Source organism: Notamacropus eugenii, chromosome 5 (assembly GCF_028372415.1).
Source record: "Notamacropus eugenii isolate mMacEug1 chromosome 5, mMacEug1.pri_v2, whole genome shotgun sequence".
Classification (NCBI taxonomy): Eukaryota; Metazoa; Chordata; class Mammalia; order Diprotodontia; family Macropodidae; genus Notamacropus; species Notamacropus eugenii.
Genome location: NC_092876.1, coordinates 186,991,207 through 187,063,295, shown reverse-complemented (window position 1 = coordinate 187,063,295; position 72,089 = coordinate 186,991,207). Strand labels below are relative to the sequence as shown.

General features: G+C 38.6%; 1 protein-coding gene across 2 annotated transcripts; it reads left to right on the top strand.

Moving 5' to 3' along the window:
- Nucleotides 1–21,460: 21,460 nt before the first annotated feature.
- GJA3 (gap junction protein alpha 3) lies at nt 21,461–62,311 on the top strand. 2 transcript variants are annotated; one of them, XM_072611671.1, is made up of 3 exons: nt 21,461–21,775; nt 29,229–29,325; nt 60,316–62,311. In XM_072611671.1, the coding sequence occupies exon 3, from the start codon at nt 60,333–60,335 to the stop codon at nt 61,716–61,718; it is 1,386 nt and encodes a 461-aa protein (XP_072467772.1). In that variant the 5' UTR covers nt 21,461–21,775; nt 29,229–29,325; nt 60,316–60,332; the 3' UTR covers nt 61,719–62,311. The 2 variants fall into 2 exon arrangements, with proteins under 2 accessions (XP_072467772.1, XP_072467770.1); XM_072611669.1 differs by lacking the exon at nt 29,229–29,325 and having other exon boundaries at nt 21,543–21,775.
- Nucleotides 62,312–72,089: the final 9,778 nt, after the last annotated feature.

Here is a 72,089-nt window from a genome sequence, read left to right as displayed (position 1 = left end):
CCATCCCTCTATTAATTTCATTTAATTTTACTTACAAGGACATATTTTATAAAAGTTTTAATTAGAATGATCAAAATAAAATAAAGCAAATTAATATTGATATGCCCAGAATGCATGTTCCCAGGTCATGATGCTTCTAGGTCTGCTTTAAGCCTTCAGCCGGCAAAAAGGGCAAAAGCCCCAAAGTTTGGTTCCCTTTGGCTCCCAGACAAAAAAAGAGGAAAGGAATTTTATTCAAGGCTTTGCTCCAACAACATTACCAGTTTGTGCCGGCTTTAGATTGATGTCATGTAAGAGCTTTAAACATCCCGGAGATCTCTCCCTATGATGACAGGGGTTAAGCAAATAGAGATACTAGGGATTGGTTTCATTTTTGTTTTTGTATTTCCAAAACTTAGCACAGTTTCAAGCATGAAGTAAGCAATTAGCAGATGCTAGTTGATTGACTGAAGCCTAGAGGGATTTTGAGATGCGGAGAAGTCACAACAGATGGTCTCAGTTTACTCATCAAAGTCAGAGGCCAATCCTCTAGAGAGGCTCTAGATCCCCACTTCTCTCTCTCTTTCAATCTCTCTTTCTTTTAATCTCTCTCTCTCTCCCCCTCTCTCTCTCACTCTCTCTCTCTCACTCTCTCTGTCAGTTTTATTTATGAGTTTAAGAAGAAAGGTTTGGAACAGCTGCTGCAGGGAACATACTAAGAAGTCAATTAGGGAGGAATAAAGGGATTGGAAATTATTACGTGACTTGGTAGAAAGATTGTTGCTGACAGATTGGTTATAGAATGGACAAGTTCATATTTGGGTTGGGCTTGAGGCATTAGCAGTATTTAAGTAGGAGTCCAAAAAATAGGGAAAGAGAATATTCAAGGAATATGGAAGAGCTCAGAATTAGGGTTAGAGGTGTGTAGGCTATAAAATATGAGAAATTTAGAACACAAAGAGTAGTTCATTCTAGCTGAAATATAGAGTATGTTTAAGATAGTAATTGACCATTGACCATTTCCTGTGACATCCAAAAACAAGGTGTCTTCACAATCAACTAATTCTGTCCAAATGAGCAAGTTGTGCACTAAATTGACTTTCTCAATGAACAGTAATTGAATTTAAGATATTGAGATGACTCAGCCTCTGGAATACTTCCAAGTGGAAAAGATGAGATCTTGTTTCATATGTGACCAGAAAGAATTTAATGTCCATACTTGTCACCAAGTTTGGTGATTTTACTGAAAAGGGTAGAACATGGTGTAGAATGTCTATAATTCTGCCCACAGAAGAAGGGATCAGATGACATCTGAAGGTTCCTCCTTGCCGCATGATTGATTATAATTGTGATGTAACTTTATTATAATTACATAAAAGTATTTTATAATATTTTTTAAAGGATGAAGTCTCCGCTGCAATGAGAGTGAAGTTGTTCATAGAGTTGCATAACTTACTCAAATAGTATTCAATCCACAGTAGTAGAAGTAGAGAAAATGGATGGTGGAGGTAGTCTAGGACTGATAATCAGGAGAGTATGAATGGGGCAAGCTTCAAGGTAGAGAACCACATAAAGTTGAACTGGTCAACTTCAAAGTCAAAGAGATATCTAGAAGTATGGTAACAACAGAAAGCCAGTGGTTGTAGAAAACTTGGTAAATGGAGAGGACAAAGAAAAATAAAGACCAGCCAGGGGTATAGCCAACCTGAATAAAGAAGAGATCAGAGAGAAATGGGAGTGGGAAAGTTTTACCTCGAAAGATGGTAACTCAAAGAAACAAATTTATCCCTCAGAGATATAATTAAGATTTAATAGAAAGCAATTTATGACTCTAATACATCTATGGAAGGATTCACCTTATTTCAAAGTAATAGAATACATGATAGGTGGGGTAGCATTGGATATTAAGAAGATATATTTATACAAGGAAATCAAGAAACTAAAGTGGAAAACATTTGCATAAGGTGAAAAGAGGAAAAAACAGAGGCAATTTTGAATAGGAGTAAATTGCAGAATACCTAAATAGCAGGAAATAGGTGAGCTGATGGAAAAGATCAAAACCCTAACGTGGAGGTAATATATGGCAGCGGTAGAAGACTTCAATTAGCTGAACATCTTCAAGGATGTTTTCTCTCTCCTCACTCTACCTTCTCTCTTCTAGAAACAGATATTAGGTAAGTCACTTCACTTAAGCTTGCCTTAATGATAATTTTATTCTTTAGAAAGTAGAGGAAAGTAGAGGGTAATTGTTATTTTGGGCCTGATTCTGACCAAAAAGGAGAAATTAGTCTAAAGGAGAAGTAGCAATAACTTTAGGGGAAAGCAACCACTTTTACTTGTAGTTTATAAGTATTTTTTTCCAAAGGTATGAATACTGAGATGTGGTTGTGCCTCCTTTGTACCTGAAAAGGAACAAAATGACATCACATTGGAGTCAAGGTACAATGTGTTCAACTGTGGCTTGATTAGACCAATACAAACTCAGAATGCTCTACCACAGGTTTGAACATTTGGGATGGAGATGTCTCTAGATTTGTACATCTCATGTTTCTTTTGAGCTACTGAGATTCTGCTTTGCTCATGCAGTTCAGCACCATCTTTGATGTGAGCACTCCATTAAAGGCAGCCTTGTACCAGTGTCTCCCATGTCCCACAATCAATTCTAAATTTCTTCAGAGAGACTTGGAGAGTATTCTTGTTTCACTTCTGCCTTCGATGTGAGTTCTTGCCTTGTGTGAGTTCTCTGTAAAATAGCCTTTATGGCAAATGCATGTTTGACTTTTGACCAATGTGGCCAGCCCATCAGAGTTGCTCTTTCTGCAGTAGAGTTGGAATGCTTGGCAGTTCAGCTCAAGAAAGGACCTCACTGTCTAGTACTTTATCTTGAAAGGTGATCTTGAAGATCTTCTTAAGATAATTCAAATAGAAATTACTCCATTTCCTGGCATGGCACTGATAGTCTGTCCAGGATTCACAGGCATACAACAATGAGGTCAGTACAACAGCTCTGTAGACCTACAGTTTGGTAGGCAGCCTAACATCTCTTCTCTCTCACACTTTCCTTCAGAGTCTCCCAAACCCTGAGCAAGCTCTGGCAATGGGTGTGTCAACCTCCTCCTCTATGTGTACATCCCTGGAAAGTGTACTGGCAAGGTAAGTCAACTTATCCACAGCATTCAAAACTTCTCCATTTGCTGTAACCAATGGTTCCACATATGGATGTTGTGGTGCTGGCTGGTGGAGAATCTCTGTTTTCTTGATGTTAATTGTCAGGCCAATATTGACACAACAGGCAAAGAATTGATCCATATTTTGCTACATCCCATCTTCAAAAGCTGTGTTGAATGCACAATCATCTGTAAACAAAAAGTCATGTGCTAACTCTCCTTTACTCTTGAAGTGTAACCTTTTCAAGTTAAATCATTTAATGTCAGTGCAGAAGCTGACCTTAATGACATTTTCATCCTTGTTGAAGACGTCTGAAAACATTGTGAAAAACATCATGCTAAAAAGCATGGGAGAATGCACCCAGCCCAGCTTCCTTCCATTGGTGAATGGGAAAGTGGAGAGCATCATCCTTTATCCAGAACCCATGCAAGTATACTATCACAAAATTCATGTACAATATGGATGAACCTCTCAGGGCAACCAAATTTCATTATGTTACTCTCACATCTTGTCTCTCTTTGCCTTACAATAGCTTAGTCTATTAAATGCAACACTTGCTGCAAGGATGTGTTGTGTTTAGGTAAATGGAAGATAGTGTTAGTGATGAGAAGGTCAAGAGATCCAAAAGTCTTCAGTAGTAAGTGTCCAGCTGCTGCTCTTTCTGTCTCCATTCCTCCCAAGGATACCCTGCCATGTCTGGTAGTCTTCACCTACTCTGCCGTTAAAGTCATTCAGAATTACAGGCTTGTCCTCTTTCAGCACATGGATGATGAGGGCCTCCAAGTCTTCATAACATGTTTCTTTGACCTCAACAGGGTTCATTACAGTGGTAGCATACCCACTGATGGTAGTGGCATGGCACATTCCTGCAAGTGGAAATCATATCATCATGAGCCTGTCATTTTTATTCTATTTGGGAGGCACACAAACATGCCAACTAGATTAGATCTGATTGTGAAACCTATACCAGCTTTGTGGCACTCCTCATTATAATGGTCACTCCAGAAAAATGTGTATCCAGCTCTAACTTCAGTAAACTGGCCTTCATTTGCCAGCCTTGTTTCACCCAGGGCTACTGTCAGAATTCAATATTTGCTAAGTTCTCTCACAACAAAAGCTATTTGTCTTCCAGGTCTCCTGGATTTTGTGTTGTCCAAAAAGGAGGAATTAGTTCCTAGAGAAATAACAATAACCTTAGAGGAAGGCAACCACTCCTGCTTATAATTTGTGGATATTTTTAAATTTTATTTATTTATTTTTAGTTTACAACATTCAGTTCCACAAACTTTTGAGTTTTTAATTTTCTCTCTCTCTTTCCCCTTCCCCCTCCCCAAGATGGCATGCAACCTAATATAGACTCTACATATTCATATTAAACATATTTTTGCATTAGTCATGTTGTAAAGAAGAATTATAACCAATGGAATGAATCACGAGAAAGAAGAAACAAAACAAAACAAAACAAAGAGAAAGCAAATAGTTTGCTTCAATCTGCATTCAGACTCCGTAATTCTTTCTCTTGATGTGAATAATATTTTCTATCATAAGCCTTTTGGAGTTGTCTTAGATCCTTGCATTTCTGAGAAGAGTCAAGTCTTATCAAAGTTAGTCATTGCATATGGCTGTAACTGTGTACAGTGTTCTCCTGGTTCTGCTCCCCTCACTCAGCATCAGTTCATATAAGTCTTTCCAGGTCTTTCTGAAGTCTTCCTGCTCATCATTTCTTATAACACAATAGTATTCCATTACATTCATATACCACAACTTGTTCAACCATTCCCCAATGAATGGGCATCCCCTCAATTTACAATTCTTTATGTGGGTTTTTTTTTTTTTACAAATGTATAAATACTGAGACAATATAAACAATCATACAGAGGTTATAAACATTTTCTTTCCAATACCTGGAAGTACACTTTCCCCTATGCCATTTCAGTGCCTTAGAAAAGTGGGCTCAAAGTTGAAGCAATTTCTATATAGCATTCACATGACCCCACTCCCACGTTCACTTACAAACGCAACATAAGCACTGCATAATTCCCCATCTAAGCTACTGCTGGCCTGGGTACCTCAGGTCATTCCACAGAGCACTTACAGCCACAAACCCTGATACAAACTTCGCTCCTGAACTCTGGTGGTTCATCATTCCGACCTTTCCCCACTCACAGGATCTTACTTACTCCAATATTACTTCATCTAAAAAAGCATAACAACACAAAAATGAAGAGGTAAAGAACAGAAGCCCATATTGATGGGTCATATATCTCAAATGGGAAGGACTCAAGACCTCTCTCCCTTTATATCATTGTCTGCCTCAACTGAATAGCAGTTAAAAGGAAAAAATCAGAGCAAAGCAAAGTCCCCCACCCCCATCCCCTATAAATTGTTATACAGAAGGGAAGAAAAGCTAGACATAATCTGACAAAAAATTCAGAGAAAGGACAGAAAAGATATTATGACTCAAAATTTTTTAGGGGAAATCAATCCAAGAACGATGAGAGATTCAGAATTAAATTCTGATTACTCGGAAGTAACTCTGAATTCTGAAAATGAGTTATCTAGAGAGACTAACGTATATGTATACATCAAACAACTTAGATTTTTAAGGACAAATATAGAGGATGAAAGCAAAGGCAGGAAACTGAGGATAAATCCATGGGTGGATTAATAGATTAGTAAGAATAATGTCAGAAGTCCTAAAGTCCCAAATGAACTGGAGTGATGAGGATAACAAAAATGTACTTTTAACTAAGTTGGAGGCAAATGAAGAATCAGAAAAGAGACAGGATTGAGTTGGGTTTTTTTTGGGGGGGGGTGTAGATGAGACAATGATAATAAGCAATGGGGAGAAGGCAAACTTATTCAACTTATATTTTCTCTTCCAAGAAGAATGACCTGGGAAATAGTAAAAATAAAAATGTTGAATCTCAAGATAAATGAAGAGATAGTAAAAGTCTGTTTAGCCGCTCTCAGAAAATCCAAGTCACTAGGCTTTTATCGGAGGATACTGATAAAAACAAATGAATTCAAACAGAAATAATTCTAAAGAGAATCTCTCTCTTTAGACACTACTTTCAGGGTTCTAGAGTAATCCTGTGGGTAGCTATCCTCCTAACAGTAGTTCACAAGACCCCACTGGTGAGCTTCCCCTTAATAATCAAGCAATAGACTCAATTCTTTAGCAAAGACCAAATAGCAAAGGATAGCATTTTCCCAACATCAAAGGTGTGGTATCCCATAGTACACACAAAGTTTGTGGAGAAGCAAGAGGTCATGAACTTAAAGTACAATGGTAGTGAGGCACATATGTAAAAAAACACATGGCTAAGGTAACTCATAACTCTATAACTGTAGAACCTCAGAACTTTTTTTTCTTCAGAGGGTTCTTGCAAAGATTCCCTTCATGGCCTGGCATCAGTGATACACAAATTGCTCTGCTGCTCATCTGGGCTGGCTCCTTGAAGGATATAGCATCTCAGATGGATGAGCCAATCTGCTGATGATAAGGGGCTCCTCACTGGGAATGACTGCTTCTATGCCAGACTAAGCAGGTCACTTAAGCACAGGAAAGCTGCTGCCAAGTCAGACTGGGCAAGTTATTTGGCCACTGGGTTTCTGCTGCCAGACTGGGCTAGACCAGGAAGGAGCTCTGCCTCTGGGAAGTTGCTGCCACGCTAGATTGGGCAGACTCGTCTTCCAAAGGCCAGCAGCTGCTAGACTTGATCAGGCAGATCTCTTATTGACTTTTCTCCAAGTGTGGTATTTAGATCCTCTTGACTCTCTGGGTTCACTTTTTGCTGGACCACATGGTATATGCGGTTGAGTAATTTTGGGGGCATAGTTCCAAACTGATTTCTAGAATGAAGGCACAAATTTTTCATAGTGGTATTCTACCAGTGTTCTTTGTTAGTAAGACATGGAAAACAACAGTCACTAAAAATGAGCATCACACAAAGGGCACTGGAGAGGTAAGTAGAGTGTGAGCAGGCTAGAATACATAACCAAAGAGGAACCTAAAAGAAAAAGAATATAAGATGTCATTAAGGAGATAATATAATATAATTGATAATATAATTATAAACATATAATAACTATATAATTAATAATTATAATATAATATGAAAAGAGTGTCATTATGTTGATGTTGGAAAAAAAGCAGGGAAGGCCTGCAACGTATTGAGCAGACTCCTTATCAACAATTTACAGGACACATATGAGAGTCACACAATATGGGCATGAATGAATGGGTTACAATCTACATCACTGGATCTATCAGAGCCAGTGGGGTGAAATACAAGTTTGAGATTTCTCTGCTTAGAGCTAGTAATTATCAATGTGCTGGTAAACGAGATTCATCAAGGGAATGTAGAGATAGGAGAGAAATGGACCAAATAACCCTATAGGAATACTTATGTTAATGGATTAAGGACTGGGGAGAAATATATTCCAAAAGGCAGGTAATATTAAAACATAAGATTACAATAAAACTTTTAAAAAGAATAATTTCATTTTTTTAGAATTCTACAAGTTCTCCACTGTATAAATTCTAGCTCCAGTGCATGCCACACTGATATTCTTCTGTACTAGTTGAATCACAGGCACCCATTGTTACTGTCTTAGGTACAAACAGTATCACTCGCACTACCAATTCCTCAACCCTCATCCTTCTTCTAACCAGGCCTATTTCTTCTCAATCCCATCGTTAACTGGCTCATCTACCACACAGTCAATTTCAACAAATTCAATAACATTTGTTTAGCATCTATGGCTTATATTATATACTGGGGAATATAAATATGAAAAATGGCACCCAGTTCCTACCCTCAGGGAGCATATATTCTAAACATGTACACTGACAAGTACAATACAAAATAAAGTATGACTGAAACAAAGAAGGGATAGGCAGATGGCGCAGTGGATAGGGTACTGGGTCTGGAATCAGGAAGACCTGAGTTCAAATTCAACATCAAACACAAGCTGTGTGACCTTCTTAACCCTGTTTGCCTCAGTTTCCTCATCTGTCAAATGAGCTGGAGAAGGAAATGGTAAACCAGTTAAGTTTCTTTGCCAAGAAAACTCCAAATGGGGTCACAAAGAATTGGACATGACTAAAATGACTGAACAAGACGAAGATGAAAAAGCAAAGAAGAAAGCAAGAAAAAATGCCCTTTGGAATTCCCACTTTATGGTTAACATACTCTCCAGTCATGGAATTTTGAGCTAGCATTTCTTCTGCCTCTTCGTGTTGTCTCCTATGTTAAACTGTGAATTCCTGGAAGAGGAGCGACTCTTTTGTTTTGGTTTTTCCCATTATTTAATCCCCATTGCTTAGTACAGTGCCTGGCACATAAGGCCTTCATAAATGCTAGTTGACTGGTTGATCTGGTTTTCACCATCATATCTTTTTGCAAATCTCTTCATTGGAAACCTTTCCCCTCCCAATCCTCCAAATTCAGTCAGGAAGAGGGGTAGGCATACTCCTTTATGATAGAACCAGAGTTCCTGACCTCCTATATCTCCCTATTCCCTTTCCTTGAAATAGGGATTCCTTTTCTGTAAAAAGAACAAAATTGTCCCTTTGACCTTGATGGGCTTCTACGTACCTTTAAAAAGGCTTCAAGGATGCTGAAGGTCATAAAAAGTCCCACCCACTCAAATAGTATTGGGACCCCTCTGACTTGATAGAGGTCTAAAGATGACACAAATCATAATACTGTGTTCTGCTGACCACACTCTTTTCTATGTAGAGATGAGGAGGAGTTGCGCCTATAGAAATTAAGTAGTACCACATTTTTGTCGTATATCTTTGCTGTGTTAGGGCAAAGTAAATGTCCTTTTGTTGAATGTTCAATGACTTAAAGAATGTCTCTTTTCATCTCAAAATTAAACCTGAACAAATGGGGTGCTAGTGTCAGGCCAATCCCTAAGGCTTGCACCTTACTTCCAGACCCTATCATTGTCAAATACTGACCTATGGATCACTCTCCCAACTTAGTTACTAAGAATTCTTCTGTCCTTGACATCCATCCCCCTCTATCATCCTTGGACAATAGATAATGCCGATTATCTAACTACCTGGATTAAACCTCCAACAACCTATCCTTTGATCACTCCTACTTTTAAATTTACACTAAAACCTACTGTTGGCCCTTTTTATGGCCTCAGATTTGTGACCCAGTCCATTTCCTGTTGTCTAGCTTTGTTTGCTTCTGCTACCAACCTTGATTCTCAATCTGCTACTTAAAAAAAACAAAGATCGCTGATATCTTTTGTTTTTAACATTGCCTAGATTTCCTCCTGTAGGTCTCCCCTCCTCCCCTCCAAAGGGTCATCTTTTATAACAACAAATTTGAATTTTAAAAAGAAAAAAGAGAAAGAAAAAAATCGGTAAAACCAATCGATACAATGAAAACATGTGATGTCTTGTTCCTTTCTCCCAGCTTCTCAGGATATCACTGCTGCCCTGGCTACAAACTCAACCTAAATTTTAACTCCCAGATTCTGCAGACTCCCAGATTCTCCAGGTTCTTGATGTTGAAGGTCCAGAGACTGTCCCCCAGCTCCTAGAAAGGAAAAGGACAAATAGAAAGGTTAAGAAGGCCCCTTGATGCGGGGAGAGGGGGAAAAAATAATAGGAGTTGGGGCAAGGCTGTAGCTTCAGGGTGAAAGGCCCTCACTAGATGTTGTGAGTTAAAGAGTCACCTTGCTCTCCCCAGCAGTCAATTCAGCAAAGCATTGGTGGGAGGGGATTTAGGTCCTTTCAGAAGACTGATAGTTCTGATACATGGCCAAGACAAAACAGCCCCTTCTAGGAACAGGCCCCAGGCTGACCAGAACCAGTTACAGAATTTCTGTGCATGCCACAGTTATCACAATTCTACCAGAAGTAGCTCCCTAGCATCTCCCACATAGAGATACCATATTAGCAAGCTGATGGAGTTTGCAAATGAACCTGACCTCTACTACACATTCATGCACCACAATGAATTTAGTCATTCCACAATCAATAAACATTTGCCAGTTCTTTGTTACCACTAAAATTACCTTTGGTGTCCACATTTTCACCTAGCTTTCACCTTTTCTCACCAAAAAGCTGCAGCATTCAAAACAGCCATACTCCAGTAAAACTACGTTGACAGACAGGCTACACCAGGTGGAGAGGAACAACGAGGCCTTTGAAAAGGACCTATGACATCACAGATGATGTCATGGACTTTCATGTGAATCAGATTTAAGTGAGACAGAGTTGCACAAAGTCATCATCCTCACTGTCTCTTCCAGAGTCATTGAAATCCAATGGCAAGACAAAAGTGGTGGCTGGAACAACCTGTCCTCATCTGCCCATTTTGCCAGGGAAAGTCTTCACATGCTTGGGATAGACAACCCCCTAATTCACTGACAGGTTTGAGGCCTGTCAGTTACCCTTATCCTGGTTTAGCCTGTTTGCCAAGGCAGTTTTACTACAGTGTAGCTGCTGCTTCTTAGAGCCACAGGTTGGATGAAAAGGTGGACACCGAAGGTGGATGAGCAGCCCTGTAAAGGACTTGGCAAGACCTCACACCACAGAAGCTAGTGCTCCCTGGACACCCAATACACTCCAGAGAGGGGTCTCTAGGACTTTAACCAAGGATGCCTGACATCGATGGGGGACAGACTTCTCCCTGCCTGTGTTTCTCAGACTCCCACTAGCTCTGAACTAGGCCCATCCCATTCTCTCAAACATCCACGATATCACTGCTTCCATTCCCTAACCTAACCCTTGACCATCTCTACTTCCACATCTTTCTCTGATCCTGTCAGTTTTGTGTCAATTTCTTGGGGCCCAGTAACTAGTCTAGTAGAAGCAATCTCAATTCAACTAAATTCAATAAACATTTAGCTAACTAAACTTTTCCAACTCAGAAATTTATATTGATGCTCTGCTGTATTTCATGATCAACTGGTTGGTATAAAGGTTTCTACTTAAAATCTCTTTAATCTATTACACAGGTTTGGACATGATACCAGGCCATTTTTTTGAAAATAACATATAAGTGGTAGAAAGGAGTAATTATTACATGTAAGCACCTAGCTATATACTTAAGACATAAAGGCTTACCTTCAAGGAGCTTATCTCATATGATGAGAATACAGTATATTCACAGATAGATAAATACAAAGAATATCTAGAATAATTCAAAATAATTATAAGAAGAAGGGAGCGCTGACAACTAAGATCAGAAAAAGTATCATGTAGGAGGGGATATCTGAGCTACACTTTGGAGGAAAGTAGGGACAGTATAAGGCATAGATCAGGAAGGAGTACATTCTGTCCATGGGGCAAGTGTGACTCTGCCTGACCACCTATGCAAGGCACAAAGTTAGGAACTTCTTCAGCCTCTTTTCATTCCCCATAAACTTTCCTTCTGTCATTCTATTACAAAAGAAGAAACATTCCTACTCTTTCTTAATCTAACTGCCCCCAAAATTCTATTTCCTTTCGCTTCCTCTAGGCCCAGCTCTAGCCTTCTCTCCCACTTATCTTCTGTCTCCCCCTTCTTAACCCCATTTACCTACAAATATGCTCTGGTCTGCCCACTACTATAAAAAGCCTTCCATTTTCCTTTATAGTCTATCTTCAGTTCCCTATTTTTCAATGTTAAATTTTTGGGAAAAGTTGTTTGATTGCCCTTCCAATTCATGTACGCTACTCTAGCTTCACTTGACTTCCCATGGAGCTTTGAGTATATAAATTAGTATAGTACGCTAATTTAATGTTTTGCTTCCTACTATCCTAGAATGTCTTCCCATTGTCCCAGCCCCCATCTTTGATGTTCCTAACTTGTACGTAATTCCTCATCACTTGGTAATCTTAACCATATTATTTCTCTGCTCTTATCAAACTGCTGAGTAGAGCTGGGGGGAAAAAATAACAAAACTGAGAAGGATTTCACTCAAATCAATAAGCATTCATTAAACACCTATGATGTGCTGAATAAACTTAAATAAAAGCAGATAAACATCTACTGTTCAGCAGAAAGGCTACATTTTTTATCTTGGGACTTAAAGGATTACAGTCATTTGACTTTCTGTTTACAATTTTTAAGGATCTCTAAATCCAACTTCATACTTCCAGGAATTAGCATTTTTTTACATTTAGTTCTAACTAATTTTCTCATGTAGCTTGTGAAGCATTTTTAGTCCATGTATTTTTCAATTAGGGCAGTTAGGAGACAAAGTGGATAGAGTGCTGGTCCTGGAGTCAGGGAGACTCATCTTTATGGGTTCAAATCTGACCTCAGACATTTACTGTGTGACCCTGGACAAGTCACTTGACCCTGTTTGCCTCAGTTCCTCATCTGTAAAATGGACTAGAGAAGGAAATGGCAAACCGCTCCAATATCTTTGCACAAGAATCAAATGACCCACCAACAACAAAATTTTTTATTAACTTGAATGCTTAACAAAGTTTTGGTCATTTTTTTTCAACATAGCTAAGAAAGTCATTCAATTCATATAAAATATGTATTAAAAGTATAGTTAATTTATACAATAACATGTCACGGCAGCTACGGTTTCTGGGTTCTATATTGAGGCATTTGAAACTATTACTTATGATTCCATAGAATTTCGTAATTTATTTTGTAAGGCATTAAATTAATTTAAATCAGAGGTTCCCAAACTTATTTGACCTATCACCCCCTTTAAAAAAATTATTAAGCGCTCCCCTAGAAATCTGCTTTCTTTAAACTTTTAATGTTTTTTTAATTTGCATCATTTCAAAAAATATAAAATATTTTTAATGACACATCTCAAATTTAATAATTTACTGATGATGCAATATTGTATAGTATCGTATAGCAAAAAAAAAAGTTATTACATGTATATATTCGTGCTGATGAATGCTGGACTTCTTGACAATGCCAGACAAGCTGGCCTGCCAACACTTGCTGGTTAAGACCTGTTGGTAGGATTGCCCACCAGTTGGTTATAACTTGTATTTTGTGTGTTTATTTGGAAAATAATGTAGTCACTATGATTTTAACTCTGTTACACAACAGATGAAACATGTATGAATGGTTTTTCAAAAGTTTCTTCTCATCCTTCCTTATGCTTCCACTACCCCCCTATTTTTATTCAACGTCCCCCAATTGCATCTGTAGCTTCTACCACCCCCAACTATTCCAGTGACCCCCAGAGGGTGGTATGGCTCCCTTTGGGAACATAAGAGACCAATCTGAACCACTATCCCCTTTCAAGATTGTTTTCAAGACAACATGATCCACCTACTTGTCAAGCCAGGAAAAAAAACTTTTAAAAAAATTGTAGATGTTCTGAATAGAGGCAGCTAGTTGCTTAACTTGGAGCCAGAAAGTCCTGAGTTCAAATCCAGGCTCAGACACTAGCTGTGTGACCTGAAGTAAATCATTTAACCTGTCTGTCTCAGTTTCCTCGTCTGTAAAATTGGGATAATAATAGCACCTAATTGCCAGGTTAGTTGTGAGGTTAAAATGAGATAGTATTTGTAAAGTCTTTTGCAAACCTTAAAGCACTAAATGTTAGTTTTGGGGTTTTTTTAGAGAAACTAAAATAGAGTAAATTTATATGTATGGAGCAGTGGACAAATTTGGCTAATTTATTTCTTTCAGTGTAATTTCCAGAACACTACCACAAATGCCAAACATGGTTGAATTATCATAGCCCTGACTAGAGATACTTTTTCAAAATACCAATTCCACGGGGGTTTTAGTTTAATCATTGTTTCATTTTTTATATTTGTGCCCATTTTCTGGTTTATTTCAATGAAATCAATAAACTTGTCATCAATTGAAATGTTTGCAGTATCAATCTGGAAGTGTTTCTTATTTTGACTTATCATAGCACAAAATATCTGAAGTAAATGTACTGATAATGCATTTTGGCTTTCTGATGTTGGGATTTGGCTTTCTGTGTTTGAATAAATGTTTTGGTTCTGTGTTCCATGTGGAGAGTCTTGTATTTCATGATTCAGAATTGTGCCAGCATATTCATGGCTGCCATAGGCCCTGTAAATATCAGGTTGGCTCTACAAATGAGGTCAAGGGTGGGATCCCAAAATATCAGATCTCTATTTGGAGACAGAAAGGTTTTAGAGAGAGAAATGGATATCCCATGATGGGAGGATTTACCTTATCCCTCCCTAGCAAGAGAGTGGGCTAAAAGCACAGGGCTCTGTGAAAACTGGGAACTGAGGCCACAGAAGCGAGGACCCAGAGATTAGAAAGATGTTTGCAAGGAATACCAATAGAACTGGGGAAAGAACTGACAGGGGTATGTAGGAGAGGCTAGGCCTTGCTAACAATTTATCACCTTATGTTGAAAAACAGAGACAAGCTGCTGGAAGAGAAAGCTCAGATGGAAAGGGAGTTGGCTGGTTTCCATAAGAAGCTTTTTATGCTGCAGCATTCAAACTTTCCTTTAGAAGAGCAAACTAGAAAGTCTCAGGTGGAAGAAAAAAAGCTGTTGTTAGTGTAGATCACAAAAAGAAGTAGAAGAGTAATAGGAGGAAGGATGCATGGGAGGCTTCTCAGGCAGAAGCATACCCAGTACTAAGGTGAAAAGAAGAGAATCAGGGGGCCCCCATAGCGTTTGGGGAGGTAATTGAGGATTTTACTCAGCAGGAGGTCACAGATATTTTGAGTCAGTTCATCCAAAGGATGGGAGAATTGTTGGTATCTTGGATGGTGAGAATCAGTGAAAAAGATAAATTTCCTCAAGAGTGACGAGGAAATACGTCGGTGGATTCAAAGTCAGAATAGATTGACAAGAAAAGAATTGTTTGCTGCTCCATTGAGGGCAGGGGTAGATTTTTGGAAGAGTAGATGGCATTCCAACTAATGAACTATACAAAATGTACCGAGAAAAGGAGTTTGATATTAGACTGAGCAGGGAAATAAGAATTGCCCCTATAGATCCTCTTGAAATATTGTATCCACGTTCATTACACCTACAGAGAGAATAGAAAATTGGCCAGACCGCAGCTCAGGTTAAAGATAGTATATCTCCAGCCAGAATGATGGCCCCCCCAAACTGCAAATTAGAAAACAATAAACAACAGTGAATGAGGCTATGATAGTGGGTTCACAAACTCCAGAAGCATGGCTGACCCCATATCTACCTTGCTTTTGGTTATTGTCTCCTTGTTTCTCTCTGGCTTTTTAACTGTTCACCTTGTTTGTCAGATTTATTTTCTGCAGGTTTAAAACCCTCTACCTGCAGATGCCTGATCGCTTAAGAGGGAGGTCATCCCCTGTCCACAACTGTGATGTGTCACCCCTGGACCTGGCGTTGGCCGAGCAGCAGATGCCAACTGAGGAACTGATCCCTCCAAAGGGATGTTTTGGGGCAAGGACTGCTCTATGTCCAGTCTCAGCAGCAAGTAGCTATGGAGCAAGAGACCTTCGCCCCTTACCTCAAGATATTGGGCCCCATTTGTTTGAGGGGGGCATGATGGGGTACTTGTGCTCAAACCCTACCCTAGGATATTGTTTTATGTGCTCATTTTGTGTGATTCCCTGATATGTTATTGTAAAGTTTTGTTGACACCATTTGCCTAAGATATTGTTTTATATGCTTATTTTCTGTTATCCCTGTTAGAGTTCTATTGAATACCGACTGCCCCATTGACCTATGTAATGGATAAGAAAGATCTTGGGGTCGAATGTATTGATAACGCATTTTTGCTTATTGTTAATGTAATTTTGCTTCTTAATGGGAAGATCTTTCCCATCCATTAATAGGCCCATGTGACCTGCTTAAGTCACATGGAAGCCTGAGTCACATAAGTCAAGTCACATGGAAAAGGAAGGAGTGGAGCAGGAAGGGCAGAATAGGAAGAGGCAGAGTTAGGGCAGAGCTAAGAGGAAGTGAGAGAGCAATCAGAGCTGGGAAAGACAGCAACTAGTATAACTGGGAGAGCTTGTTTGTGATTTTATTTAAGGGAGCTGGTTTGTGGGAAGCCTAACAGAGGGAAGGCTTGGGGATGGTAGTGCCCTCTGCCTTGTTATTGTGTATAGATTTGTTACTATGATTGATTCAGCTTTCTGGTGTCTGAATAAATGTTTTGGTTCTGTGTTCCATGTGAGAGTCCATTGTATTTTGCGATTCAGAATTGTGCTGGCATATTCATAGCAGCTGTAGGCATTGTGAATATCATGTTGGTGTTACATAAAATAAGGCAAAAAGAAAACAATTCTTGGCTTTCTTAATTTTACAAATAGTCTTACTGCAAATATTTTTTCTCCCAACAAATGGAAAAAAAATCACTTTTTATTTTGAGAGACAAGAATTTTAGAGTTCTTTTTCCATAGTTCAGTATGAGTGTCAGATTTTTTTTTTTTAACATGCCTGTTCTTAATGACTTTTTATTCAAACAAATTTAGGAAGCTTCTAGCTCTAGGACTATCAGTGGTTTCTCTGGTCCATCTAAATTAACTTTCAAAATAAGTTACTATTTCCATTAAATGCATGTTCAATATAGCATTATCATGCATTAATGTGCTTTTAACAATTTTATTTGCTAAACTTTTCCATGTCAGAAATTTATCCCAATGGTCTGCTATATTTTCATGAACAACTGGTTAGTTCAAATGTTGCTAATCAACCCCTTTAATCTACTGTACAGGTTTGGATATGATACCAGAGCATTTTTTTAATAATATGAGAGAGGAAGAGAGTTGATTATGACATCCCTGATCTTTTGATTTTTTTGTAGCCCAACTGATGAAATTAGAGCAAAGATAATAGGCAGGGTAAAAGAGAAAGGCACAGGTGGCACAGTGAATAGCTTGGGAATCAAGAAAATCTGAGTTCAAAAATGGCCTCAGACACTTACTGTGTGACCTTGGGCAAGTCACTTGTTTGCCTCAGTTTCCTCATCTGTAAAATGAACTGGAGTAAAAAATAATAAACCACTCCAATATCTTTGCCAAGAAAACTCCAAATGGGATCATAAAGTTAGGCACAATTGAATAACGAGAAAGGAGGGACTTAAATGAAGTATAAGTAACTTTATTCTTTACTTTGCTGCCTCTTTTCAAGTTCTCTGAACAAAAACCGTGGAATTAGAGAGCAGATAACTACTGGCTGGCCAAGGATTAACCATACTCCAGGGATTCCTTCAAAAAGTGAGACACTCTGTAAGGACTCAGTCAAGACATAAGACAACTGAGAAATGTGGCCTCTGAAAGCAAAGAAAAGAAGCTGATTATGAGAGAAGAATCCAGCCTTTAAGAAAGAATCATTCTTCACACTTTTGGGAGAAGAAAGAGATTTCTCTTTCCTCCTGCCTTCTTCCTCACTTCCTTTGGCCAAATGTCTTGAAGCAGAGATATTCACATCTAAAGGATGTAGGTACTCCATAAATGTGAAAAGCTCTACCCAGCAGTGTGGCCTCTTCAAGTTGAAAAGAGAATTCGTTCTGGTCATTAGGAGTTGAAGGACCTCAGTTAAGGCTCCTGACCAGCAGAGATGTTACACTCAGAGCATGAGAACACTACAATACACTACAAAGTACATCAGGGCCCTGCAGTGCCAGAAGTGAATTTCCTTGAGCACATGGGTTCCTTGAGTTTTCTGTCTTCTAGTATACTCTAATTTAAAATCCATTCTTCCCATGTACACTTTGTATAAATGTAGGAGAGTGTAGGAGAGGTTTATGGGGAAATTTTTTAAGCTACATTTTCTTATAATGTCATCTTAACAAATACCTTTGCTTTATCTAATTGTGTCTATTGGTTGACTATTAAAGGTAAGCACACAGATGGGGGCTTGTCTATTGTTATACTACAGATCCACAGAATACCTTAAACCTAGGAGTAGCCATAGTTGTGGGGAAAAGACTTTCTAAGGATTCAAGTACATCCAGAGGGAATGCTGCAGAAGTAAAACAGTGCCTTAGTTGGTGAACCAATTATGATCAACAATCTCATTGTTAGAAAGTTTCTTCAAAAATAAAGAAGCAGAAAATGTACTGACAACTTGCTTTGTGAAGTCCATGAAGTTGACATTTTTGTCTATGTGATCAAGAAAATTTTCATTTTGTTTGCAACTTCAGGTCTTGAGGGAAGACTTATAATTAGCAAAAATTGAAATCTTACACTTATCTAGTGCATCATCTTTGATTTTAAAATAATTATTTCTGTGATTGATACATATCAGATAGATATTGATAATTTAAAAAAATTGATTTACTTCCTTTCCTTTTACTTGCTTTCTGGTAGGATCTTGTCATTTGAGCTGAATAGTACTGAAGTTTATATTCGGTAATTTGATCTCAGACATAATACCAGTTTTGCTGAAACCTGAAGATTGTTCGAGGTTTTCATCTGTGGTTGAAAAGCTTTTGAGATGATCCAGTTGTGAAACTGTCAGTTCAGTATTAGCCACCTGTTCATATTTTTGGTGTTGCTTAGCCACTTTTCTTCTGCAATTCTGTTTCTTTCCTTTTGGTTTCTCCAGTCATTTCATAATCAAAATTTTGCTACAGCTCTTACGCACATAAAACACAAAAGATTATTTACTTTAAAACATGAAATTTACTTTTTTGTTTTTATAAATAGTGAGGGTTTTTTTAAAAATAAATACAAACAAACAAGTTAAGTGGGAAAGGAAGTTAGTTACTGGCAAAGGTCCTTGTTAGCAATGGGCCATCTGGTAGCTTCTTAGTTTAATCATTCTTGGTAATTAGGTAATAATCTCAGTTGTTTCTACTTGGTGAAAGAGTATTTATGTTATACTGTATTCTTCACTGAGAGGTATTAATCACTTGTGGCTTGTAAGAGTAGGTTCTATGGGAGTTATTGGGGAAGTGATTATATTTTAAGGGTATTAATAAAATATTTAATTAAAAAGACTATATGTTAAACTAAATGTCCCTACTCTGGAGCAAAGTCCACTTGCCCTACCCTCATTATGGCTCTGCTCACCAGAAAGCCAACTTTCAGAAAGGAACCCAAAGAGCAGAACAGAGGTTCCAAAAGGGAGAAGATTGTTCTCAGATTTTTTCTACAGCCTATGACCTCAAAGAGCTTTCATTCTGCTTGTCATTCACCTAATTAATGGAGTGTTAAGATGAGAGCTGAGTTCTTTTTAGTGACAGCTCAGTATTCTTTCCCAGAGTTATCATCACTATCAAAATTGGTGAGCCATATGAAGAATCATCTGGGAGCAGTGAACCTATACCATTCTGACTGAATTGTCTAAGTCTCACACATCAGAACTGTCAGGATCATCACAGAGTTTCTGTATTTCACTCATGTCAAGATACAAAATAATTATTGCCCACATTATCTTTTTTTAATTTTTTTTAAATTTTAAACTATTTACCCAAGTTGTTTCTTCAAGATACTATTGAAGAAGTAGGTGGACTGGAAAGAACGCTAGATTTGGAGTTGGACCAGCATTCAAATCTCATCTGTTCTGCTATATTAACCTCACCTGGATTATCTCATGCAAGACTGGAGACACTCCATAACCCCAGGCCAGACACCATGTGGTATGAGAGAGGGAGAGTAGAAAGGAGCACAGAACAGTCAGGAGGCCTGGGTTCTAATCACAGCTCTGCCACTGATTTGTTGGGTGGTTTGAGACAAGTAAAATAGTCTCTTGAAGTCTCTTGTGGTTATAAAAAGACTGTGATCAACTGAGATAATACATATGAAGAGTTTAAGACCTGTTTAAGAAAAGGTAGGTACTAAATCATCAAACGAAAATTGAGGCAAGGTCTCAAACCCACCTGTCTACAAGAAACACCGAGAAAGAGAATCAGCCTGGTCTTAAAGCAGACCCTTTGGGAGTTTCTTCAGAGTTTAGGATCCTGGTCAATCAGAAAAGTATAAATAAAGTCTAATTAAAGGAGAGAATGAAAAACAAGATAATGCCAAGTGCATTCTGAAATGGATGTTTAATAACCTGGTCCTGAAGTGTGAACAGTCTGCTTAGAAACAGTTTTAGGGTGATTCCGGGGAGAAAAATCAGGTAACTGGGAGAAAGAAAAACAAAACCAGGAAAAAACAAAACAAAACACTGGACTCATACCCTTAACTAGTTCCCCACACCAGATTAAACCCTGGAACTGCTCTCCTCCCCAAATGTCACCTGCCCTTCTGATACATGAAATACACATTGCTTTAGGAAGTTTCCTTTTTCCCTCAAGACTTCCCTGGATGTTTCTTTGATGCTAACTTTTCCCCCTAACCTGAATCAACCTGAAATTGGTTATCTACGTGTAAGTAACTGTACATCACCTCAGGCCCCGGGTTCCATTTTCTCATATATCTTGCACGCAAATAAATAGATTTTAAAAAAATGCATATGCCTATCCAGCTAAATTAAGTGTGTTTGATGGGAACCAGGCGTGCTGTCGCTATTTATAGCTCCTTTACAGTCTCCTTCCCCTGGCCACCAGCTCGAGCGAGGGTCAGGCTTACGGGCAGCGTTTCCGCTCGGCATTCACCGGGTGGCGCAGCTCCCCAACCGGAGCCCAAACGTCGGGTTGGTCTGGGAGGTTAAGCGGGGACTTGACCAGCTCGCAGGCTTCACGACGAGCACCCCACCGGTGGTCTCGGGGTGTGAGCGCGTCCCCGGGGCCACCCCCTCCTCCCCGCTCCGTGCGCCTTTCTCACTGGGGTGCCTGGCTCTCCACAAGTTTGGAGAGAGCCACTTAGGAGCGCAGGGGCTGTGCCCCAAAGCAGCCCCGCTGGTCTCGGGACAGGTGACCGAGGCAGCCTGGAGGTGCTGGGCAGACAGAAGCAGAGAAGGGAGACTAAGCAAACGGAGGGCCAGTGCCCGGCGCCCCGCGGCCACCCTGGGGCAGCCGAGCGGGCACCGAGCCCTGTGCGCACGTGTGCAAGGGGCCGAAAGAGACCCCGCAGGGGAATGGACGCCGAGTGCAGTTATAAATACATGTGGGGACACATGGACATGGAGAGGGCTAGGGCGGGGGCGGCCAGGGGGATGAGGCCCTGGCAAGCATGCACGGTGGCAGCCAGGCGCCAGCCGGGGCTAAGTGTGGGTGTATTACGAGGCTACAGCTCAGGCTGCTCTCGCACACTCACCTCTGCCCTGGTGAAGCTGGGCAGCGAGACAAAAGTTTGCCCATTAGTCCCGCGCCAGCTGTGGGCACTGCGGGGTCGCTCCCTGGGCCAGGGGTAGGGAACAGCCCCCCACCCCCGCTTTTCCCGAGAACGGGTAGGCAGAGAGGTGCCCCTGCGGAGGCGCACAACGCCCAAAGAGACGAAGCAGGCCGTGCGCCCCTCTGACCTCCCCCCACCCGGGCCGCCTCCACCAAAGTGATGAGTTTTGGAAGTGGCAGGGGCGTGGCATTGGCCGGCCGGGGCTACTCGCTTGGTGGGGGCAGCCATGCCCGGTCACGCATTAGGGTAGCGGAGATGGCCGAGGAAGGGGAGAAGCCGGCTTCTCCTGGCTGGAGGCTCGAACGTTAAGTTTGCATTACACTTCTTCAAGAAAAGGAAAAGAAATATTAAAAGAAAGAAAAGCATTCCAGCCTCGCCTTAGCCTGGCTTCTTGTCCGAGTGGCCTTAGCCCCCCCTTGGGCCAAGGACTGGGGGCAGCGCGCGTCAGTTTGGCCGGCCGCGGTCGGAGCTGCTGGGTAAGCGCAGGCAGAGTGGAGGGGGCCCGGGCCGGCCCGGGCCGGGTTGGGTTGAGCTTGGGGGGTCGAGGTGGGGGAGCAGCTCAGCAGGGGCAGGGCCGACCTCGGCCCCCTCGGAGGCCGCCTGTGGGGCGGAAAGTCTGGCTCTCCGACTCTATCTAGAGGAGAGTGCTATGGGCCTCTCGGGCCAAAGGTAGGCTCTGATATGCCAAGCGCTTCGGCTCCCCACCCCGAACAGGCTCCAGCTGGCCGGGATAAAGACCCTTGGGGAGAACTGAGGCTGGGGCGATGTTTGCAGTCCAGTTCCTGGGCCTCCAGCTGCCTGGCGAAGAGTTAGGTCCTTGAGGAGCTTTCTGGGGGTTGCACTGAAACTGACCTGCTGCCGCTGAGGGGAGGAGCGCCTTCCCCGCTGGAGAACTGTTACAGAGTTTGACTGAGAGTTGTGCTTTCAGGTGTTGTGTAAGTGAGCGCCAGAAATTAACTAGGAGCCCAAGGACCATTTACACATTTTCATGAGAAGTCTTCCAGCGCCAAGTGATGGAGGACAGCTCTTGGCAGGGGAGGTTTGCGTTGCTCAGTGATCGATTATATTAGGGCAATTCACAAATTATGCTGGATATGGGGGGAAGAGAAAGGGAGGGAGGAAGGAAGACACAAGCTGTAGCTTTCGTTAGAAATGACTAGTCCTTATGATGTTTAGGTGCCTGTAGCTCATCCAAGACAATTAGCAATACTTTTAATATGTTTGTATTCCAGAGAAGTCTTTTTCATTTTTAGAGCATCTGTGCATGAAATTGCTGTAAGTACAGCTTTGCTTTCCTACTCCTTTGGACTCTAGTGGACCTAACTTACCCTTGAACGCCATGACTGAGTTTGTGAGCATTTATAAGAATAGGTAATATTTGTAAAGCACTTTAAGGTTTGCAATGTAGTTTACAAATATTATTCTGTCCTCAACGATAACCTTGGAAGGTAATTGTTATTATTAACCCCATTGTATAAAGGAAGAACCTGAGGCAGACGAAAGTTAAGTGACTTTCCCAAGGTCACATTGCTACAAAGTGTCTTGAAGCCCTATTTGAACTGAGGTCTTCCTTAACTACAGGTCCAGTGCCCTATCTACTCTACCACTTACCTGCTCCTGAGTACAGTTTTATAAAGACAGGTGAAGTTTTAACTCCATCACTCAACCAAGTATGCAGCCTGTGATTTTTTTTTTACATATATACAAAAACAGCTGGCATGAGTTTATAACCCTGGAATTAAAATTCCCTTCTAGTATATGGATTTAGTATAGTGGCAATATATCAGTCATGCTAGGAAAGGTATTTGCAAAGCAAACATAGATTCCTGAACAGTATAAAAGAAAGAAAGGGAGATTTAGTTGTATTGTCAGTGTCTTTTGAGTAAACGTCAGCTAATTTGTCCTGGGTCCAGCAGTTTGGTTCCTATTGAGATAAATATCCAGGAAGAATACGTGATCTTGGAATTAGAGTGACTGGCAAAACCATTTTATCACTGCGGGAAATTAGTTTTATGTTGACTAGTAGTACCTATTCATTTTCTTAAATAACTTACACAATATACTTATAATTCATGTAACAGTTTATACAGTGTCTTACATGTAAAGGGTATTATTCCATAAAGTTTTGTTGAATTGAATTGTAATAATGAACCAAATTGAACGTATAATACACACATACAGAGTCATTCTATGTAGCTTCATAGCTGTGTGCATGTTGAAAATTTAAATTGTATTTCTTAGATAGTCCCATTACTTGAACTCAGAGAACAAATATTTAACTGCTGTCTGTAAATGTTTTTTATAAAATGCCCTTCACAAGTAGGCATAAGCATTATAACCAGTTACATATTACACAATCTCCTAAAGTTCCCAAATCTGGGCTTCATGAATTCAAACAAAGCAGGGATTCAAGATTTTGTGGAAATTTCTGTGTCTCCCAAGATGTTAGCGACATGGAGCTGAATCCAATTTGCTTTAAAGCTATCATCTTTCCTGGATGTAAGTCGGTAGATATGAACATAGAGTGTGTATAGTTTTATGATTTCAGCTTCTTTTGTCACTTTAGTACTCTGTGTACGTGTTTAGATAGGAAAAGGATCCATTATAAAGGTGAAGTTTTAGACTTATTCTTGAAGTTGTGGGAAAAAAAATTTTAATATCTAGAAGTACAGTTAGGACCCTATTAGGGTAGAGGATGGAATCCCTCTGGAAATGGTTGCATTATTTGAATTCACACTGCATATTTCCATTGGGCTAGAACCAGTGACCACATTTTATATAATTATAACTTCAAATAATGTGAATTCGAATACATGCAACCACTTCAGGGGATTCCTTATTCATACTAATGGAGGACCTAGTTGTATTTCACTTTTCCTGCTTCTTCAAAAGCATAATGTGAGAGGAAATGGCAACAGTTTCTATAATCTTGCACCTACCGTTTTCATAATCATAATCCAAAGAAATGGAGAAAACCACTATAATTTTAAATGTTTAGATTCTGATGACCTACAACTTTTTTATCTGTTTATGAAATTCCAAATACCTTTTTTTTTAAGTGCTTCATTCTATGCTGTGGAAGATTACATAGATTTTAGGTCAAGGGGATTTCAGGAGGTCTGTGAATTTGGAAGAGAAAAATAATGCATCTTTATTTTGAATTATTTGACTCCCTTTTATTGATTATTAATTGATTCCCTTTTAATTCTTATATTTTAATAGTAACAATTAACAGTTAAATTAATAGTTAACATTTATATCGCATATTAAAACTTACAAATCTCTTTACAAGTATCTCATTTGATCTTCACAGCCATGTGAGGTAAGATTATTATCCCTATCAGATGAGGAAACTGAGATTATTAAGTGACTTGCTCAGAGTCACCCAGCTAGAAAGTGTCTGAAGCCAGAAGCCAAATTTGAATTTAGCTCTTCTGTCACAACAAGTCGAGCTCTCTCCACTATGCACCTATTTTATACATTTAAAAATATTATTCTGAGAAAGTATCCATAGGTATCATTGGACTGCCGAAGGGATCCGTCACCCCACTCCCATCCCCCACACATCCAGAATCCCTGTTTTGGATTATTATGAGAGAAATACTACTTTTATGATTGACACACTTTTTAAAGTAATATTTGGGTTGTAAAAGTTTCAGAGATTGTGTGTGTGTGTGTGTGCGTGAGAGAGAAAGAGAGAGAGAGAGAGAGAGAGAGAGAGAGAGAGACAGAGAGACAGAGAGAGAGACAGAGAGAGAGACAGATAGAGAGATTACTATGCCAAGACCTAAAGAGCATAAATCTGAACCTAGGAATCATCCGAAGGAAATCTTCTTTGTGCATAATTAATATTATGTAAAATCAGAGTTTTCTTCTGAGATGTACTAGTGCTGACCATTTACTGAGGCTTCATGTTTTCTCTTTTGGCACATACTGATCTGAAGCAACAATTAACAGAACTTGTACTTAAAATAGTCTGTATGTATCTGATCAGCTGTTTTCTAACAGTGAAAATATGTCCTATACAAGGTGATTTTTACTTTCTCAAACCACCATAACCTGAATAATGTACTTCAGCAGCAGCTTTCCCACTAATCTTTACATCACATCACATCCTTATATTTTTTTTCCTAGTGGACATTGAAATTCCTTGAAAACATTTAATGTAGCTTCTGAATTAAAAGGCAAGTGTGCCTTTTATTTGACCAGGACATTTTATAAGAAAGATATTTCAGTCACATTTTCAGACCATATGATTTGCTTCCTATCTATTCAGAGAATAAATCTCATTCCTACTTCAGCTTTTATGGAAGTGTACTTAGTTTATTATCTGCTGGGTGGCAATTTTTACAGTTCTCTAATTCATTCATTATTGTTTCATCCCTTCACAAAATAAAGTTCTGCTAGGCTGTATTTTTGGAGGCAGCTAGGTGGTGCAGTAGATAGAGCGCTGGACTTGGAAACAGACTCACCTTCCTGGGTTCAAATCTGGCCTCAGACACTTACTAGCTGTCTAACCTTGGGCAAGGCACTTAATCCTATTTGCCTCAGTTTCCTCATTTTCTGTTTTAAGTTAAGGAAAATAACAGAACTGTCTTCTGCTTGATTATTAAAAATTGGAACTTTTGTTTTGAAATTAAGCTGGGGGAATGTGGTATATTTTTTACATCTAAAAGCTCATTTAGATGAGCAAAAAATTTCAATGGCCCACTTACAACTTTTAGTGTAGTCCCACTAGCTGTAGTTCAAGAAAATTTTAGCTTTAGATAATAATTTGCTAAACGACTAGGAAGAATTACTTCACTGATTAGCATGTTAATCATGGTAGAAGAATTTTTGGAATAAGGTTAAATTGGTGGGACCAGAGAAAGGAGCACTGGCTTTTTGAATCAGAGGATTTCAAATCCCACCTAAGCAGGTGATTTAAGGCAAGTTCTTTGAAAATGTCAGTTTTCTCAATTGTAAGATGGGGAAGTTGAGCTAAATGGACTTGGAGGTATCTTCCACTTCTAGACCTATGATTCTAGCAATATTTCTAATTCCTATCAAGACTACTTTCTTGTCAACTGAATGCAAATTAGAACAACTATTAATTTTAAATTTTAACTTTAAGATTCTAATTACAGATATGATTTAGTGCCAGTTTTGGAATTCATAATCTGTAATCTTAAGAGATGATGTAAGACATGGTTTTGACACTGAGGAAAAATATGCCTAGAAACACATTGACCAGATTTGACTCTTTGTCTTATTTCTCATTTCACAGCCTCAGGTGCCACTCTTAAAAGCAGCTATTTATAAAGTAATGCAACATTAATTTATTTTGCTTGACAAAATATAATTACCATAATCAAGAATTTAAATATCCACAAAATGTGAAAAAAAATTGTTATATCTGATGGGAATGCTAGAAATCAGCATTTTTTTTAACTGACAAGATAAAAAAGTCTTAAATATATTTAGCTTGGCCAAATGAAGACTTAGGGGATAACCATCTATAAATATCTGAAAGGTCAGATCACCAAAGTGGGAAAGGAATTACTTTAGGATGTAAAGTAGAAGTTATGGAAGCAGTGGGATATATTTTTTTAGGGAAAAAGTCTTGGTGTTTTTCAAGGATTTTTTTTTTTTTTACTGGCAAAAACCTTAGCAAATCGTGGCATCTTTTGATAAAGGATAATTAGAGGGTGTAAAAGAGAAAGAAATACATTTATGATTCTATTAAATGTATGGGGTCTGAGAGCGAAAATAAGGCGAGTATGCTATGTCTCTTTGCTATAATATTAGCTTCCTGAATCATCTCCCAAAGGAAGTGGTACAAACCCATAGTTTGAGTCATTTAAAACTAGCATCAGGAAAGCACTGAAAATATGCCACTTGAGATAATTGTTCAGTGAGAAAGAAGATAACCTATTTTGTATTTTGTGTGTTTCTTAAAATAGTTGTAGCAGTATATTAGAAAACCTACATGATTTTAAATAATCCCAGCGAGTTTTTTTAATACAATACTAATTTGAAAATGAGCATAATATTATTGGATGAGGCACAAACTGCTACGATGCTAGCAAACACCTTCATCATAAAGTTCCACTTAGTTTCCAAGCATATCTAAAATGGATTGTGCCTCTTTGCTTACTACCCTTCCTCCCAGAATCATCATAAGTTGCCACCTCCTTCATGAAGCCTCCCTGATCTCTCTCAGCTGAAAATATTCTCAGCCTTTGTCTTTTTTTCTTTGTCTCTTTTTTCCTTTTTTCTTCGTGCCTCAGCATCCCCAGTTCTCTTCTCCTTGTTACAGTTTCTGAGAACAAAATGGTCCTTCCCCTGCAAGACCTCCTACCACTTTATCATATCCCTTGCCATTTTTTCTACCGTTTTGTGCCTCTAATAATCTCCTTTATCTTTCATCTTCAGTTTCTCCTTATTTACTAGTTCTTTCTGTGTTCTCTATAAACAAACCTGCCCCATTCTTCAAAAGAAAACAAAAACCAAAAAATTTCTCTTCTCTTGATCCTACCATCCCCTGAGCTATCATCCTGAAAGGGTGTAGAGGTTAAAAATACCTCCATTCAAACCCCACCTCTAAAACTTTGTAGCTCTGCGACCATGAGAAAGTCACATAAATTCTCCAAGCCTCAGTTTACTTGTTTGTGAAATAGGGTTAGTAATAGCTGTACTTACCTACCTTTCAGTACCATTGGGAGGCATGAATGAAATAACGTATATAAAGCATTTTATAATTTTCAAAGCACTACATGGATTTCATTATTATCCTGAAATGTTATTTATTAGTATAGCTAATATTAATGTTATCCTATTACTTCACTTTTTCACATACAAAAAAAGTCATCTAGATTCATCGCCCCTCACTTACTTGCCCTTGCTGAAGCCCTTTGCCATTTGACTTTCCATTCCAGCGCTCAAATGGGATTGCTTCGCCCAAAGTTACAAGGCATCTCTTAGCCACTAAATCCCCTGGCATTTTTTCAGTTCTTACCATCCTTGACCTCTTGACAGCTTTTGACACCGTTCACCGCCCTCTCCTTCTGGATACTCTGTCTGCCCTTGGTGTGTGTGACATTGCTCTATCCTACTGTTTCAGCCACCTGTCTCACTGCTCCTTCTCAGTCTTCTTTACTGGATTATCATCTATCTCCAGCCTCCTAAGTATGGGCGGTCCTAAGACTGTCCAGAGACATCTTCTCTCTCTACTATTGCTTTCTTGGTGATCGCATCTGCTCTCATGTGTTCAACTACCATTTCTTTCTAAGTGACTCCTAAGCCTAGCTCTCTAATCTGTATAATGAATGAACTCCAGCCCCACAGCATCAGCCAACTCCTGGATATTTTCACATGCCTTTCCTTTTACCATCTCAAATGCAGCAGGTTAAAAATGGGTCTCATTTTCTACTCCCCCCTCCTCAGATTATCATCCTCCAAACCTCCCTATTTCTGATGAGGTCACCACTATACTTTCAGTAACCTAGATTAGCAGCCTCAGCGTGGTACATGCCTCTCTTTTCCCTTATCCCTCCTATACAATCAGTTGCAAAGTCTCAATGATTCTACAGCATCCTTCTTATTTTCATCCTCTTCTCTCTATTCACTGTCTACTACCCTGGTTCACATATTCATCAACTCATACCCTGGTCTTTTGAAATCCCATCTTTTAATTGATCTTCCTGCCTCTGTCTTTCTTCTTTCCAAATCATCCTCCACACAACTGTCAAAATAATATTCTTAAGGCACAGACAGGTCTAACCATGACACTGTCCTACTCATAAACCTTCTGTGGTTCTCTGTTGCCTCTTGGATAAAGTATAAACTCTTCATTTTAGCGTTTAAATCTCCCCTTTCCCCCTCCCCCAGTCTGGTTCCAGTCTAACTTCCCACACTTATTTCTTCCCCTTCTTGCATTTTCTGTTCCAGCTTAACCACTCTGATTGCTGTATGCTCAACTTGACCATTTTGGTAGGAACTGCTGGCTTCAAGATTCTCAAGGACTGACAAATGAAGCATACTTGAGGTTGGTTTGCTTGCATAGGCTTTATGAAAATACACACAGAAATAGTTGTCAGTCAGTTACCAAACATTTGCTAAGTACTTAACTCTGTGCCAGGCACTGTGCTAAGTATTAGGAGTTTGCTCCACAAAGATCTACACTCCTATTAGAGAAGAATAACTCCATCCCTTTTGGGAAAAGGAGTTATCACTTAAATAAGAATTTAACACCAAGGATCTCATGTGAAAGGAACTTGATTTGAGGTTACCTTGGTCTAGGTATGCTTCTCCTCCGCAGTGTTTTCTCCAACCCGGATTCAGCAAGTCCTGGGAGACCATAGCTCTCAGCCTATATATGTACTAGTAATTTTGGCAGCTCTTCTCCGATCACTGTACTTTTGCATAGGCTGCCCCCCATGATTGGAATATACTCTCCCTTTACCCCTACCTCTTAGACTCATGCCTGTCTGTCAGTGTTACTCCTGTAAACCTGTCTGTCAAGGCTTAGCTCAGGTGTCAAATCCTTTCCTGGTCAAGGACTCTTTGGTTTTTGTCTTTATATCTCTAGCATCTAGCACAATGCCTTGTATATAGCAGACACCTAATTAATAGATTTAATTTAATCATATTCTACTTTGTATAGTATTTAGATGTATTTGACATGTAGCTCCTATTAGATGGTGTATGTATCTTTGTGTGTTCTTTGGTACCTAATGGAATATTTTTCACATAAATTTTGGATTTTTACCATTTATGAGACAAATCTCTGGTGAGGAAAATATTTTGCCAGTGAAACTATATTCTTTCTTCTTCTCCCAAGTCTCTTATAAGAGTAAGGCAATGCTTTTGCTCCCTGATCTAGACTTCATTTAATTTCCAAATGTGAAAGAACTTGGATTTAATATCTGAATATCTCCCCCAGTGCCTAGTACAGTGTCCTTTAGATCATTTCTCTCTCCCTGGAAATTGGGATGCCTAACATGTTCGTTGAATTAAATTGGGTTGTTATATGTCCTCTTTGTCACTATGGCCAGATAAGTAGGTAACATCTGGTAAATTACATAGTCTATCATTAAAGGACAGAAAGTAAGTGATAGAAGACACTAAATCGTCTCAAAGGTCAAAGGCACATTTTCACTTTCACATTGTTCTTTGGGATTTAAGCTTTTTTTTTCACTGCTGCTGTACAACCTTGATTCATAAATGATCTTAGACGACTATTTAAAGCCTGTCTTTCATCTTACTTTTCATTCTATGGGAATGATTCTAGGGTGGACAGCAGTAGCTTTCCCTTGTCTCCCTATCCCCCCAAATATGCATGATCAAAAGTTGAATCTCTCTCTGAGATTAGGAATAAGCAGTTATATCCCTTTCTATTCCCATCATTCTTTCCAGCAAAAAAGACTTGGAAGGAGGGCAATATTGACCTCTGCCCAGCATTTCTACTACTATCGGTATCTGTTCCCCTTACATTTAAGCGGTGACTGTGAGTAGGCAGGCAAAGGGTAGGGAGGCAAAGGGTAGGGGGGCAAAGGAATATTTTGCCTTAATCTTGAGGATACTTGAAGATAGCATGCTTTTTTTTTTAATATCCTATTCCAAGTACATAGGAACATAAATTTAGAGCTTGGAAGGGACCTTAAAGATCATTTAATCCAACCCCCTTATTTTATAAATAAGGAAACTAAGGCCCAGAATAGTTAATTGACTTCCCCAAGAACACACAACTAGTAAATGTGTGAGTTAAGATCTGAACCTAAGCCCAAGTCCAACACTCTGTTCACTCCTCATTGTTCTGTGAGAGTTATGAAGGATTAAATGGTATGATATGTTTTAAATGTTTTATAACCATAAAAGCCTAGTCAAATGTGAGTTCTTGCTGTTTAAAAATAATCCTGTGTCAAATACAGAGGGAGGGGGTAGCTGAATATTTGGGTGGGATAACAAAAGGACTCCTAAAAATTCCTTAGCTGAAGGAATACCATTTAAATCAGAGAATCATAAAATGCTTAATTTGAGTGGTGCCTGGAGTCAGAAAGACCTTAGTTCATAACTCCATTTAGAAATGCTCTTAATACACTTTCTCCAGTTTATATATGAAAAACTGAAATAAACAAGTACGGGATCTTTCCAAGGTATTTCCATGTAAGTGAAACAAGCAAATAAGAGCTAAAATTTTTGAGTCTTACTCCAGACGAGTTTACCCAATCTTACTCTTCTCTTGAGAAGGCAGAGCCAGTGAATGACACAAAACACAAAAGCCTCAGACACTAACTCACTTTGTGACCATGGACAAGTCACTTAACCTTTGTCTGCCTCAGTTTCCTCAACTGTAAAAATAGAGATAATAATAGTGCCTACCTCCTGGGGTTGTTGGGTCACATAAGGTAATATTTGTAAGGTATTTAGCACAGTTCCTGGTACATAGTAGGTACTTAATAAATGCTTGTTTCTTCCTTCTTATAGTCCCATAATGATAGGAAGATCTCCCATCTACAAACATTTTAATTAGTACAAGAGAATATCTATTAACCAGCTCGTGTTGAAGTTGTTACTGGCCAGAAAACAGTGATCCATGGAGGTACTGAATTTTTAATGACAGTATATTAGAAGAGAGGCTGTATGTAGGCAAGTTATGCTACAAATCCAGCCAGTTCCCTCTTGTGTGTCCAGTAAGTAGAATAAAATTGTACCTTGTTTTTCTGTCCCTCTGTATAACCCCAGGAGCACAAGGCCAGAAGGAGGTACATGGCCAAAGTTGTACTGAGGGATCTGAGTGGACCTTCTGAAGGTGGGCTTTCCAACTCCCTCTGTCTCTACACTGGTTGCCCTTCTGCATACATGACATGACATCAGGGAAGGTGGCCTTCATCTCCTTCATATAACCAGAGCACAGTGCCTTTAGGACAGATCATTCATTCTTCCCTTCTTGTAGGCTGTGGAAGAAAGAGTTAGCTCCCTGCGGTTAAAATTCACAGTGAGGCTAGTGCTTGTATTGGAGAAGGCACGACATCCAATTTGGGATGCTGTAAATCTATAGATCTATCTCATAAGTAGAATGCCAGCCTATTTCTTTTCAGACAAACCATCTTTAAGGCTAAAAAAACTATGTTGATAACTATCCTACTTTTTATTGCCTCTCTAACTTCAATAATATAGCTATTATCTTGCTTCCTGAGCTTTCTTTCAGCACTGCCTGAAGCTCTGGATTAAGTCATTGTAAACCTATAAAACATAAGAGTAAGATCAAGCTGGCTAGACCTGAAAGTAAAAGAGCAGGTCTGGTGTTCTAAGGCACAAAGTCACAGTAGTTTGCATAGATACTTGCCTCAGTGACCAACAGGAGTCCAAGGAGTGCTGAACCATAATAATAGATGATGGGACCAGGGAAGGAGGAGCCTTTCTTCTTCTTAGACCCAGAAAGTGAACTCTAATGACTTAGTATTTTAGGAGTTTATTCTCCTCTTATGTGAAGATAGGAAGATTTAACTACCATCCAACTAGGATCTCTAGTGTTTGGGAGCCTACATCAGGAAGAGTCACTGCTCTCTAGGGTGGTAAAGGCTTTTCAGAAAGCAAAAGAGAGAGTTCTTTACAAAATTTTGCTGTAAGTAGAAAGGGAAGGATTAAAACACATCCTGTAAGAGCAAAGGGATGAAGCATAGGACAGGAAGGAGGAGGTGATGGGATTGTGAGGATGATTAGAACGGAATGTAAACAAAAAGGTAATTAGGATGGTGACTTGAGGGGACAGGAAGGAAGGAACAAAAGCTGGAAGAAATAGGAAGGGAACATACTGGACAGGAGGACCATTTTAGGAATAAGTGTCTCTAAAACCTATTGCCATCTGTCAATGGGAAATAGGATAGTACATTGGAAAGGACATAGGGGCTATAATCAGTGAACCTGAACTTGAATCCCTGTTCACACTTAATACCTGAATGACCTTGGGCAAGTCACTTAACTTCCCCAGACTTCAATTTCCTTCTCTGTAAAATGAGAGGATTGGACCAGTTGGCTTCTAAGGTCCCTTATAGCTTTAAAATGAATGATTCTATGATCCTATATTACCAGAAAGAGCTGCCAACTAGTTTGCTTTTTGTTACAGATGAAATATTCTCTCTGAGTCTCACATTTCTTGCAGTAAAGTAGGGCTTTTCTATGCCCAGTACCTCTCTGAATTCCACCATGGGGCCTGGCATTTCAAAGAACAAAATACCTGATCTTTCTCAGAGAGGATGTTCAGTTGTGTTCATGCCTACTGGGAGGACTGCAGACAGTGAAAACCAGGCATGGCATAAGCTTGTTGTTAAGTCGTCTTAGTCATGTCCAGCTCGTCATGACACCATGTGAGGTTTTCTTGGAGAAGATATTGGAGTGGTTTTCCTTCTCCTTCTCTAGCTCATTTTACATATAAGGAAACTGAGGCAAACAGAGTTTAGTGACTTGCCCAGGGTCATACAACCAATAAATGTTTGAAGCTAGATTTGAACGCAGGTCTTCTTGACTCCATGGCCAGTATTCTATCCACTGTACTACCTAGCTGCTTAATTGTCTATTGATGAACTTCTAAGTGATGTTCTGTAGGGTGTTTCTGAGATTCATAGGACAATTTTTTCCTATACAAACTAGGGTGGAAAGCATTTTTCTCTTTTTTTAAAACCCTGAGAAAAGTGATAATGTTATAGCAGTAAGTAAATTTTGTTTCTCGTTAACATTTTTCTTTGAGAACTTATCCTGGAAAATTTTGGCTATAATAATTTGCTATGAATGTTCACATTTTAAAGCATTTGCTAAAATGCCTGGGAGGATGGGGTTTTCTTAAGAATATCATCAGAGAGCTGTGTAGTAGGAAGAGAGAGGGGCAAGGGATCTTGTGAGAAGACAGAAGGCTAGACAGTGAGGGATGGAGAGCCATGTGCTCCTGTGACAAATAACGGAATATGAAGAAATCTAGAGGAAGGTCTCTGGATTCTTGGGTCAATTCCCTATGAAAGGCCAATGGGGGGACATGAACCGAGAGTCTCACAGGATGAGGAAGCACAGATGTCTAGCGCTGGTGGAACAGTGGTTAGAGTGCTTGGCATAGACCTGGAAGTCTTGATTTCAGATCTGACCCTCAGACACCTACTAGTTGTATAACCATGGGCAAGTGACTCATCCTTAGTTTCCTCATTTGTAAAAATGGGGTAACAGCACCTTCATCACAGAGTTGTTGAGAGGTACAAATACATAATAATTGTGAAGTTCTTAGCATAGTACCAGGCACATAGCAAGAACTATATAAACGTTAACTATTTTATTGTTATTGGGGGGAGTATCCATATTGATGAGAACCCAGATCCATTAACGTATAGAAAGAAATATTACAAAACGCAAAACCTTTTTAGATTAGACTTGTTCTTAGAATGTATAAGTACATTTCTCTACCTGAGTTACACACACACACACACACACACACACACACACACACACACACACGCACGCATTTTTTTCTCATAATTCAGAATTTTTCTGGGTCTCAGGGCTATCACTTAGAAAATCAACTTTGATTTTCAGTATTATGAATATAGACTTAAATGTCATTGGATTGTACTGAATATGAAGTTTAGTTTTTGTAGAGGTTTTTGGTGTTTTTATCTTATTAAAATAGAATCTGCTGTCAGCTCGCTTTTTTTGTACTTTGTCCCTTTTTCATAGAAGTAGAAAACAGGAAAAACAAAAAAAAATTCAGCCATTTATGAGTTGAAATTTTAGTGAAGTGACACTTTTGCTATACATACCTTTCCTACTAACTACTCTTTTTTATTTTAATTGTTGTCACCAGAGTGTGTATTAACATCATTTGAGAGATGACAAAACTAAGGAAACTACCTAGAAAATATAAGGAGTTGGAGTAGGATTTATTTAAATAAGCATTTAGCAACTGTGTTCCATTTTTACTTAGTTATTTTTAGTATTTGAGTGGCATGTGGAAAAATGCATTTTATAGTATAGTTAATCTCTTTCACATCTGAAAGATTCAGAAGATGAGTGTAGATATTCCATTCTGTTGACTTCTGTGTTTTCTTCAGAGAAATAAATGAGTATTTAAGATTTTTTTCATTGGCTTCATGAAAATGTTTGCTTACTAGTTAGACGCAGTATTTGTACTCTCCAAAATCTAGACATCTTGGCTGAAGAAGAAACTAACTACTTTTGCCTCATGTTCAGTAAATATTTCATTATAGGATCTGTTTCAGAGGGGGTAAAGGAAAATTTATTTAAATATTTATGAAGATAGTGTAACAAGCATGGCCTGAAGTCTTCTTTCATATTAGAGTTTTTGTATGTCAACAATAAGGTTGAATATACACTAATTCTAATTTGTCTATTCCCTGGGGTTGCTTTATATAAGATTCTTTAGTACTTAAATTACTAAATTCCCTTGAAATGTATCCAAGAAAGACTTGCGTTCCGCTGTTTTTACAAGTGGTAGTAGTATTGGTGTGCATCCGTCCTTCGTTGCCAAAGAAGACCACACCATCAGAGAAATGGTGACATGACTTGCACTTGACTTTGCTTTGAGTGAAGGAGGGCTGTGCAGGTCACCAGCCTCACTGCTCCTCCAGAGCCATCTGAATCCAGTGACCAGATATTCATCAGGATGACTGGAGATGACCCAGGATGAGGCAATTGGGGTTAAGTGACTTGCCCAAGATCACACAGCTAGTGAGTGTCAAGTGTCTGAGATGAGATTTGAACTCAAGTCCTCCTGACTCTTGCACTGGTGCTCTATCCACTGCACCACCTAGCTGCCCCTAGTAGTAGTACAAGGAAGTGTAGGACTAGTAGAAGCAAATAGTAGGGAAATTTCCATTTTTAATCATTCGTTTCAATAAATTATTCAATATGAGCTGTTCCCCATTTTGAAGAAGGCTGTAAAAATGAAAGACAATCTAGATTAGAAGAACAGGTGCTAGGCTTTTACAAAGAACAAGCTTGATGATCTTAGAAAAACATGGATAGACTTGCAGGAAATAATGATGAGTGAAATGAGCACAACCAAGAGAACATTGTATACAGTAACAACAGTATTGTTTTATGAACAACTTTGAGTGAATAAGTCATTTTGACTATTATAAATACCCAAATTAACTACAAAAGACATGAAGAAAGATGCGATCTGCAGCCAGAGAAAGAACTGATAAATGGAAGTATGTATAGAATGAGGCTAAGTAATAATACATATGTATACACACACACACACACACACACATATATACATATTTGTATCTAAAGGTAGCCATCTCTGGAGAAGGGGAAAAATAAATTTGTATAACTTTATTATATACTTAAAAGGAATAGCAAATTGTATATATTAGATTTGAAATTTCATGTGTGATCATCCTTGTTTATTATATTATACTGTGTTATGGAAATGCTTGTTTTATTCCATAAATTAAAAATTAAATAAATAAATGAAAAATTTAAAAACAAAAAACACAGAGGGAGGAGGAAAAGAACATAACTTAACTGGTAAGATATGTTCTCCACCAAAGTGTTTTCTCATAAATAGTTCAAAAAAAACACCAAAGAAAAAAATTTAGTGAGGGAAAGAAGGATGTTGCAGTTGTGGCAGATCCTAGCCTTCTTTACCTCATGGAGGTAATTTGTGCGTCTCTCCATGGATGTGTAGATATAATCAAGTCACTCATGCGTGAGTATATAAGGTCATGGGAAAGATGTATTGAAGCCAGTGTTGTACTGGTGAGTAAATGTTTAACAAGGGGCTCAAAACCCCTCCCAAAATATACACAACACATACATTTAAATATAATCTGCATTATCAACATTTTCTTCATCACTTTCTTAAGTCTAGGTTATCAACATAAAATAAACCAAGCCTTGATTTGTAGCAGTTTGATGATTACTCACACTGAGAATTTAACATTGGACTCTCTCAAGCCGGTTGGAGCTGGCTCCACTACACCCTTGGTAAAACCCTAGAAAGACCAATGTATGATTCAAGAAGACCACATGAACAAAAAACTCCCACCACCTAATATGATTAGAGAACTGTATTAAGTTCAAGATTTTTAAAAAGCTCAAGATAGAGCTGTAAGTAAGTAGGTTCTTCTAGAAAGGAAGAAGAGCAGACAAGACATATGTGGAACCAACCAATTGGAGGCAGTCATGTCTTAATTAAATATTATCTAGGCTGACCAGCTTTGGTAGATAAGAGGCCCCCACAAAAATTCAGGTGTGTTGAGGGTGATGGCTCCTGACCTTCAGAGGTTCAAATGATCTAGCCAAGGAGACAAAATGTTGTTTGGAAATGCTCAAGAGTCGTTTTGCTTTTAGTGGATTCCTGATTAGATGCAGGTATAATATTTGGGGGTAGATTGAATACAAACTATGCCTGATCTTGATTCCTTATTTTCTTCATTCTTTTACAACATAATCGTCCCTGTTTCAGCCTTTTTCCTCTCTTGTCAAGTACTTAAGCATATTCGTACTCCACACTGTACTTGATCTTTAGATAAGGAAAAAGCAGTGAAGGACTCAATTTCTAACAATTTAGTCATTTAACTTTTAAAAACCATTAAATCTTATTTCAAGGGCAGCTAGGTGGTATGGTGGATAGAATGCCAGGCCTGAAGTGAGAAGGACTCGTTTTCTGAGTTCAAATCCAGTTTCAGACCCTTATTAGCTTTGTGACCCTGGGCAAGTCACAACCCCATTTGCTTCAGTTTCCTCATCTGTAAAATGAACAGGAAAAGGAAATGTCAAACCACTCTAGTATCTTTGCCAAGAAAACCCCAAATGGGGTCATGAAGAGTCAGTCACAACTCAAACTACTGAACAACAACAAAAATTTTATTTATCAGGTAAAAATGGTTCATTGAATGCCTACAATGTACAAGGCACTAACATAGTTCCAAATTCCTTTTCTTGGATCTTGAAATCTTTTTTTTTTTGCTCTGTCCCTAGTCCCTAATTTATTGCTACTCCCCAAAATGCCCCCTCCCTGATAATCCACTTCTTTATAGCTTATAAATGAAGTCTGCTGTCTTCAGTCCTGTTATCTCCCTGACTGTTAAGGACCTTTTTTTATCTCAGCTTCTAAGTAAAGGCCCCCTTCCTGAACTATTGTGATAGCTTCTTAATTGCATTCAGTATTTTTTCTTTCTAATGCATCTTTTATAGAGCTGCCAAATTGATATTCTTACATTGTAGACCTATCCATGTCACACCTAACAGACTTATGCTTTGCTCCCTTTTTCCATACTCTATGATCCAGTCAAACTGGTTTCCTTCCTGTTATATCTCTGTGATTTTGCACGGTATCCCTTATGCCTATAATGCCCTCCTTTCTCACCTCTACCTCTTAAAATCCCTACCTTCTTTCAAGGCTCTGAACAAGCAATGCCTTTTGACATGGATCTTCCTCCTAGCTGCTGCCTTCTCCTCCCCTTGCTAACAAAAAATTACCTTGTGTGTACTTTGCATACATTTTGTATTTTCTTGTATTTATATATGTTGTTTCAATAGAATTCAAGCTACTCAAAGGCAAGGACTTTCATTTTTGCTGTAGAAAAGATGATAACAGGCACTCTTCCTTCTTACTGAGGCATATGTGCTTTATTGGAATGAAATAACTCCTGATTGATCCCCTCTGACTGAGGACTTCCTTTAAAGGTAATTGATATTTAGGAACTCAGAATCAGAGAGGGTGGACTCTTGTGAATGAACCTCACCTTTTCCATGGTCTTTGAGAATTGTGTAATCCTTCTGTGCCCCTGGGTCACAGTACGCATCATGGGGGTTCTGTTAGGCTTAGTTTTAGTTGACCCAGAGGATTTAGATCCTTTTAGGGAACTTCACACATCCTGGGGACTCGAGTTAGGTTGATTCTTTTTTGATTAGCAAATTTATCCTAATGTGGAGTGATCTCTAGCTCCATTTTGATGGCCAATGTCTTACAGTGATCTACTGGAAATTTGGGTTCCCTGTGCATTTTCAAGGATCCAATGAAGAAATTTTCATCTGGACCTCCATTTGGATTGACCTATGCATTGGCAGGGAAAATATGTTCCCCTCTATGTTGAAAGGATCCATAAGAAAAATTTTCATGCAGGACAGATTGGTTTTCCACCCAAGGACAAAAGTATTTTTTCCAGATAACCCTAAGTTACCCCATATGCTTTGGGAGCTTATCTGGATTGAGATTTTTTCCACCAAGTATGAAAATTTGGTTGTGGGGGGGTGGGGGTGGGGTGAGGATCTTTTCTTAATTTTCTTTTGCTGTGGTTAATTCTTTGTGTTATTTTCATTTTACTTCTCCCTAATTATTTTGGATTAGGAGAGGTCTTCACAAACTTTAAGGCAAATGGTGATAACCTATGAGACCTTGGTTTGAATCTGCATTATTTTGTATTTGGGGTTGAATAAGCTCGAGCTGTGATAAATGTGGACTCACAAAAAAAAAGACTGCTAATCTGAGGAGTAAGAGTATAAGAACTATACTGAATGACTTTTTCTGTGACCCTTTGGATAGTACTCAGGAGGTCATTAAGAACTATGCTAAGACTTTCTTTTTAAATGAAAGGCACTAGGGGAAGTACTCAAAGGAATGTTGGAGCCTCCTCCCCAGGCCTCGAGAGAACTGTCCAGAATTGGGGATATGGGCAAATGTGCTAACTGCACTCCAGTTGAATTTGCTGGGACAGCAAATATTTAACTAGGAGGAGAGTATAGTGCAAGCAGTTGGGGGAACTGCCTGAGAGAATGAAACACCTCCCATAGATTCTCTGCTGAAGCAAATGTTCCTTTCTGGGATAACATAACAACCATTGATTGGTCTCCAGTGACTGAGGAGATGCATCTAAGATATTTTGTGAATAAGAATTAGGAAGATAGATTTTGATAGAGAGAACTCCGGTCCCCTATACCCCTCTCCACCCCACCAAAGTCTGTAAGAAGAGCTGTCCAAACAGGTCCTTAGCTCCTGACACTCAATAGTAGGCACTTAGTACATGTTTGTGGATGGATTGATTGATGTTACCGCCCTACTAAAAATTTCTCTGATTTTGTGCTGCTTTCCCTCCTACCTCTGTGTCGTTGTATAAGCTGCTAAAGCTACAACCAGGGCAAGACAACTTAACCTTTTCCTCAGAGGCCCAAAAAATATTCCACAATCAGAATAATTTATTATAATTGGACACTAACAGAGTATTGTTAGTAACACTGATCTGTGAAACACAATAGTAACTTCTACTGCTGACCTGAATTTGTCTTAATTTTATTCAGATATTCTTTATATATCATGAATTATAAAGCAGATTTGAAGGGCCCAATTTGTGCTGCTTGCCTCATAGCCAATACTGCTAGTTAAAATGCTGCCGATTTCCCCATTTTGGTTTACCACATCAATTCTCTCCTCTCCTTAGTAGAAAATTATCTCTCCTCAAATTTTTCTACATCATTTTTTTCTTGATCTATACTTTATATCATATTTATTTTCCTTTACATCATGTCCTTTCCAGTAAACTGTTAATAGATCATAGACAAGAACTGTAATTTTATCTTTGCATCCTTTGTTCCTAGGACAGTCAATAAGTAAGTATTTAAAGGATAGGGCACTGAACTTGGAGTCAGGGAGAACAGAGTTCAGTTCTCATCCTAGACACTAACTGTGTGACCCTGGAAAAGTTATCTAAGCTCTGTGCATTTCAGTTTCCTCAGCTATAAAATGAAAGGGTTGGAAGTAGGAAAAGTAAGAAAAGAAATTCATATAGTGTCTATTAGGTGCCAGGCATTGTGCTAAATACTTTTTTTTTTTATAAGCATTACATTTGATCTTCACAAAAACCCTTACGAGATAAATGCTGTTGTTTTACCATTGTGGGTACTGAGACAGAGGTTAAATGACTTGCCCAGGGTCACACACAGCTAGTGGATGAGTCTGGATTTGAACTTAGATCTTCATGAGCCCAGGTCCAATACTCTATTGACTGTGCTGTCTTTGACCTTCAAGTTCCATTCTGGCTATGATCCTGTGAAGCAATTATTTTATGCCAGGTTTTGAAGTAAATGGGCAGCTAGGTAGTACAGTGGATAGAGTGCTAGACCTGGAGTCAAGAAAACTCATCTTTATGAGTTCAGATCAGGCCTCAGACACTTACTAGCAGTGTGACCTTGGGCAAATCACTTAACCCTGTTTGCCTCCGTTTCCTCATTTGTAAAATGATGTGGAGAAGGAAATGGCAAAGCTCTCCTGTCCTTTTCCAAGAAAACCCCAAATGGGGTCATGAAGAGTCAGACACAACTAAAATGACTGAATCACAAACAAAAACAACAGGAATGTAGATAACAGCACCCTTTTACGTATCTTAATTTTAGTCTAAATTTGGATTCTTTGTTAGTGCAATACTTTTTGCTGCCTTCCCAAAGAATATTCTGACATTTTTAGTTAAATTCATTTCTTCTCCAAAAAACTCTTCATTGATGTTGAAAAATTAATTGACAGATTTCAAATTGGAATCACCTTTGGTCATTGGCTATGTGTGAGGTTGTGGGTTGTGCTGGTACATGTTGACACATGGCCTGAGAAATCTCAGGGTATATTAGCATTCTTTCTCTGCAAAGCAAAGTCCAGAATTGTTTCTGTATTTTCTTTTCTCTTTTGGAGACAGAGTTAAGTGACTTGCCCAGAGTCACACAGCTAGTAAGTGTCTAAGGCTGGATTTGAACTCAAGTCCTCCAGACTCCATGGCCAGTGATCTATCCACAGTACCACCCCGCTACCCCTGTTTCTGTATTTTCTTGAGTTTAGTGCCCTGGGATTATTGCCATGGGAGGTTTTGTTGGGGCAGTGTTTGCAAAGACTTTCTAAAGTAATCCCAGCCTATTGATTTGGAGAGTTTGACACAGAATGTAAGCATTTTTTGACAATACCATGCTGCATCTTCAAACATGACTGTGCAAGGTAGGTTGAATAAGACTGCACCTCTTCTGTGATTCTTTTCTTTTCCATTAGTGATGACAAATGGGTCATACAGTGCCCCTCACGTGAGACCAACCAAGATGAGCCTTTATCTCATCTTAATGATTTTCTCAAGGCAGGCAGATTCCCTTAGTAGCTTCTAATACCCAGGCCAAGTATTTTTGTAAGCTTGGGATTGGGATACGGATTGGGACATGGACTAGACTATCATCTCATTGATATATAGAACTTTGGGATGAGCAAACTCCTTCCAATGCATGTTGGCACCTTCTCCACAAGTGAGAGTCTTCTTTGCTAAAGCATTGAGAGGATCCCACAGTCAGTATGTGTCAGAGGCTCCAAGGCCAGCTCTTAATCTGCTATGCCAAGATGCCTCTCCTTGACAAATATTTTATTCTCTGGACATCTCCTCTATATATTGTGGTATGTAACAATATAAAAAATTAATTTCATTTTAGAGAGAATACATTTGACAGGTTATATAGTGGTTGATCCAGGATACTGCATAGAATTTTTTAAGCATTTAGGAGCAGTTGCTTCAGCAAATTTTCTTTCCATTTTGGTTTGCTAAACTAGGTTTGAAAAAAAGTGTCAGAGGAAAATAAATCATTTAGCAGCCAGTCCTCAATCCACTACTCCAGTCTCTTGCTTCTTCAACCCCATCTTTCATCTAGAAGTCAGTACAATCTTTGTAAAGTGCAGATTTGACCAAGTCAATTCCATTCGCAAAAATCTCCAGTGATTCCCTATTTTATCTTAAGTATCCTTTGCCTGGCACTTAAGTCCCTCTTCAATCTGACTTCAACCTGTATTTCTATCATTGTTTAACATTATTCTCCATAGTAGCTGTAACTTCCATCCACTCTGGACCACTGAATTTTATGTTCTATCCCACTTCCCCATGTTCCCAGAGGCTTTCCCCATGTCCTCCATTCTCACCTTTACTTCTCAGAATCCTTATCCTCTCTCCAAGCTCAGCTCAAGTATCACCTCCATGAAATCTTTTCTTATCTCCCTTTATTCCCAGTTATTGATTAGAGTCCTCTCCTTCCTCAAATCCTTGGATTTATTTATCGGTAGTACACTTGCTATCTCCCCTCAATACAATATAAACTCCTTGAGGACAAGGACTTTTATTTATTTATTTTCTGGTTTGAATTCCCAGCAAGTTAATATAAGTGCCTGATACACATTTCAGTGAATCTGTAATCTCCTGATGTGTGGATTCTTGCTACAGTTAATGTTCCAAATTAAAATCCAGACTACTTTCTCCTCTTTTGTGACTGTTGCTCCTGACTGTGGAGAATAACAGTTCTCCACATAAAGACCAGTGTGGCAGGTATGGACCATTTATTTCCTTGAACTACCACAGCTTCTAGGGATACGATTTTGTGTCTTAAGTTTCTCCCAGCCCCTGAGACCCTCAGGTTGCCTTACATGAGGCTACCCCAAGCAATAAGATAAACCCTTGTCAAGTCACGAAGACGTTGCTGGTATTTTTCCATCCAGGCTTCCCAAAGAGTATTAAATCCCTCAGCACCAAAAGAGGATGGGTCATTCAGAGTGCAAGAACTATGTCCTAGTGATTTTCTCTTCGTGCTGACCCTTCAAAGCCCTAGATGCCCCCTGAGGATATGAGGTTAGGAAGCCAAACTCATGAGTGATTGTTAAAAGACATATGACCTGGGCCTCTTCCAGTATCTCTGAGGGGTTTAATGAATACCTGAATTATCCTGTGCATCCTTGTAATAAATGTATCCCACTAGGAAAGCAGAAAAAGGAGTAAACATTTATCAAGCCCCTCTTCTATGTTAGACCCTGTGTTAAGTGCTTTATAAATATTATCTCATTGAATCACTAACCATGTTTGGTCTTTGTGTATTCATTCTGGAAAAACTTTGAAATTATTAATGCCTATACAGCTGGCCGTGAGAACTAAAATTGTTTCCTCCTTAAAATTTTTCCATTTAGAGTCTCTTCATGATCTGGGAGAGGGGGACTTTTTCTAGGTCTCTTAATACGTACAAGTGCAATATGTAGACTGGACCTCTGTTGTCATCACTCTCGCAACATAAATAGGCTTTGACCTTTTCTCATTTTAAATGTCATTAATTTTATCTTTACCTCTACTTCTTGCATGCAGTTCATCTTCGGTAATACGCTGTAACATCCATCCATCATGCATCACCCCATTGCTCTTTGGACAACCTGAAATAGTAATTCTTTGAATATTGTGGCATTCCATGATTTATACTCTTACTGTGAATGAAATGTGAAATGAATCAATCAACAAGCATTTCTGATGAATATCCTGGGCCCTGTGCTGAGTGCTAATGATACAAAGAGAGACAAAAACAGCCCATGCTCTCCAGTGGATCACATTCTCATGGGGGACATAATATGTAAATAAGTAGATATATACCCCAGACATACAGAGTAGATGGAAGGTAAGCTTAGTGGGAAAGGCTCACATGGCTGGGGGGGCCTGGATGACTTCCTGCAGAAAGTAGCATTTGAGCTAAGTCTTGAAAGAAACCAGGGATATCAAGAGGCAGAGGTCAGGATTAAGAGCATTCTGGGCATAGGGGTCAACAAGTACAAGGCACAGAACAAGAAGATGAAATGTGGTGTGTGAGGAACAGCGTGCAGGTCAGTATCACGGGACAGTAGAGTAAATGGAGGGGAGTAAGTGGCACAGTGGATAGAGCACCAGCCCTGGAGTCCAGAGTCCCTGACTTCAAATCTGGCCTCAGACACTTAGTGGCTGTGGGACCCTGAGCAAATCATTTAACCCTGTTTGCCTCCGTTTCCTCACCTGTAAAATGAGCTAGAGAAGAAAATGATAAACCATTCCAGTATCTTTACCAAGAAAACCCCAAAAAGGGTTATGACTGAAACTACTGAACAACAACAAAAGTGTAAAAACATTGGAAGGATAGGAAGGCGCCAGCTTGTGAAGAGTTTTAAATGTCAAAGAAAGGATGTTATATTTGATTCTAGAGGTAATAGAGAGCCATTGGAGTTTAATTAAATAAAGAAGTGACATGGGTGAATCTGCAAGGTAAGAAAATTATTTTGTCAAAATTATTTTGTGGGAACTACTTAGAAGGGGATTATAATAATCCAGATAAAAGGTGATGAAGGCTTGAACTAGGGTGGTGACTATGTGAACAAAGAGATGGGGACATATGCATGAGAGGCTGTGACTATAGACATAGCAAAATTTGGCAACTGACTGGATATGTGGGGTGAATGAGCATGAAAAGGCAAGGAGAATGCTGAGATTACACACCTAGAAGACAGAGAACACAATGGTATCTTCAACAGTGATAGGGAGATTTGAAAGAAGAAAAGGTTAATTGATGGGATGATGGATCTTGTTTTGGACATGTTGAGTTTAACTTGCCTTTGTAATAATCCAGTTTGAAAAGCATAATAGACAGTTGGAAATATGGGATAAGAATTCAGAAGAGACACTAGAAGTGGATATGTGGATGTGAAAGTCACCGTCATAGAGCTAAGTAAGTTAGTCCATGGGAGCTGATGAGATCACCAGTGGAGAAGGTAGTAGAGAGAAAAGAGAAAGGAGCCCAAGATAGAACCTTTGCAAACACACCTAAAGAAACAGAGAAAGAGCAATCAGATAGAAGGAGAAAGCGATGTCACAAAAATTATAGGGGTAGAGAACATCCATTAGGGGAAATTGATCAACAATAACAAATTTTGACAAAGGTCAAAAAAAAAAGACTCAGTAAAAGGTCATGAGATTTGACAATTAAGAAACCACTGGTAATTTTGGAAAGGGCACTTTCAGTTGAATGAGGAGATCAGAAATCAGATTATAATGGGTTTAAAAGAGTGAAAAGAGAGGAAGGAAAGCCATTGAATATAGATGACTTTTTCAACGCATTTAGCAGAGAAAAGAAGGATAAGTATAGAATTCAAGTAGCAGACATGATTGGATCAAATAATGGTTTTTTGAGGATATGAAAGACATCCTCAAAGACATGGCTGTATTTTTATGCAGGAGGGAAGGAGCCAGTAGATAAGGAAAAATTTAAAATTAAAGGAACATAGTTGGTGAGGTTTAGGGGGAAAGGAAGGTGGGGGGAAGAAAGGTGGAAATCTATATTAGACAAGACTGGAGGGAGATGGGCTCACGTACGTATACAGGGAGTTTGTCCTAGACAAGAAGGGCCACTTTCTTATTGGCTGTAGTGAAGGAAAAGTTAATAGCAGAGATAATGGAAGATAATATCAGAGGAACATAAAATGAGGAGAAGGGGAAAAGAGGTAGCTCTTGGTATAAAGTTTCTCTCATTTCTCAAGAAGAGACAGAGTCTTTAACTGAGGGAGTGGGCAGAGGGGATCCTTGGAGAGGCTTGAAATATTTTGTTTCAGGGAGAAGCTGTAATTATTGAAAACACTGTAAAATTTCTTTTATATAATCAATAATACTTTCTTCCTTCTGTCCAGTTATGGAATCAACTCATTGTCCATGTTAAGTGCCTATCCAAGAGAGCTGTTGGACCAGCTCTATAGTTCCATCTTTCAATGAATATCATAGTCTGGACAATATGCATTCTTCCTTCACTTAGTTTTTCCTTTGTGGATTGTTAGGCAGAATTCTTATGAGTTTTTGTCCATCTCCTCTAGAGGCCTCTACAATTTTCCAGGGCTTGATGCATGTATCCCAGTGTTATCCACAAACAGGAGCATTTAAGGAGGCTTAGAGTCAATAAGGAATCCCCCTTCCATTTGGGCTGGCACTGGAAGCTAAGAATAACAACCACAACAAATAATTCATTTGCTAACAATATCAGGGGAAAAAAAATTATCAAAAAGGATAAAGGACTGCCACGTACAGTGGACTGAACAGTGATAATGGCTAATAGAGAGAAGGTGAAGATGCTCATCCCTTACTATGATCTTTTTTCTTTGCCATGAGGAATGATCTTTGAAACTGAATAGAACTGAAAAAAAATGGGTAACAAGAAATTGTAATTAAAGATAAGGGAGATAGTAAGAGAATATCTTGCCTTACTTGATTAATCTAAGTCATCAGACTCAGGCTAAGTATGCCAACATACTGAAAAAGGAAAGGTTGAATGTTGAGCTACTGTCAGAGATCTTTGAAAGATCTTGTAGAGTGGAAGTGGGAAGAGCATATTTATCTCAACGAAAAAGAAAGGGAAATAGGTTAGTGAAATTTATTTCAAATCTTGGTGACATCCTACAATATTTTATTAAAGTGATAGCTAATGAACATTTAGAGAAAGTGGTGATCACAGTGAGACAGGATGGGTTCATCAATACAAGTCATTCTTGACTAACCGCTTTTGCTTTGACAAGGTAACTAGAGTGCTGGAAAGTGGTTTTCTTCATGAGTGACAGAGCTACTACACATGACTCTTAACATCATAGTTCTAGATTACCATGTAAGAATCAGAAATGACTGGGGAAGAGCAACTGGATGAGACCAATAGTACAAAAATCACCTGCATTGAAGGGTTTGATGATACCTGAAGGAGAGGAAAACACCAAAAGTTTAGAAGGGGGAAAGTAACCAAGAAAATGCTTTTTCCCATTTCTACAAAATATTTATGAGAATAATCAATATTTGCATCAAGGCCATGCATAATGAAGGTATGATATGGAAATGGACTGGCCTTCACAAAGGTATTCTACTAAAGAGCACTTCTTTAGAGTGAAAAAATTAACTAAAAAATGCAAAAGTGTTTGTTGATCAAAAAAAGTAGTTTCTTTGATATAACAAAATTCTACTTTGAAGGCTCTCTTCCAAGATGGGGTTGGCCCTGCCTTTTCCAAAATCATACCAGATTCACTGAAATATACAGAGTGACCCAAAACTCTAAGTGTAATTTTTAACTTCAATAGTTTTGACAACTTTTGAGACACCACATATAACAATAGAAATAGTTTTGTTTGTCCTTCTGATTATTAATGCGGTAAGCTGTAAAAGAGAAATATTGAATTGAATTGAATTGAATTGAATATTCACTCAAGGTGTTTGCCAACATCATAAAGGATGTCTAGTATATAAGCCAAGTGGAAGAGAGGTTCCCTGTATGTCATGAGGTCAGAAGTTCCTGTTTGTAGATGATACTGTTCATAATTGCATCAAGCCTTAGAACGTTGCAGAGAATCCTAAATAGGAGCCACTCGAAAGAGTTCAACCCAACCATTCACATGGAAAAACTAAAAGGATAAAGGATATCTGTCATACAATCTATGATATACAGTTATAGAGTTACTCCATGAGCACATGTGTTTTGAGTAGATGTCATCAAAAGGAAGGCGAAATAAATCTAGAATTGAATGAAGGTTACAAGGCTGCATTGCCAATTTTTACAGTGTTTTCGTTAGCACAGTGTTTTCCTGAAATGAAAGTCCATCTTTTTAACAATATTCTTCTAGTAGAACTATGTGACTATGTCATGCAATATCATAGTCTCAGAAGAATTTAATATGCAGGTTACTCAAAGGACATTGGGAATGTGCATAGTGAGAGTGAGCAAACTGAAACTTTACCAATGCAGAATTGTGTAGAAGAAGCAGTATAATGATGGCATGCTTATCAAATGGGACAGCTAACATTGACAGGATCCAACAAAAATTCGCTAGACTCGAATGCTGGATCAGATCTAATATGATGAAATGGAATAAGAATAAATATAAAGTTCAAGTGGGTTTAAAAAAGTCAGATTAACAAGCATAAGGCAAGGCTGGACAAGAGTTCATCTAAAAACATCACAGAATTTTAGTGAACTGTTAGCTCAATATGAATCAAGAATTATTTGGCAGCCAGTGAGCTAATGCAAGCTTAAGATTCAGTGAATGCATCCAGAGAAAGAACTATGGAATCGAAACACAGAATGAAGCAGACTGTTTTCTCTTGTGTTAAGTTTTGTTTGGGTTTGGTTTTTCTCGTGGTTTCATCCATTCATTTTATTTCATCTATGAAACATGACTAATGTGAAAATGTGTTTAATAAGACTGTATGTATAGAACCCATATAAGACTGGATGCCATCTCGGGGAGGAAGGGGTGAGGGAGAGGGAAAAAAATTTAAAACATGGAAGTGATTGTTGAAAACTGAAAACAAATGAATTAAAATATTTTTTAAAAGATTCAGTGAATGTATACTGTCAAGAATTATAAAGCTTATAGTTCTACTATATTCTATATTGATTAGATCCTATTTGAAGTAATGTGTTCAATTCTGAGTGTCATATTTTAGGAAAGAAATTGATAAATTGAAGAACATTCAGAAGAGGGTATCCAGGGTGGTGATGGTCCTCAAGCTTATGACAATTGAGAATCAATTAAAGAAACTGGAGGTGTTTAGCCTAGAGAAGAGAAGACTTGACTAGGGGTTGGTGGGAGGGGGGGAGGAATACAGGGAGAACATAAGAAATGCCTTTGAGTATATAAATACATGTTTTATGGAAGAGAAATTTGACTTTTTTCTGTTTGTCTCTGTAGGGCAGAGCCAGGAACACTAGATATAAGTTACAGAGAAGCAGATATAGGCTTGACATAAGGGAAAACTTTCCTAATACTTGAAGATGTGCTGAAGTAGAATGAACTACTTCCTGGGGTAGTGAGTTTTCTTACCATAAGATTTCAAGCAAAGGCTGGATGACCCTTTGTTGGGTACATTATAATGAAGATTCTTTTTGAAGTACAGATTAGATTAGAGTGCCCCTCAAGTCCCTCTGGACTCTTAGATTCTATGACTGTAATGGATACCTTCCATAACAGTAACAAAGCACTTTTGGCAAGCCCATAGCTCTCTGTTTTGTGATTGCTATTAAAAATCAGAGAACTGTTGAGCAATTATCTCTGGTTTTCTATCTTTCTAGGAGTTTTTGCATGATTTTTACATATTCATAGGAGACTCTACCAGAGCTCTACTAAAGGGTTCGCCATGGCATAGAGATGACCCACACTGTCTCTCTCTTTTTAATGTTTTATTATCTTTTCATTTATTTTGTTTTATTTAATTATTTACTCGTTTTCACATTGGGGGAATGTTCCCAGTTCTCTCCCTCCTATCTCTCCCCTACCCATTAAGAAGGCAAGGTATATGATTTCAATTAAATGTGTGAAATTATGCAAAACATTTCCATATTAGCCATGTTGCCAAAAAACCCAGAAAAATAAAGAAAATGAAAAAAATTATACTTCAGTTTTCACTTAGAGTTCATCAGTTCTCTCTCTGGAGGAGGATAGCACTTTTCATCAAATTGTCTTAGATTACTATATTGATTAGAATAGCTGTCCTTCATAATTGATTTTATTGCTATTATTATATACAGTGATCTCCTGGTTCTGCTCATTTCATTTTGCATCAGTTCCTATAGGTCTTTCCAGGTTTTTTCTTTTTTTTTTTTTTTTTTTTTATTATTAAATTTATTTATTTAACTTTTAACATTCATTTTCACAAAATTTTGGGTTACAAATTTTCTCCCCTTTTATCCCCTCCCCCCCCAAACACCAAGCATTCTAATTGCCCCTATGACCAATCTGCTCTCTCTTCTATCATCCCTCTCTGCCCTTGTCTCCATCTTCTCTTTTGTCCTGTAGGGGCAGATAGCTTTCTATACCCCTTTACCTGTTTTTCTTATTTCCTAGTGGCAAGAACATTACTCGACAGTTGATCCTAACACTTTGAGTTCCAACTTCTCTTCCTCCCTCCCTCCCCACCCCTTCCCTTTGGAAGGCAAGCAATTCAATATAGGCCATATCTGTGTAGTTTTGCAAATGACTTCCATAATAGTTGTGTTGTATAGGACTAACTATATTTCCCTCCATCCTATCCTGTCCCCCATTACTTCTATTCTCTTTTGATCCTATCCCTCCCCATGAGTGTCGACCTCGAATTGCACTCTCCTCCTCATGCCCTCCCTTCTATCATCCCCCCCACCCTGCTTGTCCCCTTATCCCCCACTTTCCTGTATTGTGAGATAGGTTTTCCTACCAAAATGAGTGTGCACTTTATTCTTTTCTTTAGTGGAATGTGATGAGAGTAGACTTCATGTTTTTCTCTCACCTCCCCTCTTTATCCCTCCACTAATGAGTCTTTTGATTGCCTCTTTTATGAGAGATAATTTGCCCCATTCAATTTCTCCCTTTCTCTTCCCAATATATTTCTCTCTCACTGCTTGATTTCATTTTGTTTTAAAGATATGATCCCATCCTATTCAATTCACTCTGTGCACTCTGTCTCTGTGTATGTGAGCGTGTGTGCATGTGTAATCCCACCCAGTACCCAGATACTGAAATGTTTCAAGAGTTACAAATATTGTCTTTCCATGTAGGAATGTAAACAGTTCAGCTTTAGTAAGTCCCTTATGTCTTCACTTTGCTGTTCACCTTTTCATGGTTCTCTTCATTCTTGTGTTTGAAAGTCAAATTTTCTTTTCAGCTCTGGTCTTTTCATCAAGAATACTTGAAAATCCTCTATGTCATTGAAAGACCATTTTTTCCCCTGAAGTATTATACTCAGTTTTGCTGGGTAGGTGATTCTTGGTTTTAGTCCTAGTTCCTTTGACTTCTGGAATATACTGTTCCATGCCCTTCGATCCCTTAATGTAGAGGCTGCTAGATCTTGTGTTATCCTGATTGTATTTCCACAATACTTGAATTGTTTCTTTCCAGCTGCCTGCAGTATTTTCTCCTTGACCTGGGAACTCTGGAATTTGGCCACAATGTTCCTAGGAGTTTCTCTTTTTGGATCTCTTTCATGCGGTGTTCTGTGGATTCCTTGAATATTTATTTTGCCCTCTGGTTCTAGAATCTCAGGGCAGTTTTCCTTGATAATTTCATGAAAGATGATGTCTAGGCTCTTCTTTTGATCATGGCTTTCAGGTAGTCCCATAATTTTTAAATTGTCTCTCCTGGATCTATTTTCCAGGTCTGTTGTTTTTCCAATGAGATATTTCACATTATCTTCCATTTTTCCATTCTTCTCTCTTTGTTCTGTGATTTCTTGGTTTTGCATAAAGTCATTAGCCTCCATCTGTGCCATTCTAATTTTGAAAGAACTATTTTCTTCAGTGAGCTTTTGAATCTCCTTTTCCATTTGGCTAATTCTGCTTTTGAAAGCATTCTTCTCCTCATTGGCTTTTTGAACCTCTTTTGCTAATTGAGTTAGGCTAGTTTTCAAGGTGTTAATTTCTTCAACATTTTTTTGGGTCTCCCTTAGCAGGGAGCTGATCTGCTGTTCATACTTTGACTTCATGTCTCTCATTTCTCTTCCCAGCTTTTCCTCCACCTCTCTAACTTGATTTTCAAAATTCTTTTTGAGCTCTTCCATGGCCTGAGCCCATTGGGTGGGCTGGGACACAGAAGCCTTGATTTCTGTGTCTTTGCCTGATGGTAAGCATTGTTCTTCCTCATCAGAAAGGAAGGGAGGAAATGCCTGTTCGCCAAGAAAGTAACCTTCTATAGTCTTATTTCTTTTCCCTTTTCTGGGCATTTTCCCAGCCAGAGACTTGACCTCTGAATATTTTCCTCACACCCACCTCACCTCCTGATCCTCCCAGCCCGTGTTTGTGGTCTGAGATTCAAATGCTGCTTCCAGCCTCAGGGCTTTTGGCGGGGGCAGGGCTGCTATTCAGTATGAGATTATGTTCTGGTGCTGAGGTCGGGGCAGGGCCACCTCTCAGGCTCAGTTCCCTCAGGGGGTTTATGCGCAGACCTTCCGCAATGGATTCAGGCTCCCGCCCACTTGGGGAGCCCCTGTCTGCAGCCGCCTCTCAGCTTCTACCTCCCGGGGGGGGCCTGAATTATGGGGGCACCCCACTCCCCTCTCGACCCGCCAAAGAGACTCTCTCACCCACCCCTGTCACCTGTGGGTGGAGGGACTTGTGCGGCCGCTGGAGATCCCGTCCCTGAAGCCTGCTCGGATCTGTTTCTCTCGGTGCCGCAGCCGTGGCCGCAGCAGGTCTGGGCTGGGCTTTGTGTCTGCAGCGCGACGGACCTTTTGCGAGAGGTTTGCAGATCCCTCTGTGGGTGGAGGGACCCGCGTGGCCGCTGGAGATCCTGTCTGTGAAGCCTGCTCGGATCTTTTCCTCTCTGTGCCGCGGCCGCGGCCGCGGCAGGGCTGCACTCAGCTCCCAGTCCCGGCGCCCAGTCCGCAGCGCGAAGGACCCCCCCCGCGAGAGGTTTGCAGGTCTCTCTGGAGCAGAAATCTCCCTCACTCCAATGTTCCGTGGCCTCTGGGTGCGGAATTCGCCGTGAGTTACTTCCCTGTAGCCATTCTATGGGTTGTGGGTTCAGAGCTATGTGTATGTGCGTCTTTCTACTCCGCCATCTTGGCTCCGCCCCCAGGTTTTTTCTAAAAGCAGTCTGCTCATCATTTCTTAGAACACAATAGTATTCCATCACAATTAAATACCACAGCTTATTCAGCCAGTCCCCAGTTGATAGGCATCCCCTCAATTTCCAATTCTTTTCCACCACAGAAGAGAGCTGGTATAAGTATTTTTGTACATGAGTCTTTTTCCCTTTTCGTTGACCTCTTTGGAATATAGACCTAGTAGTGGTATTGCAGGGTTGAAGGGTATGCAATTTTATAGCCCTTTGGGCATAGTTCTAAAGAACTCCAAAATGGTTAGAGCAGTTCATGACTCCACTAATGACGCATTAATGTCTCTGCTTTTCCACGTCCCCTCCAATATTGGTCATTTTCATTTTCTGTCATGTTAGCTAATCTTTAGGTGTGTGTTTTATCTCAGAGATGTTTTAATTAGCATTTCTCTAATCGATGGTGATTTAGACCATTTTTTTCATATGACTATAGATAACTTTGATTTCTTCTAATAACTGCCTGTTTGTATCATCTGACCATTTATCAATTAGGAGTGGCTCATATTCTGTTTGACTCAGTTACCTATATATTTGATAAATGAGGCCTTTATAAGAGAAACTTGATAAAAAAAATTTTTTTGTGCTTTCCTTCTAATTTGCATTACTTTTGTTTGTGTAAAAACTTTTGAATTCAGTGTAATCAAAATTATGTGTGCCTCATTACTATTATGTTCTGAGTTTAAGCTTCCTTCTTTCATGGATGCTGTATGTATTTGTGGTAGGGACTGAACCAGGTTTTTAGGAAAACATTTTGTATTAACTATCTTAATCATGTTATCTGTGAGTGGTAGTAGCTGCTGTCTGTGGACCCATCCTGCCAATTCAAGCTGAGGAATGTTGCTATTTCTTCTTCCTCTTCCTCTTCTCTTTCTTCTCCTTCTTCTTCTTCTCCTTGTTCTTCTTCTCTTCCTCCTCCTTTTTCTTTTCCTTCTCTTTCTCCTCCTCTTCCTTCTTCTTCCTCCTTCTTCTCCTCTCTCCACTTGGGGTGCCTTACCTTACATGTGGGTGCTGTGTCCATGGGAATATAATTTTTGGTCCTTACAATTTGTAAGATATTTGGTGGTTTGGGGTTAGATTTTTTTAAAATTATTTTTTCAAAATGATGGGACAATTTACTTTTTGTCCTGCACAGTTTTTATTTATGATTTCCTGAAATACAGCTCTGAAAAAACAGACTTTTAAAAAATCCCATTGTGATTTAAATGGAGCTACCTGACTATGCCTTCAAACCTAAATCACTTTGGCTTTTATTAAATGGTCAATAATAGTCCCCAGCCCAAGCCCCGGGAACATTGTTTAGATTTTAATGGCTTAGAATGAGTATAAATAGCAATTGTTTTCGGTTGGGACCAGAAACTCTTGAGAATCTTCCATTTCTAGATAGATGCCTTTATGATGGCAAACTAGGCCATCCTTTGTCTCAATTCTTACCTAATTCTTAATCATTAGATGGGCATTGCCTAGACAAACTTGACACCTGGGAAAGACTTTAATTTAGAAAAGCCAAGTCACCCACTGCATCCTAGTTCATCACCCGTTGACTTGATCTTTGTCTTGTCACTGGACTCCAGGAACTCTAGAGGAGAATGTGAAGTTAACAACTTTGCACAGCTCTGCCTTACTTTAATCCATTTCATGAGTAAATTAAGACATCACCTTCATGATGTCATCAGCAATCAAAACCATGCATCACTTCTGGTGATCCTTTCTGTCTCTTTTTTGGTCATCAGTTATTCTTTTATGCATAGATTTGGGAGGTACATTTTTCCATGCTCCCTTAGTTGACCTATGATATCACCCTTTATGTCTAAATAACATACCCTTTTTGACCTTACCTTGGTATGCAGTGTGAGATGCTGATCTCTGCCTGGTTTCTGCCAAACTGCTTTCCAGTTTTCCTAGCAGTTTTATCAAATAGTGAGTTTTGCCCCAAAAGCGGACCCAAGAGAGTCTACAATCTCTTTTAATGCCGTGACTATCCACACAGACAAGATCATTTCAGGATTTTATACATGGGCGACCACTTGTTGGTAGAGAACTTCTAAGGAATATTTTGCTCTGGCTATTACCAATTCAAAGCCTTTTAAAAGAGTTGATAAGTAACAAATACAGAGAGATCGTTGTATATTCTCTGTACATCCTAGTAAATTGTGTGTATAAAGACAGAGTGTTCCTGGTAGAAATGTTGAAGTCTGAGGGGTGCTGGGGGACCCTGAAATACCGACAGGCCAGGTCCTGCTCAAGTGAATTCGACTCAAGTCTTCTTAAAGCCAAAGAAAGACAAAGTTTATTAAAGATTTGCCATATTGGGTTGACTCTTAAGGAGCCTAAGCATTTGTAACGCTTGTATTCACAAGCAGGCCAGATAGAATCTCAGCTAGACAGAATCCGAGCTGGATTGAATCTGAGCGCCTTCATGGAGGCAAGATGGAACTTAAATACAGAAAAGACTGTAAAAGGGATCTGGGGGTGGTCTGGTAGTCTAGGGTGATGGAAGGAGGGGTTTAGGGAGGGTCTTGAGGAGAAGCCCAAGGAGGCCCTCAGTGGGATTGGTGTGACTGGTCAATGGTTGGAAATAGCTGGAGGTAATCAGGAGATATCAGACAATGGAGGGTTTGGGTGGGAAGCAGGTGGAGCAATCCAGAGGTAACAGACAATGGAAGGCCAGGCTAGGCTGAAGCCAATAGATTTGAATATGAAAGGGCAGATTAAATGGGAAGATTCAGGAGGACCTGGCTACAAATTTGAAGTTAAGTGGCAAGATACAAGGGAAACCTGTCTCAAATTTGAATATGAAAGGCCAAGTGGGGAGATTCTAGAGGAGTTCAGGAAGGTTCCCAGAGTCTGAACTCCATCAGAAATACCCTGTCTGAACCAGATGAAAATGTCATTGGGAAATACTGAACAAAATAAAATACAATAAAACATAGATAACATTACATCTTGAATCCAAGTCAACATGCAGCCTCAGGGACCCTTATGTATGAATTAGTGGCCCTTATTTCTAATTGAGTTTGACATCATCATTGGTTAATAAGCACACTGGCTCTGGAGACATAAGGCCTGAATTCAGATCCTGCCTCTGATGTTTATTACCAGTGTTACCTAAAGCAAGGCCCTTAACTTCTCTGAGGCTGTTTCTTCAAGTGTAAGATGAGGGGATTGATCTAGGTGACCTCTGAGGTCCTTTCAAGACTCATGATGGAAAATGCTATCCATATCCAGAGAAAGAACTGTGGAGTCTGAATGCAGATTGAAGCATGCTATTTTCTTTTTGTTTTTTTCTTTCTCATGGTTTTTCTCTTTTCTGAATCTTCTTTCATAACATGACTAATGTGGAAATATGTTTAATATGATCATACACATATAACCTGTATCAGATTGCATACTGTCTTGAGAAGGGGAGAGAGAAGGAAGGGGGAAAAATTTTGAACTTAAAATCTTATAAAATTAAATGCTGAAAACTAACAATTAATTTTTAAAAAAATGCAAATCAGAATGACTTTAGAAAAACCTGAAAAGACTTACATGAACTGATGCAGAGTGAAGTGAACAAAACAAGGGGAATGTTATACACAGTAACAACAATATTGTAACAATGATCAACTATGAATGACATTATTCTCAACAGTGCAATCCAAGATCATCCCAAAGGACTCATGGTAAAATATGCAACCCACCTCTAGAGAAAAAATTGATGCTGTCTTAATACAGATTGAAGCATGCTATTTTTCACTTTCTGTTTGTAAATTCGAGTCTTCTTGTACACAATTACTAATATGGAAATGTTTTACATAATTGACCATATATAAACTATTTTGGTTTGCTTACCATTTCAGGGAGGGGAGAGGGAGGGATAGAATTTGAAACTCAAAAGTTTTTTTTAAATGTTAAAAAAAAATAATGTGTAATTGGGAGGAAAGTGAAATAGTATTTAAAAAAAAGAAAAACAAATCAGTACCTTCTCCACAAGGTATAATTTGAGATAGTTACCTGGAGCAGGGAGAGGTTGAATGACTTATCCAGGGCCACGCAGCCAGTATGGATCTAAAGTGAGGCATGAACTAGGTCTTCGGAACTTTGTGATGGGCTCTCAGTTCACCATACAACACTGTCTCCCAGGCCCTATCCCTATACTTATCCTAAATTATTAAAATACTAGCTAGCAAAGTATCCTGTGAAAACGTTTGTTGTTGTCTTTTGATGCATAATGAAACCAAATCTGCCAACTATCTTTATTTGACTCTCCAAGGAGAATCTAAGAAACATCTTTTCATTTCCTTTAATCTTCTAGTTTCATTTATTATTTTAAAATGTTTTTATTGTTATTTTTTACCTTTTGATGTCACCATAATTTCCTCTAGTATCCCTCCTCCACCCCATTCCAGAAAGCTACCCAATATAACAAAAAGCATTTTTAAGTGGGAAAAAAAATTTAAAAACAGGAAAGAATCAACATAACTGATCAATATATCAAAAAAAAAGTCTAAATGTGCAACACTTGTGGACCTCCCGCCTCTGCTAAGTAGTATATTGGAAGCATCCTCTAATCTAATGGCAATTCTTTCTAGCCATGCTTGTCCTTTCTCATTTTGTAGCATTCACTTTTGATTCGTGTGTATGGTTCTTTCTTTTTGCATTTCTTACTTTACGCTGCATCAGTTCATGTGGATCTATCCATGCTTCTCTGTATTCATCATTTCTTACAGCTCAGTAATATTTCATTACATTCATGTGACCCAATTTGTTTAGCCATTATGCAACCAGTCGGCATCTACGTAGCTTCCAGTTCTCTGCTATCACATATTTTGGTATATATGGAGACTTTCTTCTCTTCAATGACATCTTTGTCAAGCTGAATAGTGGAAACTCTGGGTCAGAAAGTATAGACATTTTTCCATTATTTACATAATTCCAAATTGTTTTCCAAAATGATTATACAATTCCCATCTCCATTAATAATGCATTAGTGTGCCTATCTTCCCACAGCTCCTCTCCAACAATGATTATTCACATCTTTTATCATCTTTGCCAGTTTGCAAGTGTGAGGCAAAATCTTGAGGTTTTATTTTACAGTTTTCTTGTTTTTAGTGACTTGGAGCATTCTTTGACATGGTTGCTAATAGTTTTCAATTTTTCTTTTCAGAACTGTTTGTTCGTATCCTGTATTTATTTATTGGGGCCTACATACACAAGGATAGATAGATAGATAATTTGTAATCTGTTATTAAAAAATCTTTGTATCAAATTCCTCTGATAAAGATTTGGTATCCAAGATACGTAAACAACAAATGTAATATAAATATATAAATATACACATACATATATACATGCACACATGTACAGAATATACATAAGCATGTATATGCATATGTAATATATATAAGGATGTATAAACAAGCATTTCTTAGCACCTTTTGCTATTTTCCCACTAGTCTGACGTTGTCACTACAAAAACAAAAGGTACAGCAGAGGACTGAGGATCATTTAAAATTTAATTTAAATATTTTCTTTGTTTTGTGAGGATGTCACTAGCCAGCTAGTGATGAACCTCTCCATATCTAATGAGGCTGGTCCTTAAATGAGAGAAATTGTCTGTGGCTAAGACTGTACTTAAAGCTTTCCTATTATGGTAGAAAATACCAGAACTTGTTTTTTGAGGACTTTTGTGCCATATGTAAGCCAGATGATTAATAAATTTTATTTAGTTGAAAGAGTACTAAAAATGTTATCAATGCAAAAAATTAGAAATTTAGCAGTTTTTTTCTCCCCAAAGGAAATAGATGCTTTTCATTATTTTTAAGAAATTACTAAGCCAATAAGAGAGTGTTGAAATATTTCTCATTCATTTTATTAAAATATTTATGCAACTATGATTGCAAAAAAAATGAAAATTGCCTTCAAGTTTACCAGGGAACCTGAAACTGATGGCTTTTTCTGGTAAAAGTAAGAAATAATTTTAAATGTCCCCACACAACAGGAAGCAATGTGAAAGAGAAGAGAGTTTTAACCTCCAGGTATGGATGATTTGATAAAACTGGATTAGTCACAACCCCCTTGGACCTTTTTTTAGGCATCCGAAATTCAGTTCAATTCATCAGGTGCTTGTGAAGCACCTTCTCTGCTATGTGCTAAGCACATGGTGCTGGAGGTATGAAGACAAAAATGAAGTCCAGCCCTGCGTATAATAGAACAGAAGCATCTATTCTATCGTGCTATATCATCTCCAGTGTCTTTTCCAGCACTAAGATTCTATGAGCTATGCTGTAACTTCCACCATGGGACATTTTCTTTACATGCTGAAGTGACTTACGTTTACATAACTGTTTTAAAGTTTGCATTGACCTTTGCATCTGCCGGGTCTTTTGAGCTCCCAATCTTGCATAGTGTAGCATAAGACAATGAATGAGTCCAATCTTGTAGAAACTACTCCAGTACTTACTGTACAGGGTTTAGAAATTTGGGACTACATCCCTCTCAAACAAAACCCACAGAAGCTGTAGCCTGGCCTCACCCATGCTTCCCATTGGTGACCCAATAGATATTTTATGTTATGTATTTTGCTATATAACGTGTACAGTTCATTTCATGAGAATTTGTTTATTAACAACAATGATGTTCCCATTATAGGTTAGGAATCTGAAGCAATGGGTGACTGGAGCTTTCTGGGGAGACTATTAGAGAATGCGCAAGAGCACTCAACTGTGATTGGCAAAGTTTGGCTGACTGTTCTGTTCATCTTCAGAATCCTGGTGCTGGGTGCGGCTGCAGAAGAAGTCTGGGGAGATGAACAGTCAGACTTCACCTGTAACACTCAACAACCAGGTTGTGAAAATGTCTGCTATGATAAGGCCTTTCCCATTTCCCACATTCGCTTCTGGGTCTTGCAGATCATCTTTGTCTCTACACCCACCCTCATTTATCTGGGCCATGTGCTGCACATCGTACGCATGGAGGAAAAAAAAAAGGAGAAAGAACAGCTTAAGAAAGGCAACTTGCACCAGGGAGTAGGGGAACTCAGTAGCCCCAACAACCATGAAGAACCACTTACCAGAAAGGAGAGCACAAAGGTGGAAAAGAAAGAGAAGCCTCCAATCCGAGATGATCGGGGCAAAGTCCGGATAGCTGGTGCCCTACTACGCACCTACGTCTTTAACATTATCTTCAAGACTCTGTTTGAAGTGGGCTTCATTGTGGGGCAGTATTTCCTGTATGGTTTTGAGTTGAAGCCTCTGTACCGTTGTGACAGGTGGCCCTGCCCCAACACTGTGGACTGCTTTATCTCCAGGCCCACAGAAAAGACCATATTCATTATTTTCATGTTAGTGGTGGCTTGTGTGTCCCTCTTTCTCAACATGCTGGAGATCTATCACTTGGGCTGGAAAAAGCTTAAACAGGGTATGACCAACCATTACAGCCCAGATTCTCCCGAAGCCAAAGTGGTTCCCTCACAATGTAGCAGCATTGGCCCACTTCTGCTTTCCTCCCATTCTGCCCCACCTGCTGTTGGATTCCCACCTTACTATACTCAGTCAGCCTCTTCCCTAGGACAGGCAACCACTGCAGGTTATCCTGGGGGTCCTCCACAGCCCACAGAATTCAGAATGGTAACCCTTCCCGAGGAGGGCAGTAAGGCAGCCCCAGCCAAGTATTATGGTGGCAACCACCACCACATCTTAATGACTGAGCAGAACTGGGCCAACCAGGAGGCAGAGCAACAGACTTTTGAAAGGAAGTCATCCCCACCCGACACCACCCCTGGCACTCCCACCACCCCAAGCAGTGTTCAGCAACTCCTCCAAGAGCAAGCTGACAGTGGGGGAGGAAGTAAAGTGCCCTTGCTCTTGATTAATGGGAGTAACAGCAGTTTGGGGGTCACTAAATCAGAGGTAAACTCTGATGGGGAGAAACAGCCAGGTACCACCACAGTTGAGATGCATGCACCTCCACTACTTCTCCTTGATACAAGACGGTTAAGCAAGGCTAGTAAGTCCAGCAGCGGTAGAGCCCGATCGGATGACTTAGCCGTCTAACATAGTTCACTCTCTCTCTCTCCACACTCATCTCTGAAGAGAGTTTTAAAGTAACCTTTCTTCTAGAAAAATTTTTTAAAAAAATAAAATTCACAGTTGAATCAGCAAGAACCAGAAGAAAGACAGGTCCTAGGAAGGGAGAAGTAAAATCAAGAAGAGGAGACTAGGTTTCCTTATGTTAATACCTGCTGTTCTTAACACACTGTGAGTTGTAGTGAACACAAAGACAACGTTCTTGGATAGAATAAAAGTAACCAAAGTGAGATCTGATTGTTAGTCCCAAAGGTGTCCAATCCCAGCAGGCACTGGCCGTGCAACCTGGGTAGAATTTACGAATGAGTTTGTACACTGCCTTCAGAGCCCTCTTTTTTCTAAACATTGATATAGTGCCTACTCTGTCCCAACCACTGTGCTAAGGGTTGGGCAAATATTATCTTATTTGATCCTCACAATAACCCTGAGAGGTAGGTGCTATTATCCTTATTTTATAGTTGAAGAAACTTTGAGGCAAACCGGTTAAGTGACTTGCCCAGCGTCACACAGCTAGGAAGTGTCTGAGGTCAGATTTGAAATCAGGTCATACTGACTCTAGGCCCAGCTCCATATTTACTGTCATCTAGCTAAGATCCCATCCAGTGGCCATGTATTCCTGAACTGGACAAAATCTCTCTGGTTAGTGTGCTAAGTTAGTGGGCATATTCACCTCCATCCTTAAATCTATGAGTGCATTTGCTTTTGAGTGACTATATACTGACCTTGTCTAAAAAATATTTAAGTGGTATGCAGATGGGTTTTTTTTTTTTTTTTAGAAACACCCAGAGGCATTTGCACTTCTGAACCTTCACAGTAAGGCACAGGAAACTCTCACATCATATGTTATGGTTATCATACAAAGTATACTGATTCTCCAGGGGTAAGAATCATAATTCCAGGGTGTCTGCAGGATCAGTTGCTTTCACCCAATAGGAAAAACTGAAGTAAAAGTGTGGCTGGAATGCTTTAAGATTTTTTCTTTTTTAATGACCCATTTTAGACTTAAGTCTCAAAGGACAAGTGTGACATTCATTTTTCAACCTTCAGCCTTTTTGAGAAAAAGAAACTTAGTAGTATTAGAAATTATGATAATCCAGATAGTATTAAATTGGCCCTGTTACATATAGTTAAAGATTTGGCTTTTTCTTTTTAAAGGAAGTCTGCAACTTCGTCAGTCAGATTGTTAATTATTAGGGAAGAGGAAAAAAAACCCAGATAAGTATTTCAACTTTTGAACTTGTTAAAAGTTTTGAATAGAAAATTGAAACTTAACCATGCTCATGAGAATAGTTCAGATGAATTAATGACCTTTAATTTTATAAAGTACAGAACAAACCATCCATAAGATTTGCTTCTTAAAGTAAAAAAAGAAACCACGATACATTCAACTTCCTAATTTGAGTATGAGTATAAACATAACAATTTTATTTGCTAATACATCAAAGGAATCTCTACTGACCAGGATATTATTTATGGATATAAATTGGCCCAATTTTTCATTCCACATACCTCTTTACTAAAAATAATTTTTAATTCATCATTTTTTCATGAACTAAGCAAAACCATTGATAAACTTTCAAGCTACAGAGTGGTACCATCATCTATGAGCCAGTGCTGATGAAAAGTAGTAACACTGGGGTTGATCCTATTCACATTTTCCACTCCTAGTTTCCTTGGATTAGGACTGGCTATTTTTCAACTTTCATACCATCACCACCACAACCTCCCCTTAATTATATTGTCTGTCTGTCCCATTATGGAATTCATTGCTTTTTAAATTCAGGAAGTTAACTTGTATCGATTTGATTTAAGGCCATGTTCCCCAAAGCACCTTCTCTGATATATTTTAAAATCTGATGATAAGTGACAGTAGTTATGATTTTGTAAATTACTAAAAAGTTTCCCATTCCTAGCTTAAATGGTACCTTCAGTCTTACGGGGAGTTCCAGTAGGATAGTAGAAGGTTTATTCCATTACTGATCATCTAATCTTAGAAAAAGAAACCAACTTCTCAGCATAGATGTATGCCCTTGGACCACCACCATTTTAAAAGCATCTAATTTTAGAAAAGGTTGTAGTCACCGTGCCAAAATCAAAGCTACAACTCACAAGGCAGTGTTTGAACACATGCCTGAGGAACTTCTACCATGACCACACCTCTAACAAATTTTAAACTTCTTGGTTTCCCACCATTTGACTTTGCGTTGAGGGAGGGGGAGGATTGATTATAGTTTTAATTTTTAAATTTTTGAAAATTTAACTTTATGCATGATGGATAACATGTGTATGGTTATCCTTCTATGATACAACTGCATTTAGAATAGCTTGAGCCTCTTCTCCCTATTACATGGGCGAGATTTAGTTTGTTTGAAGGGATTTGTGTGAAATACCTGTTTTAAATGTAAATTGGATTAAATTTGCTTCCTTCAGTAGTATTAGAAACAATTAAGGAACCAAGAAGTAATGAAATTTTGTGAGGTAGAACAGTATCTGTGGAAGGAGATATTTGTTAGTTTACAGGTGAATTTCCTGGTCACAGTTATTTTTAAAAGTGAAAAATGACATTTCTTACTTGAGTTATGCTGCTGTTTGAGGTATTAGTGTTTTTGAAACCAAAAGGTCAGGCTTCTCTGCCTCCTGGGGGTAGATGAGTGGTGTGGAAGGTTGCTCTCTTTTAATAAATTATTTTAAGTATTAAAATGTGCAATGGAAAATTAAGACAGTTACATAATATGGACACGACACATTTCATCCTATATTTTTCACATTCATTTAAATAGTCTACTGATATTTATCAATACAATTTATGATTTAATTGGGAGATTTGGGGTGTGGTTTTTCCCATTTCACTAAAGTTGTTGAAAAACTAAAAATGATTTATCAAATGCACTTGTGTACTTTTAAACAGAAGTATGAAATATTTATATTCTCTTTTATCAGTGGATCAGAAAACCACTCCTATAACGTGTACTGTCAGACTACTTAAGGGCTGTATGATTTTTTCAACCTTTGAAAGATCCAAATGCAAAAGTTCTCTTTCCATTTTGATTCTGTAGGATTTCTTGCAAAATCTTACATTCACTTATTTCTTGTTCCTTCCGGATTTGTGTATTTTTAACATTTTTTAAGTGTAATTCATCATTTTTTTTCCCATGCTTAATGGCTAAAATAAGCTTTTGAACTCTTATAGTATTGGATCCTGAAAATGATGTAAAGTGTTGAAAAAGGAAAGAACTTTTTTGACATAGAATCAGAGAATCAATACTGATTTGTCATTTATTAAATGTGCTGATATCATGCTGTTTCCCCTTAATTTGTTGTGTCAGAACCCAAGAGTAGAGCCAATTAAATAATTCTAAGTCTTTTTTTAAAAGCTAATTTTCAAACTAATTAAGAAATTCTGTAACACAACTGAATATAGAGAATATCCTCCTTTTTCCCATTTTTCCCCTGATTTTTCATGAGAAACATGCTGTATTTATAACTTTGGGTTTCCAACTATTTTTTTATTTTCAGATTGCACATTTAGATGAGCTACATGGTACCTGACCCTTATTTTGGTTTATTTAAATATTAGGGGATTCTAACAAGACATTTATGCCCCAGAAAGGACCATCTTAACATAGGAAGTCTTCCAGTATGCTGAGTACCATCTAAAGAAAGCTAATTTCACATAAATATTATCTTTTTTGTTATTTTTTTTCACATGCTTAAGACATGGGCAGGGGCAAATTTGCATTCAGTGTTAAGCTGTTCTCCAAATATAGTGATAAAAATTTGCCTTTGTTTCATTCTTTTGCATTTGTTTAAATATGAGCAGTAGCAGGGTCAAGTCTAGTAAGAGCTCAGTTACCGTACAGTGTAGTTCACAGATTCTTTCCCTACCTCCCCCCAAAATGCTCATAAAGAAGACTGCAATATTACCTTACAAAAAAAATATTTTTGTAAAAAGCAATACAGATTTTTTTTTCTCAAGTTCTAAACAAGCAAAAAAAGATATAACCACGATCAAAGTAAACAATGATTTAAAGCTCAGGAGATACATTTCTGGTCTTCATTGCACAATCTCTCCCACACTACAAAGGTTGTGCTGGCTTACTCAGAGGTATCTTGTGGCCCAAAGGATGTTTGTCTTCTACATGACTGATCCTCATGACAAAGAGATTTCTGGGCAGTGAGGGATTTACAAGCAGTAAATCGCTAAAAGGGCTGCCTTTGAAGGACTTGCCTCATGTATACAATTCTCTAGGAATCAGTTGATGTCAATGTTCATTTACCTCAAATGTTTACAAACCTGTTACTAAATAAACTTTTTGTACCATAACACTGTCTTCTGGATTGTGTTTTCGTCATAACAGTGACTGACATCTAGCCTGAATCTTCCTTTAAAAAAAAATAATCAGAAAAGAAAAAAGTAGCCCAGTTACCAGGTAAAAATGGGTTTTATGTTGTTTAGACTCACTCAGAAAAGGTGTTTTGTTTGTGACTATAAGTAAGATCACAAGTAATGTTTTACCTTTCATTCACATATGATTTTAAATTTAAGCCACTGCTTTTATATAGTTACTTGATACTAATCTAATCTGTTTCCTCTGAGAGAAACCCTGGGTCCAAGTTTTTTAAATTATAATTTTCAGTATCCTAAGCAAAGACATAAATCCTCCCTTTCCTTGCAACGGGAATCTAGGACAAGAGAAGCATTAAGAGAACAGCTAGTCTCAACTGAGAAATGTATTATTTTGTAAAAGTAGTATGTGTGTTGGTGTATACTGGAAGAAGATGAGAATTCTGTATTGCGTCTAGGCTCTGATCTGAGAAGAATTTGGGGTTAAAAAATTATTCTCAATAATAATAATAATAGCCCGCATTTCTATAGCATTTTAATGTTTACAAAGCACTTTACATATATTACCCTGTTTGATCTTCCCAACTCTGGGAGGTAAGTGCTATTTTTAATCATCATTTTACAAATGAGGAAATTGAAGCCAATAGACTTCAAATAGGAAGTCAAGTGACTTGCCCAGGATCACAGAACTAGTGTATGAAGGAGGATTTTAATTCAGATCTTTCTGACTACAAATCTAGTCATCTGTTCTCTAAGTCAACTAACTGCCTTAACATATATTTATTTAGCATCTATTCTGTGCAAGGCTAGCTCAAGGAGTTGTTAGTCTAGTTGGAGAGAGATACATATCCCCCAGTAGAATGTAAGATCCTTGGGGTTGGGGGCTGGTTTGTTGTTATCATTGTCATCACTGTCAACACTGTCTTCATCATCGTTTTTGCCCTTGTAATAATGTTAGCTAACATTTATAAAGCTCTTTGATGTTTGTATTAAATTAATTTAATGGTGTAGCAGAAAAGTACTAGAAAAGTTCCAAGGAAGGAAAAATAATCATGATCCAAGAAAACCTCACAGAGAAGGTGTGGGACTTGTGTTGGGCCTTGAAGAAAGAGCCAGAGTCAAATTGGTTGGGGAGAGCATGTGGCCATCCAGACAGAGGAAAACAGAATGATCAAAAATAGAGAGATGGGCAGAGGCCAGAAGACTTGTAGAGTTTCTGGGTGAGCTCTGCTATTGGCTTCGCATTCCATTCCACTGCCTTTCCTAAGAATTCAGCGCATACTCAGAATGGAATATGTGATAGATATCCACCAAGTAGAACCCCAGCATAGACCAATGGAAAAGAAAGATTTCACTAAAGCTCAATTAAATAGACTCTGGAAATTAGGGACTAAGACAGTGACCCAAGTGAGAATGATGAGTGGTTAGAGTTTCTCATTTGTGATTTTCAGAAGCAGTCTGTGAAATTCCATCATGGAAAGGGAGATTTTTAACTAACATCTGCAAGGTATCTATGATAAATATCCAATGAGTAGCACAGATAAAAAGGAACCCAAAGAAGGGAAGAATTATCCTAGGGATTTTTAAAAGTTTAATACAGCAAAGGGAACTTGAGCTATGCCTTGAAAAATGGTTCTATATATAATATAATCATAGAATTTAAAGCTCAAGGAACCTGAAAGATCATCTAGTCTAACTCATTTTTCAGATGAGGACATTGGTAGGACCCAAAGAGTTCATAAGATCATAGATCTGGAGCTGGAAAGAACATCAAAGAACATCTAGTCTACCCTCCTCCCTCTGATTTTACATTATTGGCTAACCTCTGGGAAGATTAAGCTGTCCAAAGTCACACAGGTAGTATGCATTAGAAGTGAGATTTGAACCCAACACTTTTAAATCCAGTGCTAGTGTCCTCCCCAGGGTACCATCTTGTTTCTTAAGCTATGGGATTCTCAAAATGTCACCTATCTTCTCCATCCTCTTTGGCTCCATCTGCATTTCTAGTACCGCAATTCAGCTCAATAAAGCGTTGATAGCATGCATAATATATGCTAGGCACTGTGCTAGATGCTATGGATGCCAAGATAAAACCACCTCATTTGGTTGGCCTGTACCTCAAGGAAATCAATGACAAAAAGAAAGACTACCTAGACACCAAAAATGTTTATAGCGGTACTTTTTTTGTGACAGCAAAGACCTGGAAGCATAGTGGGTGCTTGTCAATTGGGAAATGGCTAAACAAGTTGTGATACATAAATATAATGGAATATTACTTGTTAATTCATCTAAGAATAACAATAAACTCATTATACATTAATGTAAGTAAAATATTTCATGAAAAATAACTTTTCTAGAACAAAAAATTTGTGAGATGAGTAGTAGTATGTTACATATTTTTACAAATGTCTGACTTAGTAGAAAACAACTGGATTTTCTTATTTGCTTCTGACTAATCTGTTGCAATATGTTGTTTCAGTTGAAGTATATGAAGAAAACCAGCCTTTCACAAATGAGTAATTGGAAAAGTGAAGAATATTTTAATACATAAATAATGTCTTAGTAGTATTATAAATATAGTTTTAACCTCTTGGAGTCCCTAAAAGGGGGAAACTTGACTGGCCCCTTGGAGCCCTTTTGGGGACTCCAAGAGGTCAAAATATAAACCACCCTTAGAGAACTGCCACTTCATAATAACAACTCTTTTTAGACCCCAGCTTGACCTTTTTCACCAGACCTGACTTTTACTTACTTTTGGCTGCCTTCAAAATTCAGGGTTGCCCTCTAAAAAAGCAAATGTTTGTCTTTGACCCTTGAGTCATTCAAAAGATATGCCCCAGGTTCTAAAGAAAATTCCAAAAAAGGAACTCCAATAGCATTTTGTGGAATAGTAGCATCATTGAATTAAGGAGATAGGTGTTCTAAGGGGACTGTTTTGAAGAGAACAGCACTCAATTTGGTCCCATAAATTCCAGTATATTTATTGTTGTTTTAAATAATCACATTACTTTATAGTCACACATTATATCTATTTCTTAGGAAAAAAATCCAGGCTCATTTCCCTTGAGACTTTCACACTGCATACCTGGCACAGTGAGATTGAAGTCAGTGGATCTGGACTCTTTCTCTGGTGGTATGGACCAGAGAGAAGTCATTTGCACCCCTTTACTGTTACTGCTTACTACTGTTGCTACATATTACTGATACTTATCTGGCATTTGTCAGACTCAGAGGATTCTAAAGTCATGCGTTATCAGAATAGATTTTAGGCAAGTGTTAATTTACTGATAAATATAAACTTTGCATTAAAACACCAAAAATGTTAATCAAAGGAGATTCAACTTATTAAATGTCCTTAAACCTCACTCTTAGATGCATTATTTGCCCAGATTTCATTTAACCATTGCTCACACACTCATGTGAATGGCTCTTCTGACATTGGTCATAATAACAACTCCACATGCACTATTTCTACTGTCATCATTTCAAGTCGAGAATAAATGTTATGGATCGAAAATTATCTTAAGGTATTTGAACAGCTGATAGTTGATATGTTGTATTTCAGATAAGTTACAGAACAAAATAGCTTTTCTGTAGGCAATGGGGAGCTACTGGAGATCTTTAGAGGAGTGTTCTTATTGGTGTGTGGTTAATAATAACAATGTTAACTGACCCTTAATTATCACTTTAGGGCTTCTGTAGTATTTTATTTATACTTATTTGATCCTTACAATCCTATGAAGTACCATAGGCATTATTACAGATGAGGAAACAGACTTTGAGAGGCAATGAATTAGACACAGAACTAGTAAGTTTGCACAACAGACTTGAACCCAGATCCTTGCTTACTGCAAGTCCTTTGTTTTTTTCCACTACACCAGTAGGAAGATGTCTCCTATAGTGATATAAAGGGTGATTAGAGAGGGGTTAGACTGGAAACATAGAGACCTGTTAGAAGGCATTAAAATCATCTAGCTAAGATTGAAAAAGAATGTTTTCAGTAAAAATAAAACTGAAGGGATGAACATAGGAGATTTTGCCAAGGTAGAATTGATAGAACTTGGCAACTGATTGGCTTTGAAATGTGCAAAATAAGGAAGAGTTCAATATAACATGCCTGAGTGATGAGGAAGATTGTTGTACCATCAGCAGAAATAGGAGGAGGGGAAGTTGTAGGGGATATGATGAGGAATTCTGATTTGGACATGTTAGATTTGAGGTGCTGGTGATATATTTAGATGGAGATAGATATTCAGGAGGCATTTGCAAAAAAGAAAATGAATTTGGATGGAGATGCAGATTTAGGAGTCATTTGCAAAAAGGTGATAATTAAAGACGTAAGAGTGGATGCCTTATCTAAGAGAGTATAAATAGGGAAGAAAAGAGGGCCAAGCATAGAATGTTAGAGGGACATCCATGTTTAAGGGTTGGAAGGAGGATGGGGAGACAGAGAAGTAGTTAGATAGATAGAAAGAGAACAATGAGACTGCAGTGTCTTTAGAACCAAGAAAGAGGAGGATCTAAAGAAGGAGAGGCTGGTCAAGAGTACTAGATGCTACAGAAAGGGTCAAGGAGGATGGGCTCCAATAAAAAACCAATGTATTTATCTATAAAGAGGTTATTAAATGTGCTTAAAAAGGATTATTTCAATAGAATAGTCAGGGAAGAAACCAGATTGTAAAGGCTGAGTAGGAAACGGGTAATAAGGAAGTAGAAGTGATAAGTCTACTCTTTCTAAAAGTTCAGCAATAAAAGGGAGAAAAGAACTAGAACGATAGTTTGAAGGTACAGCAGAGTCAAGAGAAGTAGATTTATTGGGGAGGGGAGTAAGTTTAAGGGAAAACCTGAACATATTTTTAGATGAAGGAAAGGAATTAAAAGAAAGGTTGAAGATGTATGAGAAAAAAAGGATGATTAATGGAACAATGTCATGGAAATAATAGGAGGCACTGAGAATCAAAGTTTTAGCTTGCTAATAGCTCCCACTGATTTCTAGCTGCAATCACCTCTGCTTTCTAGATACCCCAATATCTGACCGGACCTTCAAAAGAGAACTCAAGCTTTTTCCCTACCCTATTCTCTGAAAATAGCAATATAATCCTACTTTTAGGATAGTATGTATAGTATGTATGTACTACTATATGTATAGTAGTAGACAGCTAGTATGATAGGAAAAAAGGAATTCTAGGGTGTAGTAGATAGTAAGCTGACCTCCGTCAGGAACCTGTGTTCAAGTCCTGCCTCTGCCGCATACTAGTTGTATAACCCTAAACAAACTCATAATTAGGACAGTAAACTGTCCTAATACAGAAAATTGCAGAATGATCACACAACCATATTGGGAGAAGTTTCCTATTCCAAGCAAATGACAGGTCTGAAACAAAAAAAGGAAGGAAAGAAGGAAGAAAACTTTAGGAAAGCCAGAGGGAAGCAATTATAAAAATAATCCAAAGGGAGGGGAGGTGGTGGGTGGAAATCACAAAACTGATAATGGTCTTTTCAATCAATCTTGCACTGCACATTTACATATTTACAGGATACTAGAGCTAGATCCTCCTTTCGGTCTAACTGACCATTTCTTTTTAGATTTCATCCTTACTCTCTAGAAGCTCTGCTGGGCTAGATGTTCATCAAATTTCAGATCCTAACCAGTGAATTCATTTGGCAAAGCTGTAGGTACCTCATTCCTTGAATCTGTTTCTCTGGCTTTTATCTCTAGGTATGTCAATTTCTGAACTAAACAATTACTTCTCAATTTCTCCTTTCCATCATCAGTTTTGTGCTCTCCCCCAAGAGAAAAGTATCTTTTAAGAACTTACTATATGCAAGGCACTGGGGATACAATAGGCTCCTACCCTTGATGGTGCTTTATTCTAATGGGTGTCAAGATCTTCATGCCAAGACACTCTGTTTTCCAGAGCTAAGGTCCAGTAAATATAAACTGTACCCTGAGCTTGGCATAACAGCAATCCTTTGCACTCACCCTCTAAATG

Bases quoted from the DNA above. Each gene is read 5' to 3' on its own strand.
- GJA3 (XM_072611671.1), top strand. From the start codon at position 60,333: ATGGGTGACTGGAGCTTTCTGGGGAGACTATTAGAGAATGCGCAAGAG.